We start from the raw sequence: 72,089 nt of genomic DNA on the forward strand, positions 1-72,089 counted from the left end.
GTCTATAAATATTGAAGTTTGCATTTCTAGCAAATTAATCCTCAGATCCAGCAAAACTACCTAGTTGTGTTGTTACTGGTGGAGCCGTCTATTCGGAGAAGATAGTACTCGCATTGTTTCATGCATGTCGTCGCCTCAAACCATATTTCCAAGGGAGACAGATCGTAGTCTATTCTGAATATCCATTAAAGAAAATCTTGGAACGTGTTGATGATTCCAGCTGACTAACCATATGGTCAAATTTCCTGGGGGTGTATGAAATCAAGTACGAAACTAGAACTGCAGAGAAGGGACACGCTCTGGATGCACTTTTAGCAGATTTCCATGTGGACGACATAGAAACAGTTACCGAATAAGAAGAATTGTTGAACAAACCCATAGAGTCAACCACTAATCAGGCTAGGGGCGAGTCCTCAATGGAGATTGATACACCTGAGCCACTATGGATTGCGTTTACTGATGGGTCATCAAATGTTGATGGAGATGGAGTTGGATGTGTCATCCTTACTCCCAAAGGTTCGAGGATCGATAAAGCGACTATATTAGGCTTTAGAGCATCAAACAATGAAGCTGAATATGAAGAAGAAATTATCGTAAAAGCTTTCAAACAGTTAGATGTGAAGAACGTGAAGCTGGTAACTGATTCTATGCTAGTGGTTAACGTGGACCTACAGAGCCAAGGAAGAGAGGATGGCCCTATATATAGATCGTATGAGAGAGATGGCAAATGAATTCGACCAATTCTCTATTGGGAAGCGACGAAGGTTAGAAAATAGGAACGCAGACGCTTTAGTATATCTGTCTTCCACAATCGAAACTGATACCACCCGTTTCGTTGTAGTGGATTTCCAAGAGATACCTAGCATCTCCGATGGCCACTTTGTTCTAGCTCTTGAACACGCTAATGGGGGAGAGAGGGTAACTACATCAACACAAGAACATGTCGAAAACGTTGACAACAATATGGATGTTTATAGTCCAGTGATAGATGATTCAGGCAATCCTGTTGAAAACACTTCAGACTGGCGTCAACCTTATATTAGGTATTTGAAAACCAGTGAACTCCCAGAAGATGAGAAACTCACTTCAAAAGTGAAAAATAATGCATGGAGATATTAATGATCGAGGGATATTTATACCGCAAACCTGTAGCTTTGGAGCCATTCTTGCGATGCATATAAGCCGAGGAAGGACAATAGATATTGACAGAGGCTCATGAAGGAATATATGGCAACCATTCTGGAGGATGCAATCTCGAGCACATGATACTTACCCAGGGATAATTCTGGCCATACATGAAGAAAGATGTTAAAGAATACGCACAGAAATGTGTGCCATGCCAAGAGCACGCTCCAATTCCTAAAAGGCCCACCAACGAATTTCATCCAGTTGTTAGTCCTTGGTCGTTCGATAAGTGGGGACTAGACATTGTCGGACCACTCCCCAGAGCTACTAGAGGAGTGAAATATGTATTGGCCGCAACTGATTATTTTACAAAATTGGTTGAGGCAGTGGCATTGGTACATGTTACTAGGTACGACGTAAAAAGGTTCAAATGGGAGAACATCGTCTGCAGATTTGGAATCCCACACGAGCCGGTGTCAGAAAATATAAAGCAGTTCGATTCCGGAGTTATCAAAGAATTCTGTGAGAACCTGAACATTCGCCATAACTTTTCTGCTCCATAATATGCTCAAAGAAATGGGCAGGCGGAAGCGACAAATTGTTTTATTATGGACAATCTCAAGCAAAGGCTAGAAAAGGCAAAGGGAAGGTGGACAGAGGAGTTCCCTGGAGTCTTATGGTCTTACCGGACAACCCCAAAAAGATCCACTGGATTCTTCCCATTCACATTTTGGCTTATGGAACAGAGGCAGTCATACCCACTGAGGTACACCTAAACCTACCAAGACCCGTGCTGATGAATCTGGAAACAATGAAAGCGTACTGGCTTTAGATAAAGAGATGATGGAAGAACAAAGAGAAACATCTATACAATAATTGGTTCGATATCAGCATGCAATCAAGCTGAGTTACGACCGAAAAGTCAAAGAACGAGCTTTTAAGCTAGGGGAATATGTCTTGAAGAAAACTCGAGCAGCCACAATGGAACCAAACTGTGGAAATCTCGGATCAAACTGGGAAGGTCCATTAATAGTGGACAAGACAGAATCTCGTGGCTTCTACTACCTAAGGAACCTCGATGGTACTCAAGATTCAAAACCATGGAAGCCATGAAATTCGTTCCACTTGAAGAAGTTTTATCATTAGCTAAATTCGCATAGGAGTAGTTTCAAATCCTGTTGTGTTGCACTCTTTTTCCTTTATGAAGGTTTTATCCCATTGGGGTTTCCACACAAAAGTTTTAACGAGGCAACAGTTGTCGAGCAGTAGGTACTTATTTTGTTATTTATATTCAGAAATTTAATTCAACATTATTTTTGGTGTTCCACACTTTATCAAAATCGTTCGTGTTTAATTATAAGCAACTGCGGAAGTTCGAATCCGCGGTCAGTCCTAAATGGCAAAACAGTACAGTTCAAGTCTATTGTCAGCAGCATCTTTGACACCTCGCAGATAGGTTGAATGTAGTTCGAGCATTTTTACCCCATTCCAAGTGTATCCCCATCAAATGGGACATCAACAAATGTGGCGAAAATTTTCACCTGTCGAGGCATATGAAAATGTACACATCTCAACTCCGCGTGCATCTTGAATAGTAGGATTTCCCCCTGCGCAAATTCAAGATAGCAGAAACACTCAACTTTTCATTCCATGCGCGAGCAAAATACAGCAAGAAAGTGCACCCTTGCGCGAGCATTAAGCAGCATGATACCACTGCATATTTTCACGTGAAGAAAAAAAGGCAGCGGTTCCATCGTCAACTAATTACCATCAAATTCGTGTTGGAGGTAGAAATATATTTTACCATCCAAACAGGAAGCAGCAACCAAACTTGAGAAATACTCTTACAAACCATCTTCATGATTATGATTATGACAAGGCTTTAGAAATAACTTTAATATTGTGGATTTATGTGATCAAAAAGATTTATAGTGAAAAATACTGATTCGGATAACGATTAGATCTATATCTGGCGTTCATTTTTATAATCATCATGCCAGAGTCGTGCAAATAAAAAAATGTTAAGCAACAATATGAAAGAGTACAAATTAGTTAATATTTAATTATTGTACATTATTGGGTCAATCACGTTTATTTGAAGTGGATATTTAGTGTGATACCTAGTTAGTAAGTTCGCGAATGATTCGCGAAGCATTCGTGAATTTTTCCGTATCACGAATTTTACCGTCTTATTCGCGTACGTTTGCAATTCCGAACCCAAGTCGCGTATTATGTGGCATTCCCGGATTATTCGCGAATCGTTCACGAATTTTACGTATCCCGAATGATACATCCGCTTGATTCGCCATAAATTCTTTAGCTTTTACTTTTCAAGGACTCCATTTTGTGGGCTTTACTGCCTCCCGAACATACACGACCGAATATTAGACGTGTTGTAATTTTTATGAAACAAAAACGACTGAAGAGATTTGAAGGTGAAGGTGAGAGAGATCTCAAACTCACTAACCAAGCATCTAAACCACCATACGACGTCCTTTTGGATAACTAATGTTGTATATATTATTAATATCATCATATTGAGTTTATTTTTCCTTAAATAACTCACACATATGCATAAAAATTGGTCTATGACCTTATAAATACAAATTATTTGTTATATATAGATACCGAATTTTCAGAGCCGAACTCATATTTATAAATCGAATTATACACGTACGTATGCCGTTCCGAATTAATGACGAATCACGTCCCGTTGACCGAATTTTAGACCGAATCTGGATTTTACAAAACCGTATAATATTCGTACGTTTGCCGTTCCGTACGTTTGCCGAATCCCGAATTGCTAACTAGGGTGTGATAATACTAATGGATTACGTTTGAAGCTCATTAACACCAAATTATTTATTAACTATCTTTTTTATATTCTAGTTCTAGTATGTTTTCTAGTTTAGTTCTAATCACTTTTCCTAGTTCAAGATTTCTTTTTCTTAGTTTTGGCTTCTTTAATTCCAAGTTTTGTTGGATTCCCTTTTCCTAATCTTGGTAGTATTGGGAATCATTGAAGCCTATATAAGAACGCCTAGTTCTGTGGAGAAAAAGCATCCAACACCATTCTTATTTCCAAGAAAATTAATTCCAGCAGCAATGTCCAATGTAGAAGGTGTTATGTCTGTAATAAGAGCTACACGACCGAATTTTCGCAACGCTCATGATAAACTTGCGTTTGCAGTACACTCAATGTTCTTGAATTCTGGGTATTTTCTAACTGCGACGGGATCAAAAGCTTTTTGTGTTACTACTCTAACTTCTCCACCTTCAGATGATGAGGTTGGAATTGAGGGTTGGAATCAGACTGAAGCTTCCTACGGGTTCGTTTACTCGAAAAGTAGTAGTAAGGACGGTGTCAAGTTTAGAGTATTAGTTAAGTTCTTGGTAATGGGAGATTTCTTGGTGGTTAATTCAATGAGTAGTAAATACCCTAATAAAGAACCTCTCAGTCTTCAAATCAATGTTAATGATTACAACCAAGGAGGAGATGGTGAAAGGGCGACAAATTTCGCTGACCAGTTTAAGAATTTCGATGAGCTTGTAAAGAAGTTGCATATGGAGATATTGAGCAAGCTTGAAGATACGCCATACGAAACAACTGAGAGCAGCAGTTCCTCATCCTCCTGCAGCAGTTCCTCATCCTCCTGCACTCCAAGTTTTGTTAAGTGTCTTGATGACGTGTTGATTAGGGGACGGAATAATGCAATCAGCTCGAGGCCATCCATCCCACATCCTGATGTAGGAATTTTGAGCAATTCGGATTATATTATATAACCGTAAAAGCCGCTAAACATGGTGATGAGGTGACAACCTCGAATTTATTTATTTTTCGTTTGTTTTCTTTTCTGTACTAGTTCAGGCCCAACTAAACATAGTCTCATCAATGAATGGCTTAAAACAAGATTCATTACGGGAGGAAGAGTGACACATATTATTCAAGTTCTTTCTACTATTTTTTTTTTTTTTATTTTGTATTTTTGATCAGTAAATAACATGATATTGACCAGTCTCGAACTCAAATTAGTGGTATATTTCAATAACTTTACCTAATAAGGATGTAGTCTGTTTCCTAGTTTAGGGTTTTCTTTTCTTAGTTCCAGCTTGTTTCCCATATATTACTTCCTTTTCTTAGTCATAGTATTATTGGGAGTCATTGAAGCCTATATAAGCACATCTAGAATTGGTATTGTCGAGAAAAAGCATCCAAACACCATTAGTATTCGATTTCAAATTTAGAGAAAATTCCGAGCACTATCAATGATGGCCAACGAAGAAGTTGTTATGGCTGTAATCAGAGATGCACGACTGAATTTTCGTAATGCACACGGTAAAGTTGGGTTCACAGTACATGCAATGTTCTTGAGTTTAATGGCACCTTCAAGATCAATCTTAGCTTATATAAAGACAACTCTCTTTATTGATGTTTAGAAAATCTCTCAAAACTAAACACAAAGGTCTAATCTTGCTCATATGATCAACCACAATTTTGGTGATCATATATATAGAACTATGAATTCTTTTTCCTAGTCCTATTACTTTATTACATGTCTTTCCTTTTCTTAGAACTAGATGACCTCTAATTCCCTTAGGATCATCAATTGCCTTTTCTTATCCTAACCAACTTGTTAGAGATTATCTTAGTCTTAATGTTGAAGTTTAACCAACATTCTCCCCGTTAAGCTTCAACCTTACCCGTGACATATCTTGTACTCCAATCAGTTGTCTCACTTCTTCAAACTTGATCCGACCTAATGCCTTTGTCAATATATCTGCTTTCTGCTCAGTTCCTGGTATGTGTTCAACGTTGATGATCTCCTTCTCGATGCATTCTCGTATGAAATGAAACCTTTTGTGAATGTGTTTCGTCTTCCCATGAACCACTGGATTTTTAGTGAGTGCAATTGCAGACTTATTATTAATCTTGATGAGAACTTTTTCAGGTTCTCTTCCTTTGATTTCACCCAACAGTTCTTGTTTAGCTGCTTCTGTTGCGGCCATGAACTCAGCTTCGCATGATGACAGAGCTACTGTGTCTTGCTTCTGTGAGCACCATGTGATAGGTGCATCTCCTAGGTAGAAGATATGACCTGTCGTACCTTTTCCATCATTTTGGTCAATATTATGACTGCTGTCACTATACCCAACAATTCCTTTTGATCCTCCTCGACCATACTTCAATCCACAGCTGATTGTTCCTCTTAGATATCTCAATTTCTGCTTTATTACATCACCATGAGACTTGTGTGGACTCTTCATATAACGGCTTGCTACTCCCACAGAGAAAGCCAAATTTGGTCTTGTGTGTAATAAGTATCTTAGGCATCCAACATTTCTTCTATAACTCATTGGATCAATCTCAGCTTCTTCTTGTGCCGTTGAAACTTAAGTCCAAACTCCATTGTATGCTTAGTTGGATTACAAGTTTCAAGTCCTGCTTCTTTCAAATTCTTCTTGGCATACGTCTTCTTGTTTAATCTGAATCCCATCTACTCTTGATGTACTTCTACGCCAAGGTAATAGTGAGTTTTCCGAGTCTCACACTCAAACTTTGATGACATTTCTCTCTTGAACTCATTGATCACCTTAAGGGTATTGCCAGTCAAAAATAGATCATCTACATAGGATGCAATCACAAGAAGCGTTCCCTTTTCTTCTCTTCTGTATACTGATGTTTCTTTAGAGCACTTAACAAATCTGATTTCTATTAAGATTTGATCTAACTTTGTATTCCAGGCTCGAGGAGCTTGTCTTAGACCATATAGAGAACGCGCGATAGAGAGATATGCAAAATAATTGGGAGTTATGAAATATTATTCACATCCTTAAAGTCATTCTAATGGGTGTTTTGTAGGGACGAAAATGCTAAACTATAAAAAAAAATTAATAAATCTAAAAACCCAAGCCTATTCTTCTCATACCCCCATTCCCTTTAAACTTTTTTCCCCCTTGACGGTTATCTTTGGAAACAATATTTTTTCCTCCATCATCGATTTCAACATGATTATATTGTTGCTTCAAAAATTTCTTCGGCTATTAATATAGATTATATAAACTTGCCTCCTCGATACAAACCTAATGATTGATTATTATTGTTTTAAAAGAACTCGTTTAGGTTTAGTATCCAAAATTGTAACCGAAATTTTCAGTTACAGTTAATGCCGACATTGTATTAATCATGGATACAATGCCGATTTTGCGTACCGGCATAGTTTTAGTATTAACATCATGCCATTTTACAATGTCAGTATTATTTTCAGTATGAATACCATGCCGGTAGTCAAGGTTGTAGTTTTTTGAATTTTCGCATGTGCATATGCCGGCATAGATCAAAGACCATACCAATATTCTTTATTAAAATCTAAAAAGTATAAAAGCTACTGCTAGTACCAGTAATGTAGATATTACTAGTATGTGCACAGGGACTTACATGGTTGCCATTTCCGATGTCAAATGTTTTTGCTAAAGTTTGTTTGAGTTCCTTCAAAACAAGGTTGACCTGCGTATAGTTCTGTAACCTGTACGCTAGAGCAAGTCACGAAGCATCATCCAACATCCAGTTATCAATGATTTGACTTGGTGGGCTTGCATTTTTGCTTAATAAATTGGCAAGATGCTAAGGGGTTTTTCTAGTATGAGACTATGCTTTGTCCAACTGCGTTTAAAACTGATTTTTTTTTTTTCTGGTTAGACTTTTACCTCTCCTGGCATTGTTGTCAAATATTGGAGTATGCTGGGATTCTATCTCGGTATTGTATTTTATTTTTAAAACAACGCCAGTATGGTAAGTCATAAATTTCCTCTAGCCGGCATGCTCAATAGGAATCTACAAATGCCGATAGCAAATGAAAAGTGTAATATTTTCCCCAATTTCCTACGATGGCTGATTGAACTATTCAGTTGTTTGCAGCCAGATAAAGAATTTGGGTTGCCATCATGTAATTTAGGTTATGCAGATCAAATCTTTCACCTGATATTGGAACATGCATTTCCATCTACTCTTGTTTTGTCTGATACTATTATTAAATGATTCTAAACCTCACAAAATAGAACCAACCAACGATGAGAAGTTTTTCCAAGAGGAATTTGGTCATCTTCACTAACTTCTCCTTACCGTTCAACGTGAGAGCTTTATTTATCTAGGCCTTTAGGTCTTTAGATGTGATAGATTAAAGAAAACCTACGAATTTACATTTATGGAGTTTGAAGATGTGCAATCCAAAATGACGAAAGAACAAACATTGGAAAGGTAACATTTGTGTTTAACACGGTTTATTAAACACGTGGCTATTTTCCACGTTTTGTTGGTAAAAATTTAGAAACAAATTATCTAGGCATGAGTGGTTAACTGGACGTTAAATCATGATATTCTTCTGGTTCAGTTGGATAATTTTGAAATCTATTGTAGGGGCTCCAAATATTGAGTTCTAAGTGCTCATAAGATGACAAAATCTGGTTTCCAAATAGTAATCAACAAATCCACTTATCCAACTATTTTATGTAATGGCTAAAATGTTCTCTATGAATTATAAAATTAATTAAACTAAATAATATTAATAATTAGATTAGACTAATTATTTGGTTTATAGTTAGCATGAACCAAAACTTTTTTTTTTTTTTTAAGAGTGAAGGAGAAAGAAAATGTTTGAGAAAAACCTAGAAATTTAGGTTTTCTCAATCCAAATGAATAGTTATAGTAAGATTAGTGAGTTAGGTGAATCCTCATCTATCAAATAAAACAACTATAGATAATCAAGAATATCTAACCCAACCAAAAACTCAACCTATACATGAATAATATGAGCAATATTATGAATTTGAAGAACCAAAAGAAGATTAATATCAAGAACTGAATGCTCAACAGGGTGAGGTATACCTCTAATTCAACTCCAATAACATTGTTTTTTGCTTTTAATCGCATGAAGTAGAAAGTTGGATTTTTTTTGTTTTTTGAAAACCGTCAAATACGAACCCTAAGCAACATACAGTGTGGAAAATTTACATACCCCACCGTAGATAAGCTATACAGTTTGGAGAATTCATCCTTCCAAAAAGTAGAAATTTTGAAAATTTAAATTTCCCTTGGAAGTTTTCTCCATAATACAGCATATGCTCACCCAAATCATCATCAGCTAACCAACAATGAATTTTTAAAGCTACTCTAAATTTCGGATCTATATCATTTTTCACTGTGACAAACTTTGGGTGTGCAAAAATACCCAAAATAGACCCATCAACTGAATGTGCACAAAAACAAGAAAGTGTGAAGAAGACCAGAAATCCTGAGACTAAACATGATGATTATATCGGAAGGAAGAAGCAGCCTTGAAAGCTCGATATTTTTTAACGCTTTTGCCTTGATAGTGTTTTATAGTGCCAGGAATTTAAGTCAAAAGATTTCATGAATATTACAATTTAGGTGATAAATGTAATAAAAGGTATGTGGTATGACAACATGTTCCTTAATTAGAACCTGATTAATGTAAAATTGGTTGTACCAAAATTTTGTTTCTATGTTGAAAAAATTAAAATATTTTTGTCTTTCTTTTCATGTGAACTTTATATATTTGCAGCGTATATATTATTTTCTAGAATAAATATCTGAAAATATATGAAAATACGGCCGAAATTTGCAAGAAATAGCTTGGTTGCACATATATCATTCTTGTGAATCTATCAGTAGTTCACTCAATGTAATAGTCTCAAAGGGCTTCCCAAAAGACGGCATACTCTGAGCTGACAATGATAGTTGTGCGGATACTTCTTGCATAGTTGGCCGAGTACGAGGATCACTACGTAAGCATGAAAATCCAACCTGCACAAAATACATTATTTGCTTTTTCACCAAATCTCCTGGTGCTTCAATGCACTTGTCCAAGATGTCTTTCAACCTTACATCTTGTCCCACAGTACTAGAAGCCAAAGACAACAGTAGGTGGGCAGGAGGGAGTAATGCAGTGACATCGGATGGATGCCTCCCCATTAGTACTTCTAACATGACCACGCCAAAGCTATAAACATCCCATTTTTCCGTTACTTTCATCGTATAGGCAAGCTCTGTGGGAATATCCTAGTGGTTAATAATAGGGAGCAAGAGAAATATTAGACAAACAAAATTTGCTAAGATGTACCTGGAGCGACATATCCATATGTTCCAGCAAGTGAAGTCCAATTGGATGAATCTGGCTTCAAAATCCTCGCAGTACCGAAATCAGAGATATGTGCGTCGTAATCTGAATCCAACAAAACATTGTTGCTGGTTACGTCCCTGTGAACTATGGCTGGTGTGCAGTCATGGTGCATGTAAGAAAGTGCATCAGCCATTCCCTTTATGAATTTTATTCTCTTTGCCCAATCAAACTCCGCTGCTCGTTCTCCGTCAAATAAAATATTTTTCAAGCTTCCCCTTTCTATAAACTCGTACACCAAGAATGAAATTCCTTGTTCTAGATTAGAACAGTAACCAAAGAGTTTCACGATGTTCCGGTGACGAGTTTCTGTCAAGGCCTGCACTTCGCTTTCAAATACCTTGAGATCGACTATTTCAGAATCTTCACCTGACAAGTGAAGTTTCTTCACAGCAACAACCTGACCTGTCGATAACTCTGCCTTGTAAACACTCCCATACCCTCCCGTCCCAATGCAATATTTGGTATCAAAATTCTCTGTTGCATCAAGTATATCTTCAAACACTAGTTTCCCATCATAATTCCATATCGAGAATAGATTTATCCCAGTATTCGTAGCTTTAGATTCATCTTGATGTTCAACATTTCTACCTAATCTTTTTCGGAACCGAAAAAGAAAAGCAAGAACTACAAAAAAAATGAACAATAAACCGAACAATGGAACTAGAATTTTTACGCCTGCAAGTTTGTCAGAGTTGGCCTCCTGTATTGCATTCGTAACCGAGGAATTACATGGTCTCAGACCACCAGAGTGATTACCACATAAACCTCGATTGCTCCTCAATGCATCAATTGAAGCATCCGTAAAAGCCTTGATGTTTGGAATAGGACCGCTTAATTCGTTATACGAAATATCAACAACGGTCAAGCTAAGCATTTCACTAAAAGAGTTCGGAACTGAACCCGAAAGCTTGTTGTGAGATAGATTTAGCTCTACCAATTTGTTTAATTTTCCAAGATCGGATGGTATCTCCCCTGCAAGCTCATTTTGACTGAGATCCAATTTATACTGTAATGAATCCAAGTTTCCAATCTGAGATGGAATGTATCCGAGTTGTCTGGGTATCGGTCCGATGAGCTTATTATCTGACATGTCGAGATATTTCAAGGAAGATAAGGTTCCAAATGTAGAATGACATAAAGAAGTAGGGATCGGACCGACGAGATTGTTTTTCTGTAGTGCCAAGTCTGCAAGAGACGTTAGTCTGCAGAAAGTTGATTTTCATATAAGAGTAGATAGGTCAGGTTGCTCAGATTACACAAAGAAGTAGGAACTGAACCAATAATTTGATTATAACCAATGTCTAGTCCGCGCAAACTTGTAGCGGAACCTATTTCTGGTGGGATATATCCAGAAAAATTATTGTAAGAAAGATCAAGGTAGGCTAGTTTCGAAAGGTAACTTATCTGAAAGGGTATGTATCCGAAGAATGTGTTGTTGCGCAAGTTGATACTAAATAAGTTGGCGAAAGATGAAAAGTTGAAATTAAGGAGTGTACCTTGAATGCCCAAACCTTTTAGTTTCAAATCCGTGATGCTTCCCTGGCTGTTACAAGTGATTCCGTACCACTTGCACGGACTCGTTGTAATCGCAGTGGAATTTATCTTCCAAGAATTAAGCACAGAGTGAGATATATTAAGACTAGATTTCCACTTGAATAGAGCTTCTACTTCTTCTGCTACCACTACCCGTAATTGTATTTTGCGAGTTAACGAATGATTGGAAGAAGATGAATCAAACGAAACAACATCAACTATGTAAAATGAAACCAGCAGTAGTGCCACCATTAACGAATTAGCACTAGTAAATTTTACTCCTAAAAACATTTTTTAGAGATGACTTTTGAGTTATGAATATGGTATTCCAAGGTTTTTTTGTGTAGTGCCTCAATTTACAGAAGTCTTTGAGGACTTCCCCAGTTTCTACGTTAGTGGGGAAAAAATAAATGAATGGACCACTGAAAGATTCTCAATTACTTGACTTATATAGTGTAAACACACTGATATCGAAAGAAATTATTATACATTGAGTGTGATAATTGCACCATATGGTGGTGGTGCCGACCAAGTAAGATCACTTGTGATGCATTTGTCCCGTTCACAATACTGTGAAAAGACTTTAGGTTAAGCTCAAGGCCTAGACATACCGACCTAAACTAGTTGACCGGGTTCATTCAACTCTCTAGACCGAAGTTCAGTCGTTTCTTCAAAAACCCGACACCAACACCAACTATATATTATGGCAAGTGGAAACCACTGTTCAATAGTGGAAGAGCTTTTTCATTGACCTCCTACGTTGCCGCAGATATTTTTTTAACAAAAGGAAGCCAGATTTCGATGTACAAACATATCTCTCTGCCGTCTACACATTTGAAATCACAACTGCAATTTATTCCCTACGTTAAGGTCAAAGGGTAATTGAACATTTTTGGTACGATTTTCAAAAACAGAGAAAACAATAAATAGGAGAAAATGTGTTCTGTAGGGACATTTTAAAAAATTACCAAACAGGTTCTAAACATCCTTCAGTTTTCTAATTCCGATCTATATATTTCTGATTTTTGTTACAGGGAAAGCCAAAAATTATGGGGGAAAGCTGACTTTAGTAAAAGGTAGTTGACTTAGAGTCAATATGAGGGATAACCAGTTTTAAACTTGTTAAAATACATTCATGAGACATAAAGACAACAAACGCAATCACTTAGTTTCCCAAACCAACCAGAATTTTGCCGTTGAAATTTCTGAGCGAAGGTTCTGCCTTTATTTCGACACCATTTCGGGTAGTTCTTGTAGTTCTTGTTATGATCACAGATGAGACTTTTCCAAACGCCTTCAAGGTTACCCGCAGGACAGTATGTATTGGCTGCTGATACCCTCTCTGCATAAACAAAATAAATAAGTTCCGAAATAAGAAGATTAAGGATGCGCTAGCTAGCCATTCATATATGAGATGTTGTATTAATGGCAAACAAAGAAACTATTGCAAAGAGAAGAAGCAACCAGGCTTGGGAAACTACCTTCATGATTATGATTATAAGAGACTTTAGAATGAAAATAAAATTATCAAAATGATTATCGTCAATTTTATTGGAAAATATTACCAATAACTTAGCAATGTTATCATTACCAATGACATATGATTATAAGAGACTCTGGTGGGCTGTTTTAATTGAGCGCGGGTTTGTTGTCTATTTTATTGGAAAATATTACCGAATATATCGATTATCACTGGTTTTCTTAACTCTTAAAATTATGAGTTCTCTTGTCTGAAAAAAGTATTTCGTCGCATATGTTGGGTTTATTTATCAATGTTAATTTTTCTCCTTTAGATTACACATGTAGAATAACATACAATTGTAAAAATCTTTCACTTAAAAATCTTGACAAAATAAGTTCTCACATTAAACGATGATGAAATCTTTGTTTTCTACTGACCGGAGTACGCCTTTTCTAATGCAGAAGCTCTGGTTAGGGCACTTGACATAATTCTATCTGTTGGAATATTAAAAATTGGGTTTACATCAACTACTTAACCGTTCATTAGTAACATCGTCAAAGAAAAGGTAAATGGACAACACTTTTATCAAAGTTTTAACCTAATTAATTTAGTTGCAACATATTTTCACAAAATACTAAATTATATTTTAATAACACCGTCCACGTGGACAATCCTTCCATTAAACCTACAAAATTTTGTTAAAAAAAAAATCTCAACATCTTCATTGTGAAAAGATATACCAAGATAACCCGCGACAATCATGGCCCATCTGCAAGAGTTGGGAGCTGCGTAAACATCCAGTAGGATAGACGTGGACTAATGTAATGGGTTTAAGTCATGCATCAGTTTGGTGACTTCACGTATGCAAGCTAATATAATTGCTAGCTCAAATCTAATCAATTCCGAACCTTATTATAGATTAGTCTTCTCCAGTAGACGAGGGTCCCCACATATTAGCTTTGTCCTGTGCACGAGTGTTTAGCTCACGTGGCAAAACATAATTTTATTTGGGAAGCATTAGTGCTGAATTGACATGTTGAATTTCTTTATTGCAGAAGAAACCGATTATTTTTCAAGGATTAGTGCTGATTAGTTTATTTCGGCATACAAGTCATGCATATCAGTAACAGATCCCGTTATCATAGCTTAGATAATTTCAAAGCTTGATATAAGGTGCCTTTAAAATGCTATCATCAAGTGAATATAGTTTTTTTAACCAGTTAACTAGGTTTTTACTTTTACATAGTAGAAAGTTGGATACTCGGAAGAACGATTTATCGTGCGAAAATAACTAAAACATGGGCTTACTGATAAGAAACTCTGGATTTTGTAGTTTCACTTTTCTTTTTTGATGGACGAAAGTCAACGGGGACATAGGCGACTGCCTGTGTGGCTTACTGGTTTGGTATGGTCCTGGCTGAAATTAAAGAAAAGACATCGCATTAGCCGGAATTTTGGTAATCCTCTATGACTCTTTTCCTACGCGATCATTATATACCTCGACAAGTCGTTCAATGTGTCAAATAAAATCTAACGATTCTCCTTTATTGCAGATAGCAATCAGGGGTTGCATCGTGAATGGACTTTCCTTCTTGATTTTTCCCTCATAAACTAGCTTTGTTATTGTTTTTGTTGCATTGTTATCTATATAAACCGGGAACCAAGATTGTGGGGTTCATACTTAAGACCATAAGCATTGCATAGAGACTTCGGACTCTGAGGTCCACGACGCATCATAGGAGCGGTGATGGAACTGGTACCGCAGTGGGTGCAACTGCCCAATTTATATATAGATTATAGGTGAATGAGAAAAGAAAAAATAAATATAATGCGCACATATTTCCTATTTTTTCTCCACCTTTTTGATGCATCGAAACAAGGCGGTACGAAGCCCTGCAATTGGAGCACAGCTTTGGATGGGTTCTCAATCGATAATGAGAAACACCAAAAAGAATTCTTTTTATTCATGTACATTAGGGTTACAGGCTACATTATAGGAAAGAATCTCCTAAGGTTAATAACAGAATATATGCAAATATATTCGAGAATACAGTGTGCACATACGTAAAACAGCGTGTGCACATATTCAAACAGTTGTCCTAACATTCCCCCTCGTTCCATGCGGGTGTTGGCAAACAGTAAGCAAGGAACGCAAGGATAGAAAGCGATCTTTAGGCAGAGCCTTAGTGAATATATCAGCAAGCTGGTTCGTCGAGGAAACAAAACGAACGATAAGTTGTCCCTTCTGAACACGTTCTCGAACAAAATGGTAGTCTATCTCAATATGTTTGGTTCTGCCATGAAAAATAGGGTTCATAGTTAAGTAGTTTGCACCTAAGTTGTCACACCACAGAACCGGAGGAGTACGAATGGGAGTCTTTAACTCTTGAAGAAGAGACTCAACCCACATGAGTTCAGCTGTAGCAGTTGCCAGTCCACGGTATTCAGATTCCGTGCTGGATTTAGACACTGTCTTCTGTTTTCGTGAACTCCAGGAGATGATGTTAGGGCCAAGGAAAACACAGTAGCCACTTGTAGAACGACGATCCGTAGGATCACCTGCCCAGTCCGCATCAGTGTAAGCTGAGAAGGTGAGTTGCAGAGAAGAACCTCGTCGAAGAAATATACCATGAGTAGACGTATCCTGTAAGTATCGAAGAATTCTTTTCACAAGAAGGAGATGTGCAGTCGTAGGGTCGTGCATAAATTGACATACTTTGTTTACGGCAAAAGCAATTTCAGGCCGTGTAAGGAGTAAATATTGCAGACCACCAACAAGACTACGGTAATATGTCGGATCAGTGAGAGGAGAGCCATCAGTTGGATGTAGATTAGTAGAGGTACTGAGAGGAGTTACCACAGGCTTAGCACCACGCATATTTGCACGTTGAAGAAGGTCCTCAATGTAACGCCTTTGAGAGAGAAATAAGCCTGTGGAGGTCCAGGTAGCTTCTACGCCAAGAAAGAAAGACAGCTGACCAAAATCCTTTAGAGCAAATTCCTGATGAAGCTGTGATTTGAGTTTCTCTAAACAAGATATATTCGAACCTGTAAGAATAATATCATCGCCGTAGACTAGGAGAAAAGTAGTTTCCCCAGAAGAGTGTCGGATAAATAAAGATGTATCAGCTTTAGAAATTACAAACCCTAATTTCTGCAAAAACAAGCTGAAACGATGGTACCACGCCCTCGGAGCTTGTTTTAAGCCATAAATAGATCGATGTAGCTTGCATACATGTTTTGGAAAAAGAGGGTCAGTATATCCCGGTGGCTGCTTCATATAGACTTCTTCATCAAGGAAACCATTTAAGAAAGCATCTTGAATGTCGAGCTGTTGCACTGGCCAGTTGTATGTCAAGGCAAGTGTGAGAACAATACGAATGGTGCATGGTTTAATTACTGGGATGAAGGTCTCCCCATAATCAATGCCAAACTGTTGTTTAAAGCCCTGAGCAACTAGACGAGCTTTGCGTCGTTCAATGGTGCCGTCTGCTTTGCGCTTTATGCGGAAAACCCATTTGCTGCCAACCACATTCATGCCAGGAGAGTAAGGAACCTTGGTCCATGTTCCATTTTTCATCAAAGAATTGTACTGATCATCCATTGCGCTGCACCATTTTGGATCCGCTTTAGCCTGTGTATAACAGCTAGGTTCAAAAAGATCATCAGTAAGTTTTGCATGTTTGGAGGCTAGGAGAACCTTGGGTTTAAAGATACCAGCTTTGGCTCGGGTAACCATGACATGGTCATTGAGAACAGCAGGTGGTGGCAAAATGGTTGTAGAGGGTGAGACATCAACTGGTGGAACAGAAAGGGAGTTGCTGGAGTCTGCAGTAGAACGGAGTGAGGGTGGAGAGGAGGCAGAAGAGTTTTCAGAAGGAGATGCTGAACCGGGTATGATAGCAGGCATATTTGAGTCAATGGATGGATTGGATGAAACGGTCTGATGCAACGGAGAGCCATGACGAGCATCTGTGAGATTGTGTTCTATGGGAGGACTATGATGAAGTATAGTGCTGGACGGAGAAGGTAAAGGTACAAAGTGGGGGATAGAAGACTGTACCTGGTCCGGGCGAGAAGAGGAAGGTAGTTCAGTGGCAGCATAAGGAAACGAGTCCTCCACAAACACAACATGTCGAGACCAATAGATTCGACCAGTAGATACATGAAAACATTTGTAACCCTTTCTAGCAGAGTCATACCCAAGAAAGACACATGCAGAAGAACGCGACTCAAGTTTATTGGAGCGGTAATCCCGTAAGTGAGGAAAACATAAACATCCAAAGGTTTTTAGGGATAAGTAATCCGGAACCTTGTTAAAAAGCATCTCATATGGAGAGCGAGACCCTGTTGATGAGGACGGAACTCTATTCATGAGAAAACAAGCGGTAAAAAAATGCATCATACCAAAATTTCACCGGAACAGATGCCATGGATAATAAGGTTAGACCAGTTTCCACAATGTGGCGATGGCGTCGCTCGACTAGGCCATTTTGAGGGGATGTGTGTGGGCAAGATAACCGATGAAGAGTTCCACTTTCACGAAGTAGTGGTTTAATACGGTGATACTCGGTTCCGTTATCAGTTTGAAACATTTTGATTTTAGTGTTGAAAAGATTTTCCACATGTTTAGAGAAGGAAATGAATATAGAAACAACATCTGTTTTTGAATGCATGGGATATATCCATGTAAAACGGCTAAAGGCATCCACAAAAAGAACATAATATCGATAACCTTCATTAGAAAGAGAGGGTGCAGGCCCCCAAACATCAGAGATAACCAAATCCAAAGGTTTGGAGTAAACATGGTACTATAATGAAAGGGGAGTTTATGACTCTTATTTTCTAGACAAGATTGACAAAAAGAAATACGAGAATTTAATACTGGAAGCTTATGGCGAGATAGAACAGACTTGACAGTTCTTAACATGGGATGACCTAAACGATTATGCCAACACTGTAGGGTCGTCCGTTCCCCTACTAGAGCAGTAACTGAGGAAACAGGACTTAGCGTATATAGACCATCCTTAAGTGTGCCCTGAAGAACTACCTTCCCCGTTCGCAGTTCCTTCACAAGACAACAAGAGTCATTAAACTCAAACAGAACTTTATTGTCCCGACAGAACTGAGAGACAGATAAGAGATTGTGTGAAAGATGAGGAACATATAAGGTATTAGAGAGACGAAAATTTCGAGTTGGAGTAGGCAAGAGAGCCGAACCTGTATGAGAAATACCAAGATGTGAACCACTAGCCACCTTTACCTGATCTGGTCCAGTATACTCAGTAGGAGCATGAAGATTGGATATAGCATTGGTCATGTGGTGTGATGCACCACTGTCAGGAAGCCAGTCATATGTATATGTGCTGGAAGGAGTGGCAGCATAAGCTGCTGGTGTAGATCCTTGAGAATTAGGCCGCGAGTTTCTAAGGAATGGTTGCTTTCGAGGAGGCTTGTAGGTTCTATCAAAACGCTTGAAGCAGTCTTGAGCAACATGACCAGACTTACCACACAGCTGACAGATAGCATCAGCAACTGAAGAAGAGCCCTTTCCATGATTTTGAGTCGACTTCACAGCGTTTGCTTGAGGTAACACGATGGACTGATTCTGTTTTTCAACACGACGTTCATAAGATAAAAGGTGAGTCTCAAAAGTCTGAACAGTAAAACGATCCATGGAAGTTTGAAGAGATGCATAAATCGTTTCAAAAGAGGAATCAAGTCCATCAAGGAGGATATGACGAAGCTCCATATCAGACACAGGATGTCGGCTGCAGCAAGAGAGTCAGCAAGACGATTTGCATGGGCTAAATAATCAGTCATAGAGCGATTCCTTTTTGAAGGTGCTGAAGTTCACGGCGTATTGCTAAAACATTGGCCTCAGATTTTGAGGCAAGAAGTTCATCAATCTTTGTCCACGCAGCAGCACATGTGGTGCAGACACGCACTTTAGCAAGAATAGCTGGTGAAAGAGAGGAGAAAGCCATCCAAGAAGAATCTTATCTTCACGTACCCAGCTGATATAGGCAGGGTTAGGAGCATTGTTTAGAACTTCCGGTGGAGACGCTTGAGATCCGTAAAATAGTGTTCAAGAGCACCCCTGAAGATAGGGTTCAAACTGTGCTTTCCAGAGCAGCAGATTCATAGAGTCAAGCTTAATGGTGATAGCATTCTGCAAGACTGTCATGGCCGTTTTGAAAGAAGAGTTGAGGGAAACGGTTGTAGATAAGGAAATGGAGTCAGAAGTGGAAGAAGTGGCCATTGGATCGAGGAGAGGCTGATACCAAATTGGAGCACAGCTTTGGATGGGTTCTCAATCGATAATGAGAAACACCAAAAAGAATTCTTTTATTCATGTACATTAGGGTTACAGGCTACATTATAGGAAAGAATCTCCTAAGGTTAATAACAGAATATATGCAAATATATCGAGAATACAGTGTGCACATCATGTGCACATACGTAAAACAGCGTGTGCACATATTCAAACAGTTGTCCTAACACCTGCCATTCAAAATTAAAAATACATCGTCATGGGACGGGGTGAAATCCCGTACGTACCCAATCAAAAATATGATGAAAAAGAAGAAAAAAAAGCTCGATGCATAGCACGGATACATATCTAGTTGTACATGTAAAATAACATACAATTATAAAAAAAAATGTGATACATTATTCTAGAGGTAAATACTTTAATTTTTGTATATTTCCATAATTTGAGCATGTTTGACGAAAAATTGCAGAGGTTGTAGGGTAAGACAATAGGTGATCGTGAAGATATCTATACTAATATGGATGGATTAGATTTTGAAGAGCCCGGCACTTATTCAATTGAAAACAGTTTTAGCATGCATGAAGCTATTCTTAAGAGGTTAAACATCTTATTTGTTGGAAAATAAATATTAAGTCAAGATGATCATGTAAAAATTACCTTGAACATCTTACATGATTTGTGTGAGACAATCATTTGATGCTAACTTGGGAAGTTTCGGATTGATCAATTAACCACTTGAAAATTACTTGAAGCTAGTGGTATATATAAGATTATTATTGTTGTCTTCTAAGGATGTTTCATTGATTGAATGAGAGTTTTAGAACTACTACCAATGTCTGGTACGAGAGCTGTGAAGTACTAGTTCAGGTCTGGTACTCTTGTTTGCGAACTGTGTTTACGAACGGGTTTACCTGTGATAGGTCCGTAACTGTGGTTTCCTAAAAGTGTTTCCGTACGGCAAGACTAGGCAAGTCCGGAACTATGATTCCCATACGCAGTTTGTGAGCACAGTAGTTAGGTTCTAAAATCGGTAAGTCTGACAACTCATACTCGTATACTCAGGTTCTTTTACGAACTCGGTTAACGAACTAAAGTCCCTGGAAATTTAATGAATTCAGGTATCGAACTTGCATTGCAAACCGTGGAATTATGTTCATGAATTGGTTCTCATCGGTATTTTTTTTCTCAATCAACGTGCACATGTGGTAGCAGTATTATAAGTTTCTTTCAGGTTGCATATCAATATCTCACAGAGTCATACTTGCATTTTGTTGTGATGTGTCAAAAATTCTTACATGTTGTGCCGTATCGTGTCAGGCGATGTCCTGTATTGTACCAGAGAAGCTTACAAATGGATAAAATGTGGTAAAAAGTGCATGTAATTTTAATATATTGTGCAAGTAAGTCGGATATAATTACCTTCTTCATTTTTGGGGTTGAGCCTTGCCGGATAAGGATGATTAAGAAAACTCTCCGGGATAGGATGGTTATGATAACCCGATTTAACTTCACTCATATACCACACTTGCTTTTCTTGGTTGAAATTAAATTGACGTTTGAAATGACACCCGGTCTTCTTTGTATGAATAAATTTTTTTTTCCTTGCGGTCTTTGGTTGACACTCATAACCTTTTCTTTGATGACTCTCATATTTCCCACTAGACTCGTAAACCATTTCAAAGCTGAATCTTTTAACTTGTTTATTTTAGACTATGATACACTCCTTCTTTAACCCTTGTTCTCGATCCCACTTCCTTGCATCGTTTAAATATTTTCATTCAAAGTTGATGGCATAGTGAACACTTGTATTCTCGGACAAAATATCCATAGCTACGAGTTAATCTTCCATTGGTTCAGGTAGAAAATCGAGTTATAAATATGAAAAATATTGCAAAGGTTAGAAAAATGCATCTGAAAAAAGAAACATACGGTTTGGAAGAAAAACAACAGTAAGCGGAATAAGGTATGAAATTTAAAACCGTAACCTCCCCTGAGAAAGACTACGGCAGGGAAAACAAGTTTACACAACCATTACAGACCCTATTCGAGTAAATTTTCCTTGTTCTTGTTGGTTCAAGAAATTGTGTAAACACTTAATGTACGTGACTTCGGCAATGGAGAGACAGCTACACTGTTGATTACTAAGGATTTCGATTTCTCCTTTCCTGCAAATATTACAATTCCAATAAGTACCCACATTCAATTTCTCATTCCCTAAACCATCATTGTTGGTTCAGTAGCGACACTTGTTTGTTTCTTAGTATCTTACTAACATCTGAGCTAGATTGAAGTTTATGATTAGGCGGCGGTTCGGGTCGGGTTACAGAAGGTGTGACCCGTACCCGACCCAACATATGACGGAGTTGGCTTAATTCGCTATTGGTGGGTCAGGTCCATCAGTTACGGGGGTGGTTCAGCGGGTAGAGATATAAGGTTTCCTAGCTCGTGAATAGTAGTTGATGCTCTCAAAAATGCAAAATTAGGTTCATATGGTTTGTCAGTTACATCAGGTGGATCAGCTTGCAGTGAAACCGGAGATCCCTCTAATAATGAGTTAATCGTTCCTGGAACATTAATTGGTGATCCTAGAGCTAGAAATCCTGGGTCACCCGATCCATTAAACCCCATATCGAGAGCTAGGCAAGAAATAAGAGTTCAAGTCTTTGAAAGCGTATAATAGGATAAAACATGCCTAAATTGTTATATCATATCTCGGTTGAACCCAACAAGCATTGGTATGTCAATTTTGGTTGTCATATTTTAGTGAACCAAAACTCATTGAAAGAGTCACTTGATTATTTACTAGAGTCAACTTCGTATGGGTTATCCAGAAAGTTACTAGCATATGAGACTTACAAGTATTACGTGAAGACTTGAAGAATGTGAAGAAGTAAAGAGATACATCGACGACATCATCCTTCCTCTTGAGGTTAGTAATATTTTACTTGAACTGTTTCATACCTAACGTATCTTTCAAGTCATGCATATAGAAAACATAACTGCGAAGCTGTGAATGATTATACTCTAGTTAAACATAGTATTAAGGAATTACAATACGAAGTATAACATCCATCTTTTGAACTTCGTATATAAGACATCGACATAATCGTACGAATGCTATTATGTTATGTATGGGTATGGGTGAAGATTTCGTCCTATGAAACAATGTTTTACATTCGTTTAAAGGAAGTACAACTCATAAACTTGTTTTGTAAATCGAAAGGGAAATCGCTAGGCTTATTGGTATTGTTATTCATTGAAAATCTTTGGATTACCGATATGTGTGTTTAGTATAACCGCTCATAACTTGATTATGTATCTTGGTAAAAAAATTCACAATGCATGACTTTTATTAGTGAAACCGATCTTAAATAATCACCTGAGATGGTATGATCGATATTTTGTAATTGGTATGACCAACTCTAGACATTGGGTAACCGATCCTAGTAAGAGGTGTAACCAATCACAAGTATGTGAAATCGATCCTTGTAAGAGGTCCAACAAGTCTTAGTAATTGGTACCGAATCCTATGACTTGTGCAACCGACCACAAGTAAATACCATAATAATGTGGTAACCTATCCTAGTACCTAGTCAACCAATTTTTGGAAAGCTAGTGTGACCGATCCTAGTACCCACATGGAGGTAGAACTGAAAAGCTTTGCGTTTTGGTAGAACCGTTAATCCCATGATTGGTGATTTGATAGGATAATTAATCACATAGTTCTTGGAAGTCAGATGAACCAATTTTAAACTTGTTTGGAAGTGTGGAAAATCGGTTCCAAGATTGTAAATATTAAAAAGGATTTACAAAGTAAAGGTGTCGACATACTTTTAACATGTGCAATAATTCTTACCTTTTATTGTTCAAAGATATTCCTTAATAACTAAAGGAGAATCCCGGATCGAAATAAACTGAGAATCTTTTAACACGGCTTTTAGATTTTATATGCTTTTAATTTCCAGCAATTAAATGCATATCTTTAGAAAATAAAAATTGGTAATGTGCATTTACTAATTGGAGATTTTCTACTGAGATTTTGGTCAATATTTGGACAGTGCATTTCCAGGAATTATGAAAATCGATTTTGGCTTTATTGCATATCTTTGAGAATATTCGGTTTTCGAAAGTCCTTGGTCTATAAATATTGAAGTTTGCATTTCTAGCAAATTAATCCTCAGATCCAGCAAAACTACCTAGTTGTGTTGTTACTGGTGGAGCCGTCTATTCGGAGAAGATAGTACTCGCATTGTTTCATGCATGTCGTCGCCTCAAACCATATTTCCAAGGGAGACAGATCGTAGTCTATTCTGAATATCCATTAAAGAAAATCTTGGAACGTGTTGATGATTCCAGCTGACTAACCATATGGTCAAATTTCCTGGGGGTGTATGAAATCAAGTACGAAACTAGAACTGCAGAGAAGGGACACGCTCTGGATGCACTTTTAGCAGATTTCCATGTGGACGACATAGAAACAGTTACCGAATAAGAAGAATTGTTGAACAAACCCATAGAGTCAACCACTAATCAGGCTAGGGGCGAGTCCTCAATGGAGATTGATACACCTGAGCCACTATGGATTGCGTTTACTGATGGGTCATCAAATGTTGATGGAGATGGAGTTGGATGTGTCATCCTTACTCCCAAAGGTTCGAGGATCGATAAAGCGACTATATTAGGCTTTAGAGCATCAAACAATGAAGCTGAATATGAAGAAGAAATTATCGTAAAAGCTTTCAAACAGTTAGATGTGAAGAACGTGAAGCTGGTAACTGATTCTATGCTAGTGGTTAACGTGGACCTACAGAGCCAAGGAAGAGAGGATGGCCCTATATATAGATCGTATGAGAGAGATGGCAAATGAATTCGACCAATTCTCTATTGGGAAGCGACGAAGGTTAGAAAATAGGAACGCAGACGCTTTAGTATATCTGTCTTCCACAATCGAAACTGATACCACCCGTTTCGTTGTAGTGGATTTCCAAGAGATACCTAGCATCTCCGATGGCCACTTTGTTCTAGCTCTTGAACACGCTAATGGGGGAGAGAGGGTAACTACATCAACACAAGAACATGTCGAAAACGTTGACAACAATATGGATGTTTATAGTCCAGTGATAGATGATTCAGGCAATCCTGTTGAAAACACTTCAGACTGGCGTCAACCTTATATTAGGTATTTGAAAACCAGTGAACTCCCAGAAGATGAGAAACTCACTTCAAAAGTGAAAAATAATGCATGGAGATATTTAATGATCGAGGGATATTTATACCGCAAACCTGTAGCTTTGGAGCCATTCTTGCGATGCATATAAGCCGAGGAAGGACAATAGATATTGACAGAGGCTCATGAAGGAATATATGGCAACCATTCTGGAGGATGCAATCTCGAGCACATGATACTTACCCAGGGATAATTCTGGCCATACATGAAGAAAGATGTTAAAGAATACGCACAGAAATGTGTGCCATGCCAAGAGCACGCTCCAATTCCTAAAAGGCCCACCAACGAATTTCATCCAGTTGTTAGTCCTTGGTCGTTCGATAAGTGGGGACTAGACATTGTCGGACCACTCCCCAGAGCTACTAGAGGAGTGAAATATGTATTGGCCGCAACTGATTATTTTACAAAATTGGTTGAGGCAGTGGCATTGGTACATGTTACTAGGTACGACGTAAAAAGGTTCAAATGGGAGAACATCGTCTGCAGATTTGGAATCCCACACGAGCCGGTGTCAGAAAATATAAAGCAGTTCGATTCCGGAGTTATCAAAGAATTCTGTGAGAACCTGAACATTCGCCATAACTTTTCTGCTCCATAATATGCTCAAAGAAATGGGCAGGCGGAAGCGACAAATTGTTTTATTATGGACAATCTCAAGCAAAGGCTAGAAAAGGCAAAGGGAAGGTGGACAGAGGAGTTCCCTGGAGTCTTATGGTCTTACCGGACAACCCCAAAAAGATCCACTGGATTCTTCCCATTCACATTGGCTTATGGAACAGAGGCAGTCATACCCACTGAGGTACACCTAAACCTACCAAGACCCGTGCTGATGAATCTGGAAACAATGAAAGCGTACTGGCTTTAGATAAAGAGATGATGGAAGAACAAAGAGAAACATCTATACAATAATTGGTTCGATATCAGCATGCAATCAAGCTGAGTTACGACCGAAAAGTCAAAGAACGAGCTTTTAAGCTAGGGGAATATGTCTTGAAGAAAACTCGAGCAGCCACAATGGAACCAAACTGTGGAAATCTCGGATCAAACTGGGAAGGTCCATTAATAGTGGACAAGACAGAATCTCGTGGCTTCTACTACCTAAGGAACCTCGATGGTACTCAAGATTCAAAACCATGGAAGCCATGAAATTCGTTCCACTTGAAGAAGTTTTATCATTAGCTAAATTCGCATAGGAGTAGTTTCAAATCCTGTTGTGTTGCACTCTTTTTCCTTTATGAAGGTTTTATCCCATTGGGGTTTCCACACAAAAGTTTTAACGAGGCAACAGTTGTCGAGCAGTAGGTACTTATTTTGTTATTTATATTCAGAAATTTAATTCAACATTATTTTTGGTGTTCCACACTTTATCAAAATCGTTCGTGTTTAATTATAAGCAACTGCGGAAGTTCGAATCCGCGGTCAGTCCTAAATGGCAAAACAGTACAGTTCAAGTCTATTGTCAGCAGCATCTTTGACACCTCGCAGATAGGTTGAATGTAGTTCGAGCATTTTTACCCCATTCCAAGTGTATCCCCATCAAATGGGACATCAACAAATGTGGCGAAAATTTTCACCTGTCGAGGCATATGAAAATGTACACATCTCAACTCCGCGTGCATCTTGAATAGTAGGATTTCCCCCTGCGCAAATTCAAGATAGCAGAAACACTCAACTTTTCATTCCATGCGCGAGCAAAATACAGCAAGAAAGTGCACCCTTGCGCGAGCATTAAGCAGCATGATACCACTGCATATTTTCACGTGAAGAAAAAAAGGCAGCGGTTCCATCGTCAACTAATTACCATCAAATTCGTGTTGGAGGTAGAAATATATTTTACCATCCAAACAGGAAGCAGCAACCAAACTTGAGAAATACTCTTACAAACCATCTTCATGATTATGATTATGACAAGGCTTTAGAAATAACTTTAATATTGTGGATTTATGTGATCAAAAAGATTTATAGTGAAAAATACTGATTCGGATAACGATTAGATCTATATCTGGCGTTCATTTTTATAATCATCATGCCAGAGTCGTGCAAATAAAAAAATGTTAAGCAACAATATGAAAGAGTACAAATTAGTTAATATTTAATTATTGTACATTATTGGGTCAATCACGTTTATTTGAAGTGGATATTTAGTGTGATACCTAGTTAGTAAGTTCGCGAATGATTCGCGAAGCATTCGCGAATTTTTCCGTATCACGAATTTTACCGTCTTATTCGCGTACGTTTGCAATTCCGAACCCAATTACGAATTTTACGTATCCCGAATGATACATCCGCTTGATTCGCCATAAATTCTTTAGCTTTTACTTTTCAAGGACTCCATTTTGTGGGCTTTACTGCCTCCCGAACATACACGACCGAATATTAGACGTGTTGTAATTTTTATGAAACAAAAACGACTGAAGAGATTTGAAGGTGAAGGTGAGAGAGATCTCAAACTCACTAACCAAGCATCTAAACCACCATACGACGTCCTTTTGGATAACTAATGTTGTATATATTATTAATATCATCATATTGAGTTTATTTTTCCTTAAATAACTCACACATATGCATAAAAATTGGTCTATGACCTTATAAATACAAATTATTTGTTATATATAGATACCGAATTTTCAGAGCCGAACTCATATTTATAAATCGAATTATACACGTACGTATGCCGTTCCGAATTAATGACGAATCACGTCCCGTTGACCGAATTTTAGACCGAATCTGGATTTTACAAAACCGTATAATATTCGTACGTTTGCCGTTCCGTACGTTTGCCGAATCCCGAATTGCTAACTAGGGTGTGATAATACTAATGGATTACGTTTGAAGCTCATTAACACCAAATTATTTATTAACTATCTTTTTTATATTCTAGTTCTAGTATGTTTTCTAGTTTAGTTCTAATCACTTTTCCTAGTTCAAGATTTCTTTTTCTTAGTTTTGGCTTCTTTAATTCCAAGTTTTGTTGGATTCCCTTTTCCTAATCTTGGTAGTATTGGGAATCATTGAAGCCTATATAAGAACGCCTAGTTCTGTGGAGAAAAAGCATCCAACACCATTCTTATTTCCAAGAAAATTAATTCCAGCAGCAATGTCCAATGTAGAAGGTGTTATGTCTGTAATAAGAGCTACACGACCGAATTTTCGCAACGCTCATGATAAACTTGCGTTTGCAGTACACTCAATGTTCTTGAATTCTGGGTATTTTCTAACTGCGACGGGATCAAAAGCTTTTTGTGTTACTACTCTAACTTCTCCACCTTCAGATGATGAGGTTGGAATTGAGGGTTGGAATCAGACTGAAGCTTCCTACGGGTTCGTTTACTCGAAAAGTAGTAGTAAGGACGGTGTCAAGTTTAGAGTATTAGTTAAGTTCTTGGTAATGGGAGATTTCTTGGTGGTTAATTCAATGAGTAGTAAATACCCTAATAAAGAACCTCTCAGTCTTCAAATCAATGTTAATGATTACAACCAAGGAGGAGATGGTGAAAGGGCGACAAATTTCGCTGACCAGTTTAAGAATTTCGATGAGCTTGTAAAGAAGTTGCATATGGAGATATTGAGCAAGCTTGAAGATACGCCATACGAAACAACTGAGAGCAGCAGTTCCTCATCCTCCTGCAGCAGTTCCTCATCCTCCTGCACTCCAAGTTTTGTTAAGTGTCTTGATGACGTGTTGATTAGGGGACGGAATAATGCAATCAGCTCGAGGCCATCCATCCCACATCCTGATGTAGGAATTTTGAGCAATTCGGATTATATTATATATAACCGTAAAAGCCGCTAAACATGGTGATGAGGTGACAACCTCGAATTTATTTATTTTTCGTTTGTTTTCTTTTCTGTACTAGTTCAGGCCCAACTAAACATAGTCTCATCAATGAATGGCTTAAAACAAGATTCATTACGGGAGGAAGAGTGACACATATAATTCATTCAAGTTCTTTCTACTATTTTTTTTTTTTTTATTTTGTATTTTTGATCAGTAAATAACATGATATTGACCAGTCTCGAACTCAAATTAGTGGTATATTTCAATAACTTTACCTAATAAGGATGTAGTCTGTTTCCTAGTTTAGGGTTTTCTTTTCTTAGTTCCAGCTTGTTTCCCATATATTACTTCCTTTTCTTAGTCATAGTATTATTGGGAGTCATTGAAGCCTATATAAGCACATCTAGAATTGGTATTGTCGAGAAAAAGCATCCAAACACCATTAGTATTCGATTTCAAATTTAGAGAAAATTCCGAGCACTATCAATGATGGCCAACGAAGAAGTTGTTATGGCTGTAATCAGAGATGCACGACTGAATTTTCGTAATGCACACGGTAAAGTTGGGTTCACAGTACATGCAATGTTCTTGAGTTTAATGGCACCTTCAAGATCAATCTTAGCTTATATAAAGACAACTCTCTTTATTGATGTTTAGAAAATCTCTCAAAACTAAACACAAAGGTCTAATCTTGCTCATATGATCAACCACAATTTTGGTGATCATATATATATAGAACTATGAATTCTTTTTCCTAGTCCTATTACTTTATTACATGTCTTTCCTTTTCTTAGAACTAGATGACCTCTAATTCCCTTAGGATCATCAATTGCCTTTTCTTATCCTAACCAACTTGTTAGAGATTATCTTAGTCTTAATGTTGAAGTTTAACCAACATTCTCCCCGTTAAGCTTCAACCTTACCCGTGACATATCTTGTACTCCAATCAGTTGTCTCACTTCTTCAAACTTGATCCGACCTAATGCCTTTGTCAATATATCTGCTTTCTGCTCAGTTCCTGGTATGTGTTCAACGTTGATGATCTCCTTCTCGATGCATTCTCGTATGAAATGAAACCTTTTGTGAATGTGTTTCGTCTTCCCATGAACCACTGGATTTTTAGTGAGTGCAATTGCAGACTTATTATTAATCTTGATGAGAACTTTTTCAGGTTCTCTTCCTTTGATTTCACCCAACAGTTCTTGTTTAGCTGCTTCTGTTGCGGCCATGAACTCAGCTTCGCATGATGACAGAGCTACTGTGTCTTGCTTCTGTGAGCACCATGTGATAGGTGCATCTCCTAGGTAGAAGATATGACCTGTCGTACCTTTTCCATCATTTTGGTCAATATTATGACTGCTGTCACTATACCCAACAATTCCTTTTGATCCTCCTCGACCATACTTCAATCCACAGCTGATTGTTCCTCTTAGATATCTCAATTTCTGCTTTATTACATCACCATGAGACTTGTGTGGACTCTTCATATAACGGCTTGCTACTCCCACAGAGAAAGCCAAATTTGGTCTTGTGTGTAATAAGTATCTTAGGCATCCAACATTTCTTCTATAACTCATTGGATCAATCTCAGCTTCTTCTTGTGCCTTTGAAACTTTAAGTCCAAACTCCATTGGTATCTTAGTTGGATTACAAGTTTCAAGTCCTGCTTCTTTCAGAATTCTTCTTGCATAATCTTCTTGTTTAATCTGAATCCCATCTACTCCTTGATGTACTTCTACGCCAAGGTAATAAGTGAGTTTTCCGAGGTCTCACAACTCAAACTTTGATGACATTTCTCTCTTGAACTCATTGATCACCTTAAGGGTATTGCCAGTCAAAAATAGATCATCTACATAGGATGCAATCACAAGAAGCGTTCCCTTTTCTTCTCTTCTGTATACTGATGTTTCTTTAGAGCACTTAACAAATCTGATTTCTATTAAGATTTGATCTAACTTTGTATTCCAGGCTCGAGGAGCTTGTCTTAGACCATATAGAGAACGCGCGATAGAGAGATATGCAAAATAATTGGGAGTTATGAAATATTATTCACATCCTTAAAGTCATTCTAATGGGTGTTTTGTAGGGACGAAAATGCTAAACTATAAAAAAAAATTAATAAATCTAAAAACCCAAGCCTATTCTTCTCATACCCCCATTCCCTTTAAACTTTTTTTCCCCCTTGACGGTTATCTTTGGAAACAATATTTTTTCCTCCATCATCGATTTCAACATGATTATATTGTTGCTTCAAAAATTTCTTCGGCTATTAATATATCGATTATATAAACTTGCCTCCTCGATACAAACCTAATGATTGATTATTATTGTTTTAAAAGAACTCGTTTAGGTTTAGTATCCAAAATTGTAACCGAAAATTTTCAGTTACAGTTAATGCCGACATTGTATTAATCATGGATACAATGCCGATTTTGCGTACCGGCATAGTTTTAGTATTAACATCATGCCATTTTACAATGTCAGTATTATTTTCAGTATGAATACCATGCCGGTAGTCAAGGTTGTAGTTTTTTGAATTTTCGCATGTGCATATGCCGGCATAGATCAAAGACCATACCAATATTCTTTATTAAAATCTAAAAAGTATAAAAGCTACTGCTAGTACCAGTAATGTAGATATTACTAGTATGTGCACAGGGACTTACATGGTTGCCATTTCCGATGTCAAATGTTTTTGCTAAAGTTTGTTTGAGTTCCTTCAAAACAAGGTTGACCTGCGTATAGTTCTGTAACCTGTACGCTAGAGCAAGTCACGAAGCATCATCCAACATCCAGTTATCAATGATTTGACTTGGTGGGCTTGCATTTTTGCTTAATAAATTGGCAAGATGCTAAGGGGTTTTTCTAGTATGAGACTATGCTTTGTCCAACTGCGTTTAAAACTGATTTTTTTTTTTCTGGTTAGACTTTTACCTCTCCTGGCATTGTTGTCAAATATTGGAGTATGCTGGGATTCTATCTCGGTATTGTATTTTATTTTTAAAACAACGCCAGTATGGTAAGTCATAAATTTCCTCTAGCCGGCATGCTCAATAGGAATCTACAAATGCCGATAGCAAATGAAAAGTGTAATATTTTCCCCAATTTCCTACGATGGCTGATTGAACTATTCAGTTGTTTGCAGCCAGATAAAGAATTTGGGTTGCCATCATGTAATTTAGGTTATGCAGATCAAATCTTTCACCTGATATTGGAACATGCATTTCCATCTACTCTTGTTTTGTCTGATACTATTATTAAATGATTCTAAACCTCACAAAATAGAACCAACCAACGATGAGAAGTTTTTCCAAGAGGAATTTGGTCATCTTCACTAACTTCTCCTTACCGTTCAACGTGAGAGCTTTATTTATCTAGGCCTTTAGGTCTTTAGATGTGATAGATTAAAGAAAACCTACGAATTTACATTTATGGAGTTTGAAGATGTGCAATCCAAAATGACGAAAGAACAAACATTGGAAAGGTAACATTTGTGTTTAACACGGGGTTTATTAAACACGTGGCTATTTTCCACGTTTTGTTGGTAAAAATTTAGAAACAAATTATCTAGGCATGAGTGGTTAACTGGACGTTAAATCATGATATTCTTCTGGTTCAGTTGGATAATTTTGAAATCTATTGTAGGGGCTCCAAATATTGAGTTCTAAGTGCTCATAAGATGACAAAATCTGGTTTCCAAATAGTAATCAACAAATCCACTTATCCAACTTTTATGTAATGGCTAAAATGTTCTCTATGAATTATAAAATTAATTAAACTAAATAATATTAATAATTAGATTAGACTAATTATTTGGTTTATAGTTAGCATGAACCAAAACTTTTTTTTTTTTTTTAAGAGTGAAGGAGAAAGAAAATGTTTGAGAAAAACCTAGAAATTTAGGTTTTCTCAATCCAAATGAATAGTTATAGTAAGATTAGTGAGTTAGGTGAATCCTCATCTATCAAATAAAACAACTATAGATAATCAAGAATATCTAACCCAACCAAAAACTCAACCTATACATGAATAATATGAGCAATATTATGAATTTGAAGAACCAAAAGAAGATTAATATCAAGAACTGAATGCTCAACAGGGTGAGGTATACCTCTAATTCAACTCCAATAACATTGTTTTTTGCTTTTAATCGCATGAAGTAGAAAGTTGGATTTTTTTTGTTTTTTGAAAACCGTCAAATACGAACCCTAAGCAACATACAGTGTGGAAAATTTACATACCCCACCGTAGATAAGCTATACAGTTTGGAGAATTCATCCTTCCAAAAAGTAGAAATTTTGAAAATTTAAATTTCCCTTGGAAGTTTTCTCCATAATACAGCATATGCTCACCCAAATCATCATCAGCTAACCAACAATGAATTTTTAAAGCTACTCTAAATTTCGGATCTATATCATTTTTCACTGTGACAAACTTTGGGTGTGCAAAAATACCCAAAATAGACCCATCAACTGAATGTGCACAAAAACAAGAAAGTGTGAAGAAGACCAGAAATCCTGAGACTAAACATGATGATTATATCGGAAGGAAGAAGCAGCCTTGAAAGCTCGATATTTTTTAACGCTTTTGCCTTGATAGTGTTTTATAGTGCCAGGAATTTAAGTCAAAAGATTTCATGAATATTACAATTTAGGTGATAAATGTAATAAAAGGTATGTGGTATGACAACATGTTCCTTAATTAGAACCTGATTAATGTAAAATTGGTTGTACCAAAATTTTGTTTCTATGTTGAAAAAATTAAAATATTTTTGTCTTTCTTTTCATGTGAACTTTATATATTTGCAGCGTATATATTATTTTCTAGAATAAATATCTGAAAATATATGAAAATACGGCCGAAATTTGCAAGAAATAGCTTGGTTGCACATATATCATTCTTGTGAATCTATCAGTAGTTCACTCAATGTAATAGTCTCAAAGGGCTTCCCAAAAGACGGCATACTCTGAGCTGACAATGATAGTTGTGCGGATACTTCTTGCATAGTTGGCCGAGTACGAGGATCACTACGTAAGCATGAAAATCCAACCTGCACAAAATACATTATTTGCTTTTTCACCAAATCTCCTGGTGCTTCAATGCACTTGTCCAAGATGTCTTTCAACCTTACATCTTGTCCCACAGTACTAGAAGCCGAAGACAACAGTAGGTGGGCAGGAGGGAGTAATGCAATGACATCGGATGGATGCCTCCCCATTAGTACTTCTAACATGACCACGCCAAAGCTATAAACATCGCACTTATCCGTTACTTTCATCGTATAGGCAAGCTCTGTGGCAATATCCTAGTGGTTAATAATAGGGAGCAAGAAAAATATTAGACAAACAAAATTTGCTAAGATGTACCTGGAGCGACATATCCATATGTTCCAGCAAGTGAAGTCCAATTGGATGAATCTGGCTTCAAAATCCTCGGCAGTACCGAAATCAGAGATATGTGCGTCGTAATCTGAATCCAACAAAACATTGTTGCTGGTTACGTCCCTGTGAACTATGGCTGGTGTGCAGTCATGGTGCATGTAAGAAAGTGCATCAGCCATTCCCTTTATGAATTTTATTCTCTTTGCCCAATCAAACTCCGCTGCTCGTTCTCCGTCAAATAAAATATTTTTCAAGCTTCCCCTTTCTATAAACTCGTACACCAAGAATGAAATTCCTCGTTCTAGATTAGAACAGTAACCAAAGAGTTTCACGATGTTCCGGTGACGAGTTTCTGTCAAGGCCTGCACTTCGCTTTCGAATGCCTTGAGATCGACTATTTCAGAATCTTCACCTGACAAGTGAAGTTTCTTCACAGCAACAACCTGACCTGTCGATAACTCTGCCTTGTAAACACTCCCATACCCTCCCGTCCCAATGCAATATTTGGTATCAAAATTCTCTGTTGCATCAAGTATATCTTCAAACACTAGTTTCCCATCATAATTCCATATCGAGAATAGATTTATCCCAGTATTCGTAGCTTTAGATTCATCTTGATGTTCAACATTTCTACCTAATCTTTTTCGGAACCGAAAAAGAAAAGCAAGAACTACAAAAAAAATGAACAATAAACCGAACAATGGAACTAGAATTTTTACGCCTGCAAGTTTGTCAGAGTTGGCCTCCTGTATTGCATTCGTAACCGAGGAATTACATGGTCTCAGACCACCAGAGTGATTACCACATAAACCTCGATTGCTCCTCAATGCATCAATTGAAGCATCCGTAAAAGCCTTGATGTTTGGAATAGGACCGCTTAATTCGTTATACGAAATATCAACAACGGTCAAGCTAAGCATTTCACTAAAAGAGTTCGGAACTGAACCCGAAAGCTTGTTGTGAGATAGATTTAGCTCTACCAATTTGTTTAATTTTCCAAGATCGGATGGTATCTCCCCTGCAAGCTCATTTTGACTGAGATCCAATTTATACTGTAATGAATCCAAGTTTCCAATCTGAGATGGAATGTATCCGAGTTGTCTGGGTATCGGTCCGATGAGCTTATTATCTGACATGTCGAGATATTTCAAGGAAGATAAGGTTCCAAATGTAGAATGACATAAAGAAGTAGGGATCGGACCGACGAGATTGTTTTTCTGTAGTGCCAAGTCTGCAAGAGACGTTAGTCTGCAGAAAGTTGATTTTCATATAAGAGTAGATAGGTCAGGTTGCTCAGATTACACAAAGAAGTAGGAACTGAACCAATAATTTGATTATAACCAATGTCTAGTCCGCGCAAACTTGTAGCGGAACCTATTTCTGGTGGGATATATCCAGAAAAATTATTGTAAGAAAGATCAAGGTAGGCTAGTTTCGAAAGGTAACTTATCTGAAAGGGTATGTATCCGAAGAATGTGTTGTTGCGCAAGTTGATACTAAATAAGTTGGCGAAAGATGAAAAGTTGAAATTAAGGAGTGTACCTTGAATGCCCAAACCTTTTAGTTTCAAATCCGTGATGCTTCCCTGGCTGTTACAAGTGATTCCGTACCACTTGCACGGACTCGTTGTAATCGCAGTGGAATTTATCTTCCAAGAATTAAGCACAGAGTGAGATATATTAAGACTAGATTTCCACTTGAATAGAGCTTCTACTTCTTCTGCTACCACTACCCGTAATTGTATTTTGCGAGTTAACGAAGAATGATTGGAAGAAGATGAATCAAACGAAACAACATCAACTATGTAAAATGAAACCAGCAGTAGTGCCACCATTAACGAATTAGCACTAGTAAATTTTACTCCTAAAAACATTTTTTAGAGATGACTTTTGAGTTATGAATATGGTATTCCAAGGTTTTTTTGTGTAGTGCCTCAATTTACAGAAGTCTTTGAGGACTTCCCCAGTTTCTACGTTAGTGGGGAAAAAATAAATGAATGGACCACTGAAAGATTCTCAATTACTTGACTTATATAGTGTAAACACACTGATATCGAAAGAAATTATTATACATTGAGTGTGATAATTGCACCATATGGTGGTGGTGCCGACCAAGTAAGATCACTTGTGATGCATTTGTCCCGTTCACAATACTGTGAAAAGACTTTAGGTTAAGCTCAAGGCCTAGACATACCGACCTAAACTAGTTGACCGGGTTCATTCAACTCTCTAGACCGAAGTTCAGTCGTTTCTTCAAAAACCCGACACCAACACCAACTATATATTATGGCAAGTGGAAACCACTGTTCAATAGTGGAAGAGCTTTTTCATTGACCTCCTACGTTGCCGCAGATATTTTTTTAACAAAAAAGCCAGATTTCGATGTACAAACATATCTCTCTGCCGTCTACACATTTGAAATCACAACTGCAATTTATTCCCTACGTTAAGGTCAAAGGGTAATTAAGAACATTTTTGGTACGATTTTCAAAACAGAGAAAACAATAAATAGGAGAAAATGTGTTCTGTAGGGACATTTTAAAAAATTATACCAAACAGGTTCTAAACATCCTTCAGTTTTCTAATTCCGATCTATATATTTCTGATTTTTGTTACAGGGAAAGCCAAAAATTATGGGGGAAAGCTGACTTTAGTAAAAGGTAGTTGACTTAGAGTCAATATGAGGGATAACCAGTTTTAAACTTGTTAAAATACATTCATGAGACATAAAGACAACAAACGCAATCACTTAGTTTCCCAAACCAACCAGAATTTTGCCGTTGAAATTTCTGAGCGAAGGTTCTGCCTTTATTTCGACACCATTTCGGGTAGTTCTTGTAGTTCTTGTTATGATCACAGATGAGACTTTTCCAAACGCCTTCAAGGTTACCCGCAGGACAGTATGTATTGGCTGCTGATACCCTCTCTGCATAAACAAAATAAATAAGTTCCGAAATAAGAAGATTAAGGATGCGCTAGCTAGCCATTCATATATGAGATGTTGTATTAATGGCAAACAAAGAAACTATTGCAAAGAGAAGAAGCAACCAGGCTTGGGAAACTACCTTCATGATTATGATTATAAGAGACTTTAGAATGAAAATAAAATTATCAAAATGATTATCGTCAATTTTATTGGAAAATATTACCAATAACTTAGCAATGTTATCATTACCAATGACATATGATTATAAGAGACTCTGGTGGGCTGTTTTAATTGAGCGCGGGTTTGTTGTCTATTTTATTGGAAAATATTACCGAATATATCGATTATCACTGGTTTTCTTAACTCTTAAAATTATGAGTTCTCTTGTCTGAAAAAAGTATTTCGTCGCATATGTTGGGTTTATTTATCAATGTTAATTTTTCTCCTTTAGATTACACATGTAGAATAACATACAATTGTAAAAATCTTTCACTTAAAAATCTTGACAAAATAAGTTCTCACATTAAACGATGATGAAATCTTTGTTTTCTACTGACCGGAGTACGCCTTTTCTAATGCAGAAGCTCTGGTTAGGGCACTTGACATAATTCTATCTGTTGGAATATTAAAAATTGGGTTTACATCAACTACTTAACCGTTCATTAGTAACATCGTCAAAGAAAAGGTAAATGGACAACACTTTTATCAAAGTTTTAACCTAATTAATTTAGTTGCAACATATTTTCACAAAATACTAAATTATATTTTAATAACACCGTCCACGTGGACAATCCTTCCATTAAACCTACAAAATTTTGTTAAAAAAAAAATCTCAACATCTTCATTGTGAAAAGATATACCAAGATAACCCGCGACAATCATGGCCCATCTGCAAGAGTTGGGAGCTGCGTAAACATCCAGTAGGATAGACGTGGACTAATGTAATGGGTTTAAGTCATGCATCAGTTTGGTGACTTCACGTATGCAAGCTAATATAATTGCTAGCTCAAATCTAATCAATTCCGAACCTTATTATAGATTAGTCTTCTCCAGTAGACGAGGGTCCCCACATATTAGCTTTGTCCTGTGCACGAGTGTTTAGCTCACGTGGCAAAACATAATTTTATTTGGGAAGCATTAGTGCTGAATTGACATGTTGAATTTCTTTATTGCAGAAGAAACCGATTATTTTTCAAGGATTAGTGCTGATTAGTTTATTTCGGCATACAAGTCATGCATATCAGTAACAGATCCCGTTATCATAGCTTAGATAATTTCAAAGCTTGATATAAGGTGCCTTTAAAATGCTATCATCAAGTGAATATAGTTTTTTTAACCAGTTAACTAGGTTTTTACTTTTACATAGTAGAAAGTTGGATACTCGGAAGAACGATTTATCGTGCGAAAATAACTAAAACATGGGCTTACTGATAAGAAACTCTGGGATTTTGTAGTTTCACTTTTCTTTTTTGATGGACGAAAGTCAACGGGGGACATAGGCGACTGCCTGTGTGGCTTACTGGTTTGGTATGGTCCTGGCTGAAATTAAAGAAAAGACATCGCATTAGCCGGAATTTTGGTAATCCTCTATGACTCTTTTCCTACGCGATCATTATATACCTCGACAAGTCGTTCAATGTGTCAAATAAAATCTAACGATTCTCCTTTATTGCAGATAGCAATCAGGGGTTGCATCGTGAATGGACTTTCCTTCTTGATTTTTCCCTCATAAACTAGCTTTGTTATTGTTTTTGTTGCATTGTTATCTATATAAACCGGGAACCAAGATTGTGGGGTTCATACTTAAGACCATAAGCATTGCATAGAGACTTCGGACTCTGAGGTCCACGACGCATCATAGGAGCGGTGATGGAACTGGTACCGCAGTGGGCGCAACTGCCCAATTTATATATAGATTATAGGTGAATGAGAAAAGAAAAAATAAATATAATGCGCACATATTTCCTATTTTTTCTCCACCTTTTTGATGCATCGAAACAAGGCGGTACGAAGCCCTGCCATTCCAAATTAAAAATACATCGTCATGGGACGGGGTGAAATCCCGTGCGTACCCAATCAAAAATATGATGAAAAAGAAGAAAAAAAAGCTCGATGCATAGCACGGATACATATCTAGTTGTACATGTAAAATAACATACAATTATAAAAAAAAAATGTGATACATTATTCTAGAGGTAAATACTTTAGTTTTTGTATATTTCCATAATTTGAGCATGTTTGACGAAAAATTGCAGAGGTTGTAGGGTAAGACAATAGGTGATCGTGAAGATATCTATACTAATATGGATGGATTAGATTTTGAAGAGCCCGGCACTTATTCAATTGAAAACAGTTTTAGCATGCATGAAGCTATTCTTAAGAGGTTAAACATCTTATTTATTGGAAAATAAATATTAAGTCAAGATGATCATGTAAAAATTACCTTGAACATCTTACATGATTTGTGTGAGACAATCATTTGATGCTAACTTGGGAAGTTTCGGATTGATCAATTAACCACTTGAAAATTACTTGAAGCTAGTGGTATATATAAGATTATTATTGTTGTCTTCTAAGGATGTTTCATTGATTGAATGAGAGTTTTAGAACTACTACCAATGTCTGGTACGAGAGCTGTGAAGTACTAGTTCAGGTCTGGTACTCTTGTTTGCGAACTGTGTTTACGATCGGGTTTACCTGTGATAGGTCCGTAACTGTGGTTTCCTAAAAGTGTTTCCGTACGGCATGACTAGGCAAGTCCAGAACTATGATTCCCATACGCAGTTTGTAAGCACAGTAGTTAGGTTCTAAAATCGGTAAGTCTGACAAATCATACTCGTATACTCAGGTTCTTTTACGAACTCGGTTAACGAACTAAAGTCCCTGGAAATTTAATGAATTCAGGTATCGAACTTGCATTGCAAACCGTGGAATTATGTTCATGAATTGGTTCTCATCGGTATTTTTTTTCTCAATCAACGTGCACATGTGGTAGCAGTATTATAAGTTTCTTTCAGGTTGCATATCAATATCTCACAGAGTCATACTTGCATTTTGTTGTGATGTGTCAAAAATTCTTACATGTTGTGCCGTATCGTGTCAGGCGATGTCCTGTATTGTACCAGAGAAGCTTACAAATGGATAAAATGTGGTAAAAAGTGCATGTAATTTTAATATATTGTGCAAGTAAGTCGGATATAATTACCTTCTTCATTTTTGGGGTTGAGCCTTGCCGGATAAGGATGATTAAGAAAACTCTCCGGGATAGGATGGTTATGATAACCCGATTTAACTTCACTCATATACCACACTTGCTTTTCTTGGTTGAAATTAAATTGACGTTTGAAATGACACCCGGTCTTCTTTGTATGAATAATTTTTTTTTTCCTTGCGGTCTTTGGTTGACACTCATAACCTTTTCTTTGATGACTCTCATATTTCCCACTAGACTCGTAAACCATTTCAAAGCTGAATCTTTTAACTTGTTTATTTTAGACTATGATACACTCCTTCTTTAACCCTTGTTCTCGATCCCACTTCCTTGCATCGTTTAAATATTTTCATTCAAAGTTGATGGCATAGTGAACACTTGTATTCTCGGACAAAATATCCATAGCTACGAGTTGATCTTCCATTGGTTCAGGTAGAAAATCGAGTTATAAATATGAAAAATATTGCAAAGGTTAGAAAAATGCATCTGAAAAAAGAAACATACGGTTTGGAAGAAAAACAACAGTAAGCCGAATAAGGTATGAAATTTAAAACCGTAACCTCCCCTGAGAAAGACTACGGCAGGGAAAACAAGTTTACACAACCATTACAGACCCTATTCGAGTAAATTTTCCTTGTTCTTGTTGGTTCAAGAAATTGTGTAAACACTTAATGTACGTGACTTCGGCAATGGAGAGACAGCTACACTGTTGATTACTAAGGATTTCGATTTCTCCTTTCCTGCAAATATTACAATTCCAATAAGTACCCACATTCAATTTCTCATTCCCTAAACCATCATTGTTGGTTCAGTAGCGACACTTGTTTGTTTCTTAGTATCTTACTAACATCTGAGCTAGATTGAAGTTTATGATTAGGCGGCGGTTCGGGTCGGGTTACAGAAGGTGTGACCCGTACCCGACCCAACATATGACGGAGTTGGCTTAATTCGCTATTGGTGGGTCAGGTCCATCAGTTACGGCGGGTGGTTCAGCGGGTAGAGATATAAGGTTTCCTAGCTCGTGAATAGTAGTTGATGCTCTCAAAAATGCAAAATTAGGTTCATATGGTTTGTCAGTTACATCAGGTGGATCAGCTTGCAGTGAAACCGGAGATCCCTCTAATGATGAGTTAACCGTTCCTGGAACATTAATTGGTGATCCTAGAGCTAGAAATCCTGGGTCACCCGATCCATTAAACCCCATATCGAGAGCTAGGCAAGAAATAAGAGTTCAAGTCTTTGAAAGCGTATAATAGGATAAAACATGCCTAAATTGTTATATCATATCTCGGTTGAACCCAACAAGCATTGGTATGTCAATTTTGGTTGTCATATTTTAGTGAACCAAAACTCATTGAAAGAGTCACTTGATTATTTACTAGAGTCAACTTGTATGGGTTATCCAGAAAGTTACTAGCATATGAGACTTACAAGTATTACGTGAAGACTTGAAGAATGTGAAGAAGTAAAGAGATACATCGACGACATCATCCTTCCTCTTGAGGTTAGTAATATTTTACTTGAACTGTTTCATACCTAACGTATCTTTCAAGTCATGCATATAGAAAACATAACTGCGAAGCTGTGAATGATTATACTCTAGTTAAACATAGTATTAAGGAATTACAATACGAAGTATAACATCCATCTTTTGAACTTCGTATATAAGACATCGACATAATCGTACGAATGCTATTATGTTATGTATGGGTATGGGTGAAGATTTCGTCCTATGAAACAATGTTTTACATTCGTTTAAAGGAAGTACAACTCATAAACTTGTTTTGTAAATCGAAAGGAAATCGCTAGGCTTATTGGTATTGTTATTCATTGAAAATCTTTGGATTACCGATATGTGTGTTTAGTATAACCGCTCATAACTTGATTATGTATCTTGGTAAAAAAATTCACAATGCATGACTTTTATTAGTGAAACCGATCTTAAATAATCACCTGAGATGGTATGATCGATATTTTGTAATTGGTATGACCAACTCTAGACATTGGGTAACCGATCCTAGTAAGAGGTGTAACCAATCACAAGTATGTGAAATCGATCCTTGTAAGAGGTCCAACAAGTCTTAGTAATTGGTACCAATCCTATGACTTGTGCAACCGACCACAAGTAAATACCATAATAATGTGGTAACCTATCCTAGTACCTAGTCAACCAATTTTTGGAAAGCTAGTGTGACCGATCCTAGTACCCACATGGAGGTAGAACTGAAAAGCTTTGCGTTTTGGTAGAACCGTTAATCCCATGATTGGTGATTTGATAGGATAATTAATCACATATTCTTGGAAGTCAGATGAACCAATTTTAAACTTGTTTGGAAGTGTGGAAAATCGGTTCCAAGATTGTAAATATTAAAAAGGATTTACAAAGTAAAGGTGTCGACATACTTTTAACATGTGCAATAATTCTTACCTTTTATTGTTCAAAGATATTCCTTAATAACTAAAGGAGAATCCCGGATCGAAATAAACTGAGAATCTTTTAACACGGTTTTAGATTTTATATGCTTTTAATTTCCAGCAATTAAATGCATATCTTTAGAAAATAAAAATTGGTAATGTCATTACTAATTGGAGATTTTCTACTGAGATTTTGGTCATATTTGGACAGTGCATTTCCAGGAATTATGAAAATCGATTTTGGCTTTATTGCATATCTTTGAGAATATTCGGTTTTCGAAAGTCCTTGGTCTATAAATATTGAAGTTTGCATTTCTAGCAAATTAATCCTCAGATCCAGCAAAACTACCTAGTTGTGTTGTTACTGGTGGAGCCGTCTATTCGGAGAAGATAGTACTCGCATTGTTTCATGCATGTCGTCGCCTCAAACCATATTTCCAAGGGAGACAGATCGTAGTCTATTCTGAATATCCATTAAAGAAAATCTTGGAACGTGTTGATGATTCCAGCTGACTAACCATATGGTCAAATTTCCTGGGGGTGTATGAAATCAAGTACGAAACTAGAACTGCAGAGAAGGGACACGCTCTGGATGCACTTTTGCAGATTTCCATGTGGACGACATAGAAACAGTTACCGAATAAGAAGAATTGTTGAACAAACCCATAGAGTCAACCACTAATCAGGCTAGGGGCGAGTCCTCAATGGAGATTGATACACCTGAGCCACTATGGATTGCGTTTACTGATGGGTCATCAAATGTTGATGGAGATGGAGTTGGATGTGTCATCCTTACTCCCAAAGGTTCGAGGATCGATAAAGCGACTATATTAGGCTTTCGAGCATCAAACAATGAAGCTGAATATGAAGAAGAAATTATCGTAAAAGCTTTCAAACAGTTAGATGTGAAGAACGTGAAGCTGGTAACTGATTCTATGCTAGTGGTTAACGTGGACCTACAGAGCCAAGGAAGAGAGGATGGCCCTATATATAGATCGTATGAGAGATATGGCAAATGAATTCGACCAATTCTCTATTGGGAAGCGACGAAGGTTAGAAAATAGGAACGCAGACGCTTTAGTATATCTGTCTTCCACAATCGAAACTGATACCACCCGTTTCGTTGTAGTGGATTTCCAAGAGATACCTAGCATCTCCGATGGCCACTTTGTTCTAGCTCTTGAACACGCTAATGGGGGAGAGAGGGTAACTACATCAACACAAGAACATGTCGAAAACGTTGACAACAATATGGATGTTTATAGTCCAGTGATAGATGATTCAGGCAATCCTGTTGAAAACGCTTCAGACTGGCGTCAACCTTATATTAGGTATTTGAAAACCAGTGAACTCCCAGAAGATGAGAAACTCACTTCAAAAGTGAAAAATAATGCATGGAGATATTTAATGATCGAGGGATATTTATACAACGCAAACCTGTAGCTTTGGAGCCATTCTTGCGATGCATATAAGCCGAGGAAGGACAATAGATATTGACAGAGGCTCATGAAGGAATATATGGCAACCATTCTGGAGGATGCAATCTCGAGCACATGATACTTACCCAGGGATATTCTGGCCATACATGAAGAAAGATGTTAAAGAATACGCACAGAAATGTGTGCCATGCCAAGAGCACGCTCCAATTCCTAAAAGGCCCACCAACGAATTTCATCCAGTTGTTAGTCCTTGGTCGTTCGATAAGTGGGGACTAGACATTGTCGGACCACTCCCCAGAGCTACTAGAGGAGTGAAATATGTATTGGCCGCAACTGATTATTTTACAAAATTGGTTGAGGCAGTGGCATTGGTACATGTTACTAGGTACGACGTAAAAAGGTTCAAATGGGAGAACATCGTCTGCAGATTTGGAATCCCACACGAGCCGGTGTCAGACAATATAAAGCAGTTCGATTCCGGAGATCAAAGAATTCTGTGAGAACCTGAACATTCGCCATACTTTTCTGCTCCATAATATGCTCAAAGAAATGGGCAGGCGGAAGCGACAAATTGTTTTATTATGACAATCTCAAGCAAAGGCTAGAAAAGGCAAAGGGAAGGTGGACAGAGGAGTTCCCTGGAGTCTTATGGTCTTACCGGACAACCCCAAAAAGATCCACTGGATTCTTCCCATTCACATTGGCTTATGGAACAGAGGCAGTCATACCCACTGAGGTACACCTAAACCTACCAAGACCCGTGCTGATGAATCTGGAAACAATGAAAGCGTACTGGCTTTAGATAAAGAGATGATGGAAGAACAAAGAGAAACATCTATACAATAATTGGTTCGATATCAGAATGCAATCAAGCTGAGTTACGACCGAAAAGTCAAAGAACGAGCTTTTAAGCTAGGGAATATGTCTTGAAGAAAACTCGAGCAGCCACAATGGAACCAAACTGTGGAAAGCTCGGATCAAACTGGGAAGGTCCATTAATAGTGGACAAGACAGAATCTCGTGGCTTCTACTACCTAAGGAACCTCGATGGTACTCAAGATTCAAAACCATGGAAGCCATGAAATTCGTTCCACTTGAAGAAGTTTTATCATTAGCTAAATTCGCATAGGAGTAGTTTCAAATCCTGTTGTGTTGCACTCTTTTTCCTTTATGATGGTTTTATCCCATTGGGGTTTCCACACAAAAGTTTTAACGAGACAACAGTTGTCGAGCAGTAGGTACTTATTTTGTTATTTATATTCAGAAATTTAATTCAACATTATTTTTGGTGTTCCACACTTTATCAAAATCGTTCGTGTTTAATTATAAGCAACTGCGGAAGTTCGAATCCGCGGTCAGTCCTAAATGGCAAAACAGTACAGTTCAAGTCTATTGTCAGCAGCATCTTTGACACCTCGCAGATAGGTTGAATGCAGTTCGAGCATTTTTACCCCATTCCAAGTGTATCCCCATCAAATGGGACATCAACAAATGTGGCGAAAATTTTCACCTGTCGAGGCATATGAAAATGTACACATCTCAACTCCGCGTGCATCTTGAATAGTAGGATTTCCCCCTGCGCAAATACAAGATAGCAGAAACACTCAACTTCTCATTCCTTGCACGAGCATTAAGCAGCATGATACCACTGCATATTTTCACGTGAAGAAAAAAAGGCAGCGGTTCCATCGTCAACTAATTACCATCAAATTCGTGTTGGAGGTAGAAGTATATTTACCATCCAAACAGGAAGCAGCAACCAAACTTGAGAAATACTCTTACAAACCATCTTCATGATTATGATTATGACAAGGCTTTAGAAATAACTTTAATATTGTGGATTTATGTGCTCAAAAAGATTTATAGTGAAAAATACTGATTCGGATAACGATTAGATCTATATCTGGCGTTCATTTTTATAATCATCATGCCAGAGTCGTGCAAATAAAAAAATGTTAAGCAACAATATGAAAGAGTACAAATTAGTTAATATTTAATTATTGTACATTATTGGGTCAATCACGTTTATTTGAAGTGGATATTTAGTGCGATAATACTAATGGATTAAGTTTGAAGCTCATTAACACCAAATTATTTATTAACTATCTTTTTTATATTCTAGTTCTAGTATGTTTTCTAGTTTAGTTCTAATCACTTTTCCTAGTTCAAGATTTCTTTTTCTTAGTTTTGGCTTCTTTAATTCCTAGTTTTGTTGGATTCCCTTTTCCTAATCTTGGTAGTATTGGGAATCATTGAAGCCTATATAAGAACGCCTAGTTCTGTGGAGAAAAAGCATCCAACACCATTCTTATTTCCAAGAAAATTAATTCCAGCAGCAATGTCCAATGTAGAAGGTGTTATGTCTGTAATAAGAGCTACACGACCGAATTTTCGCAACGCTCATGATAAACTTGCGTTTGCAGTACACTCAATGTTCTTGAATTCTGGGTATTTTCTAACTGCGACGGGATCAAAAGCTTTTTGTGTTACTACTCTAACTTCTCCACCTTCAGATGATGAGGTTGGAATTGAGGGTTGGAATCAGACTGAAGCTTCCTACGGGTTCGTTTACTCGAAAAGTAGTAGTAAGGACGGTGTCAAGTTTAGAGTATTAGTGAAGTTCTTGGTAATGGGAGATTTCTTGGTGGTTAATTCAATGAGTAGTAAATACCCTAATAAAGAACCTCTCAGTCTTCAAATCAATGTTAATGATTACAACCAAGGAGGAGATGGTGAAAGGGCGACAAATTTCGCTGACCAGTTTAAGAATTTCGATGAGCTTGTAAAGAAGTTGCATACGGAGATATTGAGCAAGCTTGAAGATACGCCATACGAAACAACTGAGAGCAGCAGTTCCTCATCCTCCTGCAGCAGTTCCTCATCCTCCTGCACTCCAAGTTTTGTTAAGTGTCTTGATGACGTGTTGATTAGGGGACGGAATAATGCAATCAGCTCGAGGCCATCCATCCCACATCCTGATGTAGGAATTTTGAGCAATTCGGATTATATTATATATAACCGTAAAAGCCGCTAAACATGGTGATGAAGTTTAACCAACATTCTCCCTGTTAAGCTTCAACATTACCCGTGACATATCTTGTACTCCAATCAGTTGTCTCATTTCTTCAAACTTGGTCCGACCTAATGCCTTTGTCAATATATCTGCTTTCTGCTCAGTTCCTGGTATGTGTTCAACGTTGATGATCTCCTTCTCGATGCATTCTCGTATGAAATGATACCTTTTGTGAATGTGTTTCGTCTTCCCATGAACCACTGGATTTTTAGTGAGTGCAATTGCAGACTTATTATTAATCTTGATGAGAACTTTTTCAGGTTCTCTTCCTTTGATTTCACCCAACAGTTCTTGTTTAGCTGCTTCTGTTGCGGCCATGAACTCAGCTTCGCATGATGACAGAGCTAATGTGTCTTGCTTCTGTGAGCATCATGTGATAGGTGCATCTCCTAGGTAGAAGATATGACCTGTCGTACCTTTTCCATCATCTTGGTCAATACTATGACTGTTGTCACTATACCCAACAATTCCTTTTGATCCTCCTCGACCATACTTCAATCCCCAGCTGATTGTTCCTCTTAGATATCTCAATATCTGCTTTATTACATCACCATGAGACTTGCGTGGACTCTGCATATAACGGCTTGCTACTCCCACAGAGAAAGCCAAATTTGGTCTTGTGTGTAATAAGTATCTTAGGCATCCAACATTTCTTCTATAACTCGTTGGATCAATCTCAGCTTCTTCTTGTGCCTTTGAAACTTTAAGTCCAAACTCCATTGGTATCTTAGTTGGATTACAAGTTTCAAGTCCTGCTTCTTTCATAATTTTTCTTGCATAAGCTTCTTGTTTAATCTGAATCCCATCTACTCCTTGATGGACTTCTATGCCAAGGTAATAAGTGAGTTTTCCGAGGTCTGACATCTCAAACTTTGATGACATTTCTCTCTTGAACTCATTGATCACCTTAAGGGAGTTGCTAGTCAAAAATAGATCATCTACATAGACTGCAATCACAAGAAGCGTTCCCTTTTCTTCTCTTTTGTATACTGATGTTTCTTTAGAGCACTTAACAAATCTGATTTCTATTAAGATTTGATCTAACTTTGTATTCCAGGCTCGAGGAGCTTGTCTTAGACCATATAGAGAACGCGCGATAGAGAGATATGCAAAATAATTGGGAGTTATGAAATATTATTCACATCCTTAAAGTCATTCCAATGGGTGTTTTGTAGGGACGAAAATGCTAAACTATAAAAAAAAAATTAATAAATCTAAAAACCCAAGCCTATTCTTCTCATACCCCCATTCCCTTTAAACTTTTTTCCCCCTTGACGGTTATCTTTGGAAACAATATTTTTTCCTCCATCATCGATTTCAACATGATTATATTGTTGCTTCAAAAATTTCTTCGGCTATTAATATATCGATTATATAAACTTGCCTCCTCGATACAAACCTAATGATTGATTATTATTGTTTTAAAAGAACTCGTTTAGGTTTAGTATCCAAAATTGTAACCGGAAATTTTCAGTTACAGTTAATGCCGACATTGTATTAATCATGGATACAATGCCGATTTTGCGTACCGGCATAGTTTTATTATTAACATCATGCCATTTTACAATGTCAGTATTATTTTCAGTATGAATACCATGCCGGTAGTCAAGGTTGTAGTTTTTTGAATTTTCGCATGTGTATATGCCGGCATAGATCAAAGACCATACCAATATTCTTTATTAAAAGCTAAAAAGTATAAAAGCTACTGCTAGTACCAGTAATGTAGATATTACTAGTATGTGCACAGGGACTTACATGGTTGCCATTTCCGATGTCAAATGTTTTTGCTAAAGTTTGTTTGAGTTCCTTCAAAACAAGGTTGACCTGCGTATAGTTCTGTAACCTGTACGCTAGAGAAAGTCACGAAGCATCATCCAACATCCAGTTATCAATGATTTGACTTGGTGGGCTTGCATTTTTGCTTAATAAATTGGCAAGATGCTAAGGGGTTTTTCTAGTATGAGACTATGCTTTGTCCAACTGCGTTTAAAACTGATTTTTTTTTTCTGGTTAGACTTTTACCTCTCCTGGCATTGTTGTCAAATAGTGGAGTATGCTGGGATTCTATCTCGGTATTGTATTTTATTTTTAAAACAACGCCAGTATGGTAAGTCATAAATTTCCTCTAGCCGGCATGCTCAATAGGAATCTACAAATGCCGATAGCAAATGAAAAGTGTAATATTTTCCCCAATTTCCTACGATGGCTGATTGAACTATTCAGTTGTTTGCAGCCAGATAAAGAATTTGGGTTGCCATCATGTAATTTAGGTTATGCAGATCAAATCTTTCACCTGATATTGGAACATGCATTTCCATCTACTCTTGTTTTGTCTGATACTATTATTAAATGATTCTAAACCTCACAAAATAGAACCAACCAACGATGAGAAGTTTTTCCAAGAGGAATTTGGTCATCTTCACTAACTTCTCCTTACCGTTCAACGTGAGAGCTTTATTTATCTAGGCCTTTAGGTCTTTAGATGTGATAGATTAAAGAAAACCTACGAATTTACATTTATGGAGTTTGAAGATGTGCAATCCAAAATGACGAAAGAACAAACATTGGAAAGGTAACAGTTGTGTTTACACGGTTTATTAAACACGTGGCTATTTTCCACGTTTTGTTGGTAAAAATTTAGAAACAAATTATCTAGGCATGAGTGGTTAACTGGACGTTAAATCATGATATTCTTCTGGTTCAGTTGTATAATTTTGAAATCTATTGTAGAGGCTCCAAATATTGAGTTCTAAGTGCTCATAAGATGACAAAATCTGGTTTCCAAATAGTAATCAACAAATCCACTTATCCAACTATTTTATGTAATGGCTAAAATGTTCTCTATGAATTATAAAATTAATTAAACTAAATAATATTAATAATTAGATTAGACTAATTATTTGATTTATAGTTAGCATGAACCAAAACTTTTTTTTTTTTAAGAGTGAAGGAGAAAGAAAATGTTTGAGAAAAACCTAGAAATTTAGGTTTTCTCAATCCAAATGAATAGTTATAGTAAGATTAGTGAGTTAGGTGAATCCTCATCTATCAAATAAAACAACTATAGATAATCAAGAATATCTAACCCAACCAAAAACTCAACCTATACATGAATAATATGAGCAATATTATGAATTTGAAGAACCAAAAGAAGATTAATATCAAGAACTGAATGCTCAACAGGGTGAGGTATCCTCTAATTCAACTCCAATACATTTTTTTGCTTTTAATCGCATGAAGTAGAAAGTTGGATTTTTTTTGTTTTTTGAAAACCGTCAAATACGAACCCTAAGCAACATACAGTGTGGAAAATTTACATACCCCACCGTAGATAAGCTATACAGTTTGGAGAATTCATCCTTCCAAAAAGTAGAAATTTTGAAAATTTAAATTTCCCTTGGAAGTTTTCTCCATAATACAGCATATGCTCACCCAAATCATCATCAGCTAACCAACAATGAATTTTTAAAGCTACTCTAAATTTCGGATCTATATCATTTTTCACTGTGACAAACTTTGGGTGTGCAAAAATACCCAAAATAGACCCATCAACTGAATGTGCACAAAAACAAGAAAGTGTGAAGAAGACCAGAAATCCTGAGACTAAACATGATGATTATATCGGAAGGAAGAAGCAGCCTTGAAAGCTCGATATTTTTTAACGCTTTTGCCTTGATAGTGTTTTATAGTGCCAGGAATTTAAGTCAAAAGATTTCATGAATATTACAATTTAGGTGATAAATGTAATAAAAGGTATGTGGTATGACAACATGTTCCTTAATTAGAACCTGATTAATGTAAAATTGGTTGTACCAAAATTTTGTTTCTATGTTGAAAAAATTAAAATATTTTTGTCTTTCTTTTCATGTGAACTTTATATATTTGCAGCGTATATATTATTTTCTAGAATAAATATCTGAAAATATATGAAAATACGGCCGAAATTTGCAAGAAATAGCTTGGTTGCACATATATCATTCTTGTGAATCTATCAGTAGTTCACTCAATGTAATAGTCTCAAAGGGCTTCCCAAAAGACGGCATACTCTGAGCTGACAATGATAGTTGTGCGGATACTTCTTGCATAGTTGGCCGAGTACGAGGATCACTACGTAAGCATGAAAATCCAACCTGCACAAAATACATTATTTGCTTTTTCACCAAATCTCCTGGTGCTTCAATGCACTTGTCCAAGATGTCTTTCAACCTTACATCTTGTCCCACAGTACTAGAAGCCGAAGACAACAGTAGGTGGGCAGGAGGGAGTAATGCAATGACATCGGATGGATGCCTCCCCATTAGTACTTCTAACATGACCACGCCAAAGCTATAAACATCGCACTTATCCGTTACTTTCATCGTATAGGCAAGCTCTGTGGCAATATCCTAGTGGTTAATAATAGGGAGCAAGAAAAATATTAGACAAACAAAATTTGCTAAGATGTACCTGGAGCGACATATCCATATGTTCCAGCAAGTGAAGTCCAATTGGATGAATCTGGCTTCAAAATCCTGCAGTACCGAAATCAGAGATATGTGCGTCGTAATCTGAATCCAACAAAACATTGTTGCTGGTTACGTCCCTGTGAACTATGGCTGGTGTGCAGTCATGGTGCATGTAAGAAAGTGCATCAGCCATTCCCTTTATGAATTTTATTCTCTTTGCCCAATCAAACTCCGCTGCTCGTTCTCCGTCAAATAAAATATTTTTCAAGCTTCCCCTTTCTATAAACTCGTACACCAAGAATGAAATTCCTCGTTCTAGATTAGAACAGTAACCAAAGAGTTTCACGATGTTCCGGTGACGAGTTTCTGTCAAGGCCTGCACTTCGCTTTCGAATGCCTTGAGATCGACTATTTCAGAATCTTCACCTGACAAGTGAAGTTTCTTCACAGCAACAACCTGACCTGTCGATAACTCTGCCTTGTAAACACTCCCATACCCTCCCGTCCCAATGCAATATTTGGTATCAAAATTCTCTGTTGCATCAAGTATATCTTCAAACACTAGTTTCCCATCATAATTCCATATCGAGAATAGATTTATCCCAGTATTCGTAGCTTTAGATTCATCTTGATGTTCAACATTTCTACCTAATCTTTTTCGGAACCGAAAAAGAAAAGCAAGAACTACAAAAAAAATGAACAATAAACCGAACAATGGAACTAGAATTTTTACGCCTGCAAGTTTGTCAGAGTTGGCCTCCTGTATTGCATTCGTAACCGAGGAATTACATGGTCTCAGACCACCAGAGTGATTACCACATAAACCTCGATTGCTCCTCAATGCATCAATTGAAGCATCCGTAAAAGCCTTGATGTTTGGAATAGGACCGCTTAATTCGTTATACGAAATATCAACAACGGTCAAGCTAAGCATTTCACTAAAAGAGTTCGGAACTGAACCCGAAAGCTTGTTGTGAGATAGATTTAGCTCTACCAATTTGTTTAATTTTCCAAGATCGGATGGTATCTCCCCTGCAAGCTCATTTTGACTGAGATCCAATTTATACTGTAATGAATCCAAGTTTCCAATCTGAGATGGAATGTATCCGAGTTGTCTGGGTATCGGTCCGATGAGCTTATTATCTGACATGTCGAGATATTTCAAGGAAGATAAGGTTCCAAATGTAGAATGACATAAAGAAGTAGGGATCGGACCGACGAGATTGTTTTTCTGTAGTGCCAAGTCTGCAAGAGACGTTAGTCTGCAGAAAGTTGATTTTCATATAAGAGTAGATAGGTCAGGTTGCTCAGATTACACAAAGAAGTAGGAACTGAACCAATAATTTGATTATAACCAATGTCTAGTCCGCGCAAACTTGTAGCGGAACCTATTTCTGGTGGGATATATCCAGAAAAATTATTGTAAGAAAGATCAAGGTAGGCTAGTTTCGAAAGGTAACTTATCTGAAAGGGTATGTATCCGAAGAATGTGTTGTTGCGCAAGTTGATACTAAATAAGTTGGCGAAAGATGAAAAGTTGAAATTAAGGAGTGTACCTTGAATGCCCAAACCTTTTAGTTTCAAATCCGTGATGCTTCCCTGGCTGTTACAAGTGATTCCGTACCACTTGCACGGACTCGTTGTAATCGCAGTGGAATTTATCTTCCAAGAATTAAGCACAGAGTGAGATATATTAAGACTAGATTTCCACTTGAATAGAGCTTCTACTTCTTCTGCTACCACTACCCGTAATTGTATTTTGCGAGTTAACGAAGAATGATTGGAAGAAGATGAATCAAACGAAACAACATCAACTATGTAAAATGAAACCAGCAGTAGTGCCACCATTAACGAATTAGCACTAGTAAATTTTACTCCTAAAAACATTTTTTAGAGATGACTTTTGAGTTATGAATATGGTATTCCAAGGTTTTTTTGTGTAGTGCCTCAATTTACAGAAGTCTTTGAGGACTTCCCCAGTTTCTCGTTAGTGGGGAAAAAATAAATGAATGGACCACTGAAAGATTCTCAATTACTTGACTTATATAGTGTAAACACACTGATATCGAAAGAAATTATTATACATTGAGTGTGATAATTGCACCATATGGTGGTGGTGCCGACCAAGTAAGATCACTTGTGATGCATTTGTCCCGTTCACAATACTGTGAAAAGACTTTAGGTTAAGCTCAAGGCCTAGACATACCGACCTAAACTAGTTGACCGGGTTCATTCAACTCTCTAGACCGAAGTTCAGTCGTTTCTTCAAAAACCCGACACCAACACCAACTATATATATGGCAAGTGGAAACCACTGTTCAATAGTGGAAGAGCTTTTTCATTGACCTCCTACGTTGCCGCAGATATTTTTTTAACAAAAGGAAGCCAGATTTCGATGTACAAACATATCTCTCTGCCGTCTACACATTTGAAATCACAACTGCAATTTATTCCCTACGTTAAGGTCAAAGGGTAATTAAGAACATTTTTGGTACGATTTTCAAAAACAGAGAAAACAATAAATAGGAGAAAATGTGTTCTGTAGGGACATTTTAAAAAATTATACCAAACAGGTTCTAAACATCCTTCAGTTTTCTAATTCCGATCTATATATTTCTGATTTTTGTTACAGGGAAAGCCAAAAATTATGGGGGAAAGCTGACTTTAGTAAAAGGTAGTTGACTTAGAGTCAATATGAGGGATAACCAGTTTTAAACTTGTTAAAATACATTCATGAGACATAAAGACAACAAACGCAATCACTTAGTTTCCCAAACCAACCAGAATTTTGCCGTTGAAATTTCTGAGCGAAGGTTCTGCCTTTATTTCGACACCATTTCGGGTAGTTCTTGTAGTTCTTGTTATGATCACAGATGAGACTTTTCCAAACGCCTTCAAGGTTACCCGCAGGACAGTATGTATTGGCTGCTGATACCCTCTCTGCATAAACAAAATAAATAAGTTCCGAAATAAGAAGATTAAGGATGCGCTAGCTAGCCATTCATATATGAGATGTTGTATTAATGGCAAACAAAGAAACTATTGCAAAGAGAAGAAGCAACCAGGCTTGGGAAACTACCTTCATGATTATGATTATAAGAGACTTTAGAATGAAAATAAAATTATCAAAATGATTATCGTCAATTTTATTGGAAAATATTACCAATAACTTAGCAATGTTATCATTACCAATGACATATGATTATAAGAGACTCTGGTGGGCTGTTTTAATTGAGCGCGGGTTTGTTGTCTATTTTATTGGAAAATATTACCGAATATATCGATTATCACTGGTTTTCTTAACTCTTAAAATTATGAGTTCTCTTGTCTGAAAAAAGTATTTCGTCGCATATGTTGGGTTTATTTATCAATGTTAATTTTTCTCCTTTAGATTACACATGTAGAATAACATACAATTGTAAAAATCTTTCACTTAAAAATCTTGACAAAATAAGTTCTCACATTAAACGATGATGAAATCTTTGTTTTCTACTGACCGGAGTACGCCTTTTCTAATGCAGAAGCTCTGGTTAGGGCACTTGACATAATTCTATCTGTTGGAATATTAAAAATTGGGTTTACATCAACTACTTAACCGTTCATTAGTAACATCGTCAAAGAAAAGGTAAATGGACAACACTTTTATCAAAGTTTTAACCTAATTAATTTAGTTGCAACATATTTTCACAAAATACTAAATTATATTTTAATAACACCGTCCACGTGGACAATCCTTCCATTAAACCTACAAAATTTTGTTAAAAAAAAAATCTCAACATCTTCATTGTGAAAAGATATACCAAGATAACCCGCGACAATCATGGCCCATCTGCAAGAGTTGGGAGCTGCGTAAACATCCAGTAGGATAGACGTGGACTAATGTAATGGGTTTAAGTCATGCATCAGTTTGGTGACTTCACGTATGCAAGCTAATATAATTGCTAGCTCAAATCTAATCAATTCCGAACCTTATTATAGATTAGTCTTCTCCAGTAGACGAGGGTCCCCACATATTAGCTTTGTCCTGTGCACGAGTGTTTAGCTCACGTGGCAAAACATAATTTTATTTGGGAAGCATTAGTGCTGAATTGACATGTTGAATTTCTTTATTGCAGAAGAAACCGATTATTTTTCAAGGATTAGTGCTGATTAGTTTATTTCGGCATACAAGTCATGCATATCAGTAACAGATCCCGTTATCATAGCTTAGATAATTTCAAAGCTTGATATAAGGTGCCTTTAAAATGCTATCATCAAGTGAATATAGTTTTTTTAACCAGTTAACTAGGTTTTTACTTTTACATAGTAGAAAGTTGGATACTCGGAAGAACGATTTATCGTGCGAAAATAACTAAAACATGGGCTTACTGATAAGAAACTCTGGGATTTTGTAGTTTCACTTTTCTTTTTTGATGGACGAAAGTCAACGGGGGACATAGGCGACTGCCTGTGTGGCTTACTGGTTTGGTATGGTCCTGGCTGAAATTAAAGAAAAGACATCGCATTAGCCGGAATTTTGGTAATCCTCTATGACTCTTTTCCTACGCGATCATTATATACCTCGACAAGTCGTTCAATGTGTCAAATAAAATCTAACGATTCTCCTTTATTGCAGATAGCAATCAGGGGTTGCATCGTGAATGGACTTTCCTTCTTGATTTTTCCCTCATAAACTAGCTTTGTTATTGTTTTTGTTGCATTGTTATCTATATAAACCGGGAACCAAGATTGTGGGGTTCATACTTAAGACCATAAGCATTGCATAGAGACTTCGGACTCTGAGGTCCACGACGCATCATAGGAGCGGTGATGGAACTGGTACCGCAGTGGGCGCAACTGCCCAATTTATATATAGATTATAGGTGAATGAGAAAAGAAAAAATAAATATAATGCGCACATATTTCCTATTTTTTCTCCACCTTTTTGATGCATCGAAACAAGGCGGTACGAAGCCCTGCCATTCCAAATTAAAAATACATCGTCATGGGACGGGGTGAAATCCCGTGCGTACCCAATCAAAAATATGATGAAAAAGAAGAAAAAAAAGCTCGATGCATAGCACGGATACATATCTAGTTGTACATGTAAAATAACATACAATTATAAAAAAAAATGTGATACATTATTCTAGAGGTAAATACTTTAGTTTTTGTATATTTCCATAATTTGAGCATGTTTGACGAAAAATTGCAGAGGTTGTAGGGTAAGACAATAGGTGATCGTGAAGATATCTATACTAATATGGATGGATTAGATTTTGAAGAGCCCGGCACTTATTCAATTGAAAACAGTTTTAGCATGCATGAAGCTATTCTTAAGAGGTTAAACATCTTATTTATTGGAAAATAAATATTAAGTCAAGATGATCATGTAAAAACCTTGAACATCTTACATGATTTGTGTGAGACAATCATTTGATGCTAACTTGGGAAGTTTCGGATTGATCAATTAACCACTTGAAAATTACTTGAAGCTAGTGGTATATATAAGATTATTATTTGTCTTCTAAGGATGTTTCATTGATTGAATGAGAGTTTTAGAACTACTACCAATGTCTGGTACGAGAGCTGTGAAGTACTAGTTCAGGTCTGGTACTCTTGTTTGCGAACTGTGTTTACGATCGGGTTTACCTGTGATAGGTCCGTAACTGTGGTTTCCTAAAAGTGTTTCCGTACGGCATGACTAGGCAAGTCCGAACTATGATTCCCATACGCAGTTTGTAAGCACAGTAGTTAGGTTCTAAAATCGGTAAGTCTGACAAATCATACTCGTATACTCAGGTTCTTTTACGAACTCGGTTAACGAACTAAAGTCCCTGGAAATTTAATGAATTCAGGTATCGAACTTGCATTGCAAACCGTGGAATTATGTTCATGAATTGGTTCTCATCGGTATTTTTTTTCTCAATCAACGTGCACATGTGGTAGCAGTATTATAAGTTTCTTTCAGGTTGCATATCAATATCTCACAGAGTCATACTTGCATTTTGTTGTGATGTGTCAAAAATTCTTACATGTTGTGCCGTATCGTGTCAGGCGATGTCCTGTATTGTACCAGAGAAGCTTACAAATGGATAAAATGTGGTAAAAAGTGCATGTAATTTTATATGTGCAAGTAAGTCGGATATAATTACCTTCTTCATTTTTGGGGTTGAGCCTTGCCGGATAAGGATGATTAAGAAAACTCTCCGGGATAGGATGGTTATGATAACCCGATTTAACTTCACTCATATACCACACTTGCTTTTCTTGGTTGAAATTAAATTGACGTTTGAAATGACACCCGGTCTTCTTTGTATGAATTTTTTTTTTCCTTGCGGTCTTTGGTTGACACTCATAACCTTTTCTTTGATGACTCTCATATTTCCCACTAGACTCGTAAACCATTTCAAAGCTGAATCTTTTAACTTGTTTATTTTAGACTATGATACACTCCTTCTTTAACCCTTGTTCTCGATCCCACTTCCTTGCATCGTTTAAATATTTTCATTCAAAGTTGATGGCATAGTGAACACTTGTATTCTCGGACAAAATATCCATAGCTACGAGTTAATCTTCCATTGGTTCAGGTAGAAAATCGAGTTATAAATATGAAAAATATTGCAAAGGTTAGAAAAATGCATCTGAAAAAAGAAACATACGGTTTGGAAGAAAAACAACAGTAAGCGGAATAAGGTATGAAATTTAAAACCGTAACCTCCCCTGAGAAAGACTACGGCAGGGAAAACAAGTTTACACAACCATTACAGACCCTATTCGAGTAAATTTTCCTTGTTCTTGTTGGTTCAAGAAATTGTGTAAACACTTAATGTACGTGACTTCGGCAATGGAGAGACAGCTACACTGTTGATTACTAAGGATTTCGATTTCTCCTTTCCTGCAAATATTACAATTCCAATAAGTACCCACATTCAATTTCTCATTCCCTAAACCATCATTGTTGGTTCAGTAGCGACACTTGTTTGTTTCTTAGTATCTTACTAACATCTGAGCTAGATTGAAGTTTATGATTAGGCGGCGGTTCGGGTCGGGTTACAGAAGGTGTGACCCGTACCCGACCCAACATATGACGGAGTTGGCTTAATTCGCTATTGGTGGGTCAGGTCCATCAGTTACGGCGGGTGGTTCAGCGGGTAGAGATATAAGGTTTCCTAGCTCGTGAATAGTAGTTGATGCTCTCAAAAATGCAAAATTAGGTTCATATGGTTTGTCAGTTACATCAGGTGGATCAGCTTGCAGTGAAACCGGAGATCCCTCTAATATGAGTTAATCGTTCCTGGAACATTAATTGGTGATCCTAGAGCTAGAAATCCTGGGTCACCCGATCCATTAAACCCCATATCGAGAGCTAGGCAAGAAATAAGAGTTCAAGTCTTTGAAAGCGTATAATAGGATAAAACATGCCTAAATTGTTATATCATATCTCGGTTGAACCCAACAAGCATTGGTATGTCAATTTTGGTTGTCATATTTTAGTGAACCAAAACTCATTGAAAGAGTCACTTGATTATTTACTAGAGTCAACTTCGTATGGGTTATCCAGAAAGTTACTAGCATATGAGACTTACAAGTATTACGTGAAGACTTGAAGAATGTGAAGAAGTAAAGAGATACATCGACGACATCATCCTTCCTCTTGAGGTTAGTAATATTTTACTTGAACTGTTTCATACCTAACGTATCTTTCAAGTCATGCATATAGAAAACATAACTGCGAAGCTGTGAATGATTATACTCTAGTTAAACATAGTATTAAGGAATTACAATACGAAGTATAACATCCATCTTTTGAACTTCGTATATAAGACATCGACATAATCGTACGAATGCTATTATGTTATGTATGGGTATGGGTGAAGATTTCGTCCTATGAAAATGTTTTACATTCGTTTAAAGGAAGTACAACTCATAAACTTGTTTTGTAAATCGAAAGGGAAATCGCTAGGCTTATTGGTATTGTTATTCATTGAAAATCTTTGGATTACCGATATGTGTGTTTAGTATAACCGCTCATAACTTGATTATGTATCTTGGTAAAAAAATTCACAATGCATGACTTTTATTAGTGAAACCGATCTTAAATAATCACCTGAGATGGTATGATCGATATTTGTAATTGGTATGACCAACTCTAGACATTGGGTAACCGATCCTAGTAAGAGGTGTAACCAATCACAAGTATGTGAAATCGATCCTTGTAAGAGGTCCAACAAGTCTTAGTAATTGGTACCGAATCCTATGACTTGTGCAACCGACCACAAGTAAATACCATAATAATGTGGTAACCTATCCTAGTACCTAGTCAACCAATTTTTGGAAAGCTAGTGTGACCGATCCTAGTACCCACATGGAGGTAGAACTGAAAAGCTTTGCGTTTTGGTAGAACCGTTAATCCCATGATTGGTGATTTGATAGGATAATTAATCACATAGTTCTTGGAAGTCAGATGAACCAATTTTAAACTTGTTTGGAAGTGTGGAAAATCGGTTCCAAGATTGTAAATATTAAAAAGGATTTACAAAGTAAAGGTGTCGACATACTTTTAACATGTGCAATAATTCTTACCTTTTATTGTTCAAAGATATTCCTTAATAACTAAAGGAGAATCCCGGATCGAAATAAACTGAGAATCTTTTAACACGGCTTTTAGATTTTATATGCTTTTAATTTCCAGCAATTAAATGCATATCTTTAGAAAATAAAAATTGGTAATGTGCATTTACTAATTGGAGATTTTCTACTGAGATTTTGGTCAATATTTGGACAGTGCATTTCCAGGAATTATGAAAATCGATTTTGGCTTTATTGCATATCTTTGAGAATATTCGGTTTTCGAAAGTCCTTGGTCTATAAATATTGAAGTTTGCATTTCTAGCAAATTAATCCTCAGATCCAGCAAAACTACCTAGTTGTGTTGTTACTGGTGGAGCCGTCTATTCGGAGAAGATAGTACTCGCATTGTTTCATGCATGTCGTCGCCTCAAACCATATTTCCAAGGGAGACAGATCGTAGTCTATTCTGAATATCCATTAAAGAAAATCTTGGAACGTGTTGATGATTCCAGCTGACTAACCATATGGTCAAATTTCCTGGGGGTGTATGAAATCAAGTACGAAACTAGAACTGCAGAGAAGGGACACGCTCTGGATGCACTTTTAGCAGATTTCCATGTGGACGACATAGAAACAGTTACCGAATAAGAAGAATTGTTGAACAAACCCATAGAGTCAACCACTAATCAGGCTAGGGGCGAGTCCTCAATGGAGATTGATACACCTGAGCCACTATGGATTGCGTTTACTGATGGGTCATCAAATGTTGATGGAGATGGAGTTGGATGTGTCATCCTTACTCCCAAAGGTTCGAGGATCGATAAAGCGACTATATTAGGCTTTCGAGCATCAAACAATGAAGCTGAATATGAAGAAGAAATTATCGTAAAAGCTTTCAAACAGTTAGATGTGAAGAACGTGAAGCTGGTAACTGATTCTATGCTAGTAGTTAACGTGGACCTACAGAGCCAAGGAAGAGAGGATGGCCCTATATATAGATCGTATGAGAGATATGGCAAATGAATTCGACCAATTCTCTATTGGGAAGCGACGAAGGTTAGAAAATAGGAACGCGGACGCTTTAGTATATCTGTCTTCCACAATCGAAACTGATACCACCCGTTTCGTTGTAGTGGATTTCCAAGAGATACCTAGCATCTCCGATGGCCACTTTGTTCTAGCTCTTGAACACGCTAATGGGGGAGAGAGGGTAACTACATCAACACAAGAACATGTCGAAAACGTTGACAACAATATGGATGTTTATAGTCCAGTGATAGATGATTCAGGCAATCCTGTTGAAAACGCTTCAGACTGGCGTCAACCTTATATTAGGTATTTGAAAACCAGTGAACTCCCAGAAGATGAGAAACTCACTTCAAAAGTGAAAAATAATGCATGGAGATATTTAATGATCGAGGGATATTTATACCGCAAACCTGTAGCTTTGGAGCCATTCTTGCGATGCATATAAGCCGAGGAAGGACAATAGATATTGACAGAGGCTCATGAAGGAATATATGGCAACCATTCTGGAGGATGCAATCTCGAGCACATGATACTTACCCAGGGATACTTCTGGCCATACATGAAGAAAGATGTTAAAGAATACGCACAGAAATGTGTGCCATGCCAAGAGCACGCTCCAATTCCTAAAAGGCCCACCAACGAATTTCATCCAGTTGTTAGTCCTTGGTCGTTCGATAAGTGGGGACTAGACATTGTCGGACCACTCCCCAGAGCTACTAGAGGAGTGAAATATGTATTGGCCGCAACTGATTATTTTACAAAATTGGTTGAGGCAGTGGCATTGGTACATGTTACTAGGTACGACGTAAAAAGGTTCAAATGGGAGAACATCGTCTGCAGATTTGGAATCCCACACGAGCCGGTGTCAGACAATATAAAGCAGTTCGATTCCGGAGTGATCAAAGAATTCTGTGAGAACCTGAACATTCGCCATAGCTTTTCTGCTCCATAATATGCTCAAAGAAATGGGCAGGCGGAAGCGACAAATTGTTTTATTATTGACAATCTCAAGCAAAGGCTAGAAAAGGCAAAGGGAAGGTGGACAGAGGAGTTCCCTGGAGTCTTATGGTCTTACCGGACAACCCCAAAAAGATCCACTGGATTCTTCCCATTCACATTGGCTTATGGAACAGAGGCAGTCATACCCACTGAGGTACACCTAAACCTACCAAGACCCGTGCTGATGAATCTGGAAACAATGAAAGCGTACTGGCTTTAGATAAAGAGATGATGGAAGAACAAAGAGAAACATCTATACAATAATTGGTTCGATATCAGAATGCAATCAAGCTGAGTTACGACCGAAAAGTCAAAGAACGAGCTTTTAAGCTAGGGAAATATGTCTTGAAGAAAACTCGAGCAGCCACAATGGAACCAAACTGTGGAAAGCTCGGATCAAACTGGGAAGGTCCATTAATAGTGGACAAGACAGAATCTCGTGGCTTCTACTACCTAAGGAACCTCGATGGTACTCAAGATTCAAAACCATGGAAGCCATGAAATTCGTTCCACTTGAAGAAGTTTTATCATTAGCTAAATTCGCATAGGAGTAGTTTCAAATCCTGTTGTGTTGCACTCTTTTTCCTTTATGATGGTTTTATCCCATTGGGGTTTCCACACAAAAGTTTTAACGAGACAACAGTTGTCGAGCAGTAGGTACTTATTTTGTTATTTATATTCAGAAATTTAATTCAACATTATTTTTGGTGTTCCACACTTTATCAAAATCGTTCGTGTTTAATTATAAGCAACTGCGGAAGTTCGAATCCGCGGTCAGTCCTAAATGGCAAAACAGTACAGTTCAAGTCTATTGTCAGCAGCATCTTTGACACCTCGCAGATAGGTTGAATGCAGTTCGAGCATTTTTACCCCATTCCAAGTGTATCCCCATCAAATGGGACATCAACAAATGTGGCGAAAATTTTCACCTGTCGAGGCATATGAAAATGTACACATCTCAACTCCGCGTGCATCTTGAATAGTAGGATTTCCCCCTGCGCAAATACAAGATAGCAGAAACACTCAACTTCTCATTCCTTGCACGAGCATTAAGCAGCATGATACCACTGCATATTTTCACGTGAAGAAAAAAAGGCAGCGGTTCCATCGTCAACTAATTACCATCAAATTCGTGTTGGAGGTAGAAGTATATTTTACCATCCAAACAGGAAGCAGCAACCAAACTTGAGAAATACTCTTACAAACCATCTTCATGATTATGATTATGACAAGGCTTTAGAAATAACTTTAATATTGTGGATTTATGTGCTCAAAAAGATTTATAGTGAAAAATACTGATTCGGATAACGATTAGATCTATATCTGGCGTTCATTTTTATAATCATCATGCCAGAGTCGTGCAAATAAAAAAATGTTAAGCAACAATATGAAAGAGTACAAATTAGTTAATATTTAATTATTGTACATTATTGGGTCAATCACGTTTATTTGAAGTGGATATTTAGTGCGATAATACTAATGGATTAAGTTTGAAGCTCATTAACACCAAATTATTTATTAACTATCTTTTTTATATTCTAGTTCTAGTATGTTTTCTAGTTTAGTTCTAATCACTTTTCCTAGTTCAAGATTTCTTTTTCTTAGTTTTGGCTTCTTTAATTCCTAGTTTTGTTGGATTCCCTTTTCCTAATCTTGGTAGTATTGGGAATCATTGAAGCCTATATAAGAACGCCTAGTTCTGTGGAGAAAAAGCATCCAACACCATTCTTATTTCCAAGAAAATTAATTCCAGCAGCAATGTCCAATGTAGAAGGTGTTATGTCTGTAATAAGAGCTACACGACCGAATTTTCGCAACGCTCATGATAAACTTGCGTTTGCAGTACACTCAATGTTCTTGAATTCTGGGTATTTTCTAACTGCGACGGGATCAAAAGCTTTTTGTGTTACTACTCTAACTTCTCCACCTTCAGATGATGAGGTTGGAATTGAGGGTTGGAATCAGACTGAAGCTTCCTACGGGTTCGTTTACTCGAAAAGTAGTAGTAAGGACGGTGTCAAGTTTAGAGTATTAGTGAAGTTCTTGGTAATGGGAGATTTCTTGGTGGTTAATTCAATGAGTAGTAAATACCCTAATAAAGAACCTCTCAGTCTTCAAATCAATGTTAATGATTACAACCAAGGAGGAGATGGTGAAAGGGCGACAAATTTCGCTGACCAGTTTAAGAATTTCGATGAGCTTGTAAAGAAGTTGCATACGGAGATATTGAGCAAGCTTGAAGATACGCCATACGAAACAACTGAGAGCAGCAGTTCCTCATCCTCCTGCAGCAGTTCCTCATCCTCCTGCACTCCAAGTTTTGTTAAGTGTCTTGATGACGTGTTGATTAGGGGACGGAATAATGCAATCAGCTCGAGGCCATCCATCCCACATCCTGATGTAGGAATTTTGAGCAATTCGGATTATATTATATATAACCGTAAAAGCCGCTAAACATGGTGATGAAGTTTAACCAACATTCTCCCTGTTAAGCTTCAACATTACCCGTGACATATCTTGTACTCCAATCAGTTGTCTCATTTCTTCAAACTTTGATCCGACCTAATGCCTTTGTCAATATATCTGCTTTCTGCTCAGTTCCTGGTATGTGTTCAACGTTGATGATCTCCTTCTCGATGCATTCTCGTATGAAATGAACCTTTTGTGAATGTGTTTCGTCTTCCCATGAACCACTGGATTTTTAGTGAGTGCAATTGCAGACTTATTATTAATCTTGATGAGAACTTTTTCAGGTTCTCTTCCTTTGATTTCACCCAACAGTTCTTGTTTAGCTGCTTCTGTTGCGGCCATGAACTCAGCTTCGCAGATGACAGAGCTAATGGTCTTGCTTTGTGAGCATCATGTGATAGGTCTCCTAGGTAGAAGATATGACCTGTCGTACCTTTTCCATCATCTTGGTCAATACTATGACTGTTGTCACTATACCCAACAATTCCTTTTGATCCTCCTCGACCATACTTCAATCCCCAGCTGATTGTTCCTCTTAGATATCTCAATATGCTTTATTACATCACCATGAGACTTGGTGGACTCTGCATATAACGGCTTGCTACTCCCACAGAGAAAGCCAAATTTGGTCTTGTGTGTAATAAGTATCTTAGGCATCCAACATTTCTTCTATAACTCGTTGGATCAATCTCAGCTTCTTCTTGTGCCTTTGAAACTTTAAGTCCAAACTCCATTGGTATCTTAGTTGGATTACAAGTTTCAAGTCCTGCTTCTTTCATAATTTTCTTGCATAGCTTCTTGTTTAATCTGAATCCCATCTACTCCTTGATGACTTCTATGCCAAGGTAATAAGTGAGTTTTCCGAGGTCACACTCAAACTTTGATGACATTTCTCTCTTGAACTCATTGATCACCTTAAGGGAGTTGCAGTCAAAAATAGATCATCTACATAGATGCAATCACAAGAAGCGTTCCCTTTTCTTCTCTTTGTATACTGATGTTTCTTTAGAGCACTTAACAAATCTGATTTCTATTAAGATTTGATCTAACTTTGTATTCCAGGCTCGAGGAGCTTGTCTTAGACCATATAGAGAACGCGCGATAGAGAGATATGCAAAATAATTGGGAGTTATGAAATATTATTCACATCCTTAAAGTCATTCAATGGGTGTTTTGTAGGGACGAAAATGCTAAACTATAAAAAAAAATTAATAAATCTAAAAACCCAAGCCTATTCTTCTCATACCCCCATTCCCTTTAAACTTTTTTCCCCCTTGACGGTTATCTTTGGAAACAATATTTTTTCCTCCATCATCGATTTCAACATGATTATATTGTTGCTTCAAAAATTTCTTCGGCTATTAATATATCGATTATATAAACTTGCCTCCTCGATACAAACCTAATGATTGATTATTGTTTTAAAAGAACTCGTTTAGGTTTAGTATCCAAAATTGTAACCGGAAATTTTCAGTTACAGTTAATGCCGACATTGTATTAATCATGGATACAATGCCGATTTTGCGTACCGGCATAGTTTTATTATTAACATCATGCCATTTTACAATGTCAGTATTATTTTCAGTATGAATACCATGCCGGTAGTCAAGGTTGTAGTTTTTTGAATTTTCGCATGTGTATATGCCGGCATAGATCAAAGACCATACCAATATTCTTTATTAAAAGCTAAAAAGTATAAAAGCTACTGCTAGTACCAGTAATGTAGATATTACTAGTATGTGCACAGGGACTTACATGGTTGCCATTTCCGATGTCAAATGTTTTTGCTAAAGTTTGTTTGAGTTCCTTCAAAACAAGGTTGACCTGCGTATAGTTCTGTAACCTGTACGCTAGAGAAAGTCACGAAGCATCATCCAACATCCAGTTATCAATGATTTGACTTGGTGGGCTTGCATTTTTGCTTAATAAATTGGCAAGATGCTAAGGGGTTTTTCTAGTATGAGACTATGCTTTGTCCAACTGCGTTTAAAACTGATTTTTTTTTTCTGGTTAGACTTTTACCTCTCCTGGCATTGTTGTCAAATAGTGGAGTATGCTGGGATTCTATCTCGGTATTGTATTTTATTTTTAAAACAACGCCAGTATGGTAAGTCATAAATTTCCTCTAGCCGGCATGCTCAATAGGAATCTACAAATGCCGATAGCAAATGAAAAGTGTAATATTTTCCCCAATTTCCTACGATGGCTGATTGAACTATTCAGTTGTTTGCAGCCAGATAAAGAATTTGGGTTGCCATCATGTAATTTAGGTTATGCAGATCAAATCTTTCACCTGATATTGGAACATGCATTTCCATCTACTCTTGTTTTGTCTGATACTATTATTAAATGATTCTAAACCTCACAAAATAGAACCAACCAACGATGAGAAGTTTTTCCAAGAGGAATTTGGTCATCTTCACTAACTTCTCCTTACCGTTCAACGTGAGAGCTTTATTTATCTAGGCCTTTAGGTCTTTAGATGTGATAGATTAAAGAAAACCTACGAATTTACATTTATGGAGTTTGAAGATGTGCAATCCAAAATGACGAAAGAACAAACATTGGAAAGGTAACAGTTGTGTTTTACACGGTTTATTAAACACGTGGCTATTTTCCACGTTTTGTTGGTAAAAATTTAGAAACAAATTATCTAGGCATGAGTGGTTAACTGGACGTTAAATCATGATATTCTTCTGGTTCAGTTGTATAATTTTGAAATCTATTGTAGAGGCTCCAAATATTGAGTTCTAAGTGCTCATAAGATGACAAAATCTGGTTTCCAAATAGTAATCAACAAATCCACTTATCCAACTATTTTATGTAATGGCTAAAATGTTCTCTATGAATTATAAAATTAATTAAACTAAATAATATTAATAATTAGATTAGACTAATTATTTGATTTATAGTTAGCATGAACCAAAACTTTTTTTTTTTTAAGAGTGAAGGAGAAAGAAAATGTTTGAGAAAAACCTAGAAATTTAGGTTTTCTCAATCCAAATGAATAGTTATAGTAAGATTAGTGAGTTAGGTGAATCCTCATCTATCAAATAAAACAACTATAGATAATCAAGAATATCTAACCCAACCAAAAACTCAACCTATACATGAATAATATGAGCAATATTATGAATTTGAAGAACCAAAAGAAGATTAATATCAAGAACTGAATGCTCAACAGGGTGAGGTATCCTCTAATTCAACTCCAATTACATTTTTTTTTGCTTTTAATCGCATGAAGTAGAAAGTTGGATTTTTTTTGTTTTTTGAAAACCGTCAAATACGAACCCTAAGCAACATACAGTGTGGAAAATTTATATACCCCACCGTAGATAAGCTATACAGTTTGGAGAATTCATCCTTCCAAAAAGTAGAAATTTTGATAATTTAAATTTCCCTTGGAAGTTTTCTCCATAATACAGCATATGCTCACCCAAATCATCATCAGCTGACCAACAATGAATTTTTAAAGCTACTCTAAATTTCGGATCTATATCATTTTTCACTGTGACAAACTTTGGGTGTGCAAAAATACCCAAAATAGACCCATCAACTGAATGTGCACAAAAACAAGAAAGTGTGAAGAAGACCAGAAATCCTGAGACTAAACATGATGATTATATTGGAAGGAAGAAGCAGCCTTGAAAGCTCGATATTTTTTAACGCTTTTGCCTTGATAGTGTTTTATAGTGCCAGGAATTTAAGTCAAAAGATTTCATGAATATTACAATTTAGGTGATAAATGTAATAAAAGGTATGTGGTATGACAACATGTTCCTTAATTAGAACCTGATTAATGTAAAATTGGTTGTACCAAAATTTTGTTTCTATGTTGAAAAAATTAAAATATTTTTGTCTTTCTTTTCATGTGAACTTTATATATTTGCAGCGTATATATTATTTTCTAGAATAAATATCTGAAAATATATGAAATTTGCGAGAAATAGCTTGGTTACACATATATCATTCTTGTGAATCTATCAGTAGTTCACCCAATGTAATAGTCTCAAAGGGCTTCCCAAAAGACGGCATACTCTGAGCTGACAATGATAGTTGTGCGGATACTTCTTGCATAGTTGGCCGAGTACGAGGATCACTACGTAAGCATGAAAATCCAACCTGCACAAAATACATTATTTGCTTTTTCACCAAATCTCCTGGTGCTTCAATGCACTTGTCCAAGATGTCTTTCAACCTTACATCTTGTCCCACAGTACTAGAAGCCAAAGACAACAGTAGGTGGGCAGGAGGGAGTAATGCAGTGACATCGGATGGATGCCTCCCCATTAGTACTTCTAACATGACCACGCCAAAGCTATAAACATCCCATTTTTCCGTTACTTTCATCGTATAGGCAAGCTCTGTGGGAATATCCTAGTGGTTAATAATAGGGAGCAAGAGAAATATTAGACAAACAAAATTTGCTAAGATGTACCTGGAGCGACATATCCATATGTTCCAGCAAGTGAAGTCCAATTGGATGAATCTGGCTTCAAAATCCTCGCAGTACCGAAATCAGAGATATGTGCGTCGTAATCTGAATCCAACAAAACATTGTTGCTGGTTACGTCCCTGTGAACTATGGCTGGTGTGCAGTCATGGTGCATGTAAGAAAGTGCATCAGCCATTCCCTTTATGAATTTTATTCTCTTTGCCCAATCAAACTCCGCTGCTCGTTCTCCGTCAAATAAAATATTTTTCAAGCTTCCCCTTTCTATAAACTCGTACACCAAGAATGAAATTCCTTGTTCTAGATTAGAACAGTAACCAAAGAGTTTCACGATGTTCCGGTGACGAGTTTCTGTCAAGGCCTGCACTTCGCTTTCAAATACCTTGAGATCGACTATTTCAGAATCTTCACCTGACAAGTGAAGTTTCTTCACAGCAACAACCTGACCTGTCGATAACTCTGCCTTGTAAACACTCCCATACCCTCCCGTCCCAATGCAATATTTGGTATCAAAATTCTCTGTTGCATCAAGTATATCTTCAAACACTAGTTTCCCATCATAATTCCATATCGAGAATAGATTTATCCCAGTATTCGTAGCTTTAGATTCATCTTGATGTTCAACATTTCTACCTAATCTTTTTCGGAACCGAAAAAGAAAAGCAAGAACTACAAAAAAAATGAACAATAAACCGAACAATGGAACTAGAATTTTTACGCCTGCAAGTTTGTCAGAGTTGGCCTCCTGTATTGCATTCGTAACCGAGGAATTACATGGTCTCAGCTATCAGTATCGATGAAGTTGCTTATCAGTATTTCCTCGTTTTTAGCTTCATGGAATCCAGCTACTGATGATGATCTGCTCTTTGATTCCTTCGGTGGTGGTGAAAACTGAAAGCGCAAAAGAAATGTGTCCGAGACATTTAAGCTGAAAAAAGAAAATGCAGAACAGAAATTTATCATGGAAGGACCTAGAACTTTCTCATTGGAAAAGCTGTTAGCTATATTCCAGTGTGTTACTGTCGCTAAATCGCTCCAGAACGAAGGGCAAGTTGAAGACAAAACTTTCTTTGAGGGCTGAAGTTGGCGGGGCTGATATTTTGTTGCAGTTATCCACTCTATACAATGCCAATTTTATTTTCAAAGAAGGAAATTGTCCTTTGGATGGCTCAACTTGGTTTCGATGTACAGTTAGTGAAGAATTTATTGTGCAGACTGAGATACCTGCATAAAACATAAAAGTGCTGGTTCCACGGTACTTTCACCAAGTCACTGCATTGCACTGAGTCAATTTATGCATGCAATATCGTCAATGTTTATAAAAGAAATGTCGTCTCCCAACTAAGCTTTGTTTTTGTAACTTCCCTTACGTACCAGATTACCGCATGATTGTAAAGCATCACTATTAATCTCAATTCTGAAATCTCTTTCTATAGATAAACCCGGTCGACATAAGCTACTTAATCATTTTTTTTTACTAGAAGAATGTTGTGAAACTTTCAAAACCATCTTTGATGTTTCCTTCATGTACGTAAGTAACAGACCCATCTCAATTTGTTACTTCTACAATGGACGACGGTTGGCAATCAATTGAAGTTTTAATCAATTTTCTTACACCAATCAATATGCTTCAACCTTCAAAGTATCTTTCAATCAAAAAATACCCCCATCAATAAATATCAGATCTTATGATTGTATCTTTTTCTATGCTCATCGTTTCAATGGTGAATCTCATTATATTGGGGTTATTATTTCGATATTGCAGAAAAACTAAAGTTTAAAAGGCGTTTGTATAAACGACTAAGAAGTAAACCAGTTTTAAACTTGTTAAAATACATTCATGAGACATAAAGAAACACAAAAGACATAGAAAATATTCTTTTTTAATGGAATATGGGATGAATATTCATGTGGTACCGATCCCAGAAAATAGGGAAAGACTATAGAAGAATATAGTGTTATATTCCCCCATATTGACCAAAAATCAACAGATTACGACCAATGTCAGCTTTCCCCAAATGAGTTGGCTTTCCCTGTAACAAAAATCATATTTCTTAGCTTAGGATTTCTGCTTCTTAGAATTGCCTTATTTTGATTTCTTTTTCCGAGTCTTAGTAATAATTGGAATCAATGAAGCCTATAGAAAAAGACCCTAGTACTGTAAAGAAAACACACCAACACTATTATTTTGATTTGTCAAAATTATTGTTTTCTTAGTTTTACTATTGCTTTTGTGAATCTATTGAATTCCACAACTTTTCTTTGTTAATTACACGCTTCCGCCGTGTTAAATAAAAAAAGCTTCCATGGCCAAAGAAAAAGGAAGTGTGAGTAAGCTTGAAGATGATACGCCCACAACTCCTGCAGGTATATCTGATGATCCTAGAGGTGGATTCTATCCTGGGCGTCCATAGGTTGGTGTTGCTCCCTGATGTATGATCCACGGTGGCTTCTCCCTGCTGATAAACGTCCTGATTTTCGCCCTCCTGGGGTTCCACCAGGTGCACCGTTTGACCCCTTTGGTTTGCTGGTTGCTATGGTTTCCGTGACCGTAGCTTCTGTATCTCCTACTGGCTCTTGTTCCTCTTCCTCAACAGCGTCACTATCATTTGGAACTTCAGTAGATACTTTTCTTGCGGACCCAATGTCTTCAGAAGTATTCTTAACAGATACAGACTTAACCGGAATTGGTGGAGTTGCATCAATATCCACCTGCTGCAAAGGCTCACTAGTACTGGTGCTTCTGTTCTCCATCTGCCGAGAACCCCAAGACTTTACCATAGACATCTCATCAAATGTGACATCTCTACTCATGACTATGTTCTTCTCAACTGGATTCCAAATCTTGAACCCTTTTATTCCATTCTTCATACCCACAAAGATTCCTTTCACGGCACGGCTACTAAGCTTGTTTTCACTAACATGATACCACGTAGGACAACCAAAGATATGAATTGAGTCATAATCATAAGTTGGTTTACCAAACCATTTCTCCATAGGAGTTTTACCTTCTAATGCAGCTGATGGCAACCTATTAATGAGGAAGAACGCATACGCAACTTCTTCAACCCAAAACGCCTTACCTAATCCAGTATTAGATA

At 37.1% G+C, this 72,089-nt stretch overlaps 4 protein-coding genes and 1 pseudogene across 4 annotated transcripts; 2 read left to right on the forward strand and 3 right to left on the reverse strand.

The window, feature by feature from the left end:
* Nucleotides 1-4,230: 4,230 nt before the first annotated feature.
* On the forward strand, nt 4,231-4,908 carry LOC113337180 (probable proteasome inhibitor). The gene has a single exon (XM_026582885.1). It carries the CDS (start codon nt 4,231-4,233, stop codon nt 4,906-4,908), a length of 678 nt encoding a protein of 225 aa, XP_026438670.1.
* Nucleotides 4,909-10,541: 5,633 nt separating this feature from the next.
* On the reverse strand, nt 10,542-11,726 carry LOC113337181 (MDIS1-interacting receptor like kinase 2-like). The gene is made up of 2 exons (XM_026582886.1): nt 10,660-11,726; nt 10,542-10,577 (listed from the first exon to the last, which is right to left on the reverse strand). The coding sequence occupies exons 1-2, from the start codon at nt 11,410-11,412 to the stop codon at nt 10,542-10,544; spliced, it is 789 nt and encodes a 262-aa protein (XP_026438671.1). The 5' UTR covers nt 11,413-11,726.
* Nucleotides 11,727-34,027: 22,301 nt separating this feature from the next.
* Nucleotides 34,028-35,427, reverse strand: LOC113337182 (MDIS1-interacting receptor like kinase 2-like; the record flags this gene model as incomplete). Its single annotated transcript, XM_026582887.1, has 1 exon — nt 34,028-35,427. A coding segment is annotated over exon 1 (1,086 nt), but the record flags the coding sequence as incomplete, so codon positions are not given.
* Nucleotides 35,428-46,305: 10,878 nt separating this feature from the next.
* Nucleotides 46,306-47,001, forward strand: LOC113337183 (probable proteasome inhibitor). The gene has a single exon (XM_026582888.1). The coding sequence runs from the start codon at nt 46,306-46,308 to the stop codon at nt 46,999-47,001; it is 696 nt and encodes a 231-aa protein (XP_026438673.1).
* Nucleotides 47,002-50,983: 3,982 nt separating this feature from the next.
* Nucleotides 50,984-52,949, reverse strand: LOC113337000 (annotated as a pseudogene).
* Between the last annotated feature and the right edge of the window lie 19,140 nt (nt 52,950-72,089).

The sequence above is a fragment of the Papaver somniferum genome, unplaced genomic scaffold (genome assembly GCF_003573695.1).
Source record: "Papaver somniferum cultivar HN1 unplaced genomic scaffold, ASM357369v1 unplaced-scaffold_158, whole genome shotgun sequence".
In the NCBI taxonomy this organism is placed as follows: Eukaryota; Viridiplantae; Streptophyta; class Magnoliopsida; order Ranunculales; family Papaveraceae; genus Papaver; species Papaver somniferum.

Coding starts and splice junctions, on each gene's coding strand:
- LOC113337180 (XM_026582885.1), top strand. CDS start 4,231: ATGTCCAATGTAGAAGGTGTTATGTCTGTAATAAGAGCTACACGACCG.
- LOC113337181 (XM_026582886.1), bottom strand. CDS start 11,412: ATGTCAGATAATAAGCTCATCGGACCGATACCCAGACAACTCGGATAC. Junction 10,578..10,659: donor CTGAAATAGTCGATCTCAAG/GTATTTGAAAGC, acceptor GTTCTAATCTAG/AACAAGGAATTTCATTCTTG.
- LOC113337183 (XM_026582888.1), top strand. CDS start 46,306: ATGTCCAATGTAGAAGGTGTTATGTCTGTAATAAGAGCTACACGACCG.